The sequence below is a fragment of the Artemia sp. Qi Xiang Cuo genome, chromosome 16 (genome assembly GCF_049724085.1).
Source record: "Artemia sp. Qi Xiang Cuo chromosome 16, ASM4972408v1, whole genome shotgun sequence".
NCBI classification, from domain to species: domain Eukaryota; kingdom Metazoa; phylum Arthropoda; class Branchiopoda; order Anostraca; family Artemiidae; genus Artemia; species Artemia sp. Qi Xiang Cuo.
In genome coordinates this window covers 14,797,172-14,869,260 of record NC_142809.1, presented here as the reverse complement: position 1 = coordinate 14,869,260, position 72,089 = coordinate 14,797,172, and the positions used below count along the sequence as shown (strand labels likewise).

General features: G+C 34.3%; 1 protein-coding gene across 1 annotated transcript; it reads left to right on the top strand.

The window, feature by feature from the left end:
- Positions 1-25,815: 25,815 nt before the first annotated feature.
- Positions 25,816-70,860, top strand: LOC148942608 (protein SEC13 homolog). The gene is made up of 9 exons (XM_089102753.1): positions 25,816-25,927; positions 33,521-33,565; positions 35,246-35,374; positions 40,738-40,876; positions 45,032-45,165; positions 63,103-63,239; positions 64,937-65,057; positions 67,417-67,560; positions 70,636-70,860. Exons 1-9 carry the CDS (start codon positions 25,925-25,927, stop codon positions 70,732-70,734), a joined length of 951 nt encoding a protein of 316 aa, XP_088958879.1. The 5' UTR covers positions 25,816-25,924; the 3' UTR covers positions 70,735-70,860.
- The last annotated feature ends 1,229 nt before the right edge of the window (positions 70,861-72,089 follow it).

Genomic DNA, 72,089 nt, shown 5'->3' with positions numbered 1-72,089 from the left:
CGTCGTTTATTTCATTCAAAAATCCACTCCGTTATATTTCATTCAGACTTTTACCTTGTGCTATATTTAGTTTCTTATACTATTGAACCGATTAATTAATTAGTAACAATATTTTCAGGACATAGGGATTCAGAAAGATCCTAGAAGATTACTGGAAAGAATGAATGAAGAACGAAATAATGCATAATAATGGATGAAGGTTTTGAAGGATTGTAGTGAAATTTTATAAGTTGCACATTTTTTTAATAATGTCCTTTGCTTAGCAAAGGACTTTAAAGAAGCTGTGGCGTTTTTTTGGCCTTTTTATTTTTTGTAAATCTCTATTTTAGTTTTGACTTATTAGGTTAAAGATGAAATTTCAAAACGGACAATCAAATTAGGTAATTATAGGTTCAAAATAAATATATTTTTCATCTTAATAAAAGTAAATTCGTTCAATGGAATATGTTGGTTTCATGCTTTGTAAAAGATGCCATTTATAAGGGTTATTTTTCAAATATAAATACTTTTTTGGAACACATTCAGATTAGGAATCATAGGTTGAAACAAAGCAATTTAGTCCATATTTTTGCGTTTTAATTCTTGTCACATTGTGGGAATTAAAAAGAAAATATATGCTTGTATATCCCCAGTATCTAATAAAATTTAGATCTGACAAAAAAAGTATTTCATTCACAATAAATAGTATTTTTTTAAGTTAATGACTTCGTATGCAAAATTAAATTTTCGAAAATAGGTGTTCCAAAAAAAAAACAAAGAATATTTTTTTTTGTCACTTACTTAATTTATATTAATATAATTACTTTAAATTAAAAATAAAAAGTTGTGACTTATTAGGCAAAGCAGACACAAATGGTATCGTAATATTACTACTCCAATCGATATTTTCTGACTTACAAATATTCTCCACACAATTTTTGTATATTTTTGTATTAAATAAATAAATTATTTATGAAGAAAATGAACAAGCAAGGACTTGCTCTTTGGATGAAATTAACTTTAGAAACTAGTTGATAACAGCAACAATTAGCTATAAATCAGCTAAAACAGTATAATGATTTGAACCTACTGTTTTTATCTTATAAAATACCAAATTGCTAAAGATAGCTTTAAAACAGCTGTGGCAAAGGATAAGCGAGGTTTTAGCTTCACAATTAAAATTTATAAATGACTCGTTTTTATTTTAAAAATGATTTTTCCATTTTATTAAATATCATAATAAAATAGCAAAACTTCTTTAACTAAGCTAGTACAAGAACTTCAACAATTGAAAACCATCTAAGATATTAAATGCCAAAAATGTGTTGAGAAGATTATAGTTGTAACGTTAGAGAATTTGAGAATAAGTTACGATTACAAATGTTCTGATAATTGATTCTCCTCCAAACAAACCACGAATTTTATTGTTTAAAACCGATACGAATAACAAAAAGTCTTAATGGAAAAAACAAACTAGCATAAAAAACTTAGAGGTTTGTAACTATGACCCTTTTCATTTGCAGGACAATTCCGGTTCATTTGTGTTTTTATAACCGTTGTTTATTTCATTCAAAAATCCACTTCGTTATATTCTATTCAGACTTTTACCTTATATTATATTTAGTTTTTTTTTTACTTTATTCAAACTTACGATGACAAATATTTTGATTTTAAAGAAGTTTATTACTTCCACTTAAAAAACTCAGTTTTCCCCTTTTATATAATTTAATTATTTGAAAAAAACTACGTTTTCTAAAGAGTTAAAGAGGCTGAGTTACAAGGTTGAACCTTAAAACGTACTGGGATTAGGAGGCACAGTTGGGGGGCTGACGCCCCCCCAAACCCTTCGCTTTCGCAGTCTTTAAATAAAAAAAAAGTTTTTTAAACTGAAAATAAGGAGAGACACTAAACCTTAAAACGAAAAGAAATTATTCCGTATATGAAAGGGGCTGTGCCCTCCTCAACGCCTCGCTCTTTACGCTAAGGTTTGACGTTCTCACAACTCTTTTTCTTTAAACAATAAAAACTTTAGCGTAAAGAGCGAGGCGTTGAGGAGGGCACAGCCCCTTTCATATACGGAATAATTTCTGTTCGTCAACAAATGAAACAAATGTCTTTTCAACAAATGAAAAGACAACTTTTTTCAACTGAAAGTAAAGAGCAATGTTCAAACTTAGAATGATCAGAAGTTTTTCCGTTACAGTCGCATTCTCAATCCTCGCTCTTTACTCTAATTAAATAAAAAAAACAAGTTTTTTAAACTGAAAGAAAGGAGCGACATTAAAACTTAAAACGAACAGAAATTATTCCGTATATGAAAGGGGCTGTGCCCTCCTCAACACCTTGCTCTTCACGTTAAAGTTTGACTTTCTCACAACTCTTTTTTTTAAACAATAAAAACTTTAGCGTAAAGAGCGAGGCGTTGAAGAGGGCACAGCCCCTTTCATATACGGAATAATTTCTGTTCGTTTTAAGTTTTAATGTCGCTCCTTACTTTCAGTTTAAAAAATTTGTTTTTTTTTATTTAATTTCTGATCGTTTTTTAGTTAATGCAGCTTTTATTTTGGCTCGCCGGCATTGAATAAGTAAGCAAAATTTGCATAAGAAATTTACTTTTCTTTTGCTAAATGGCTCTCTAAATTTGGTTCTGACGTAATTTACAAATTAATTTACGTAACGAACTTCTATATTCGTATATTTTTCTTCTGGCAAAAAATACACAGTTGCAGATTTTTGCAGATATGAGCTTGAAACCTATGTTATAGGGTTTTCTGATATGCTGAATCTGACAGTGTGATTTTCATTAAATTTTTTTCACTTTTAGGGGATGTTTCCCCCCTCTTTAAAAAATCAGGTAAATTTTCTCAGGCTCGTAGCCTTTGATGAGTAATACTAAACTTAATAAAATTCATATATTTAGAATCAGCATTATAAGCCCATTCTTTTGCTACATTTATTGACATCACAGTTCCGTTTTTAAAAGTTTCGATTACTATTGAGCCGTATCGCTTGTTTTTTTTTATTGTTTTTTTTTATTACACATATGACGGGGTTCTCCCCTTAGTCAATACCACGCTCTTTACGTTAAAAGTAAAAAAATTTTTAGTTCACAAACCCCTGAATCACAAAGGCCGTTTAATTAGAATAGATAGCCCCTCCTCCAGCCCCCCCCCCACCAGAAAAAAATTCTTACTGAAAATGTCTGTATACTTCCCAATAAACCATACAATATGTAATCAATGGGCAAAGTTAATAACTTGCAGCCCTTCCCCTGGGAACTGTGGGGGATTAAGTAATCGTAAAAGACATATTTATTAGATTTTCGACTATGCTGTACAAAATGGCTATCTCAAAATTTTTATTGGGTGACTTTGAGAAAAAAATGAGCGTGGGAGGGGGCCTAGTTGCACTCACATTTTTTTTGGTCACTTAAAAAAGGGAATATAAATTTTATTTTCCATTACACTGAGCCCTCTTACGATATTCTAGGACCACTGGGTCAATACGATTACCCCTGGGAAAAAAAAACAAATAAACACGCAACCGTGATCTTTCTTCTGGAAAAAAATGCAAAATTCCACATTTTTGTAGATAGGAGCTTGAAACCTCTACAGTAGGGTTTTCTGATACGCTAAATATGATGGTGTGAATTTCATTAAGGTTTAATTACTTTAAGGGGGTCTTTCCCCCTTTTTTCGAAAATCAGCCAAATTTTCTCAGGCGCGTAACTTTTGATGAGTAATATTAAACTTGATGAAACTTATATATTTGAAATCAGAATATAAATCTGATTCTTTTGATGTATCTATTGGTACCAAATTCCGTTTTTTAGAGTTTCGGTTACCATTGAGCCGGGTCGCTCCTTACTTACAGTTCGTTACCACGAACTGTTTGAAAAGCAAGTTATTTAAAAATACTTCAAATTCAACAGCCCTTGTGTTCTATGACTCAATTCTAAAGGAACAAGTCATAGAACGATAAAAAAACTAACTAGCTGAAAGAGCAAGGGTTGAGGAAGGAGCCGCTCCACTCATATTTAAAATGGCTCTTGTTTCTCTTAAGCTTAAAACTTGGTTTTATAAATGGAATTTCTGATTGTTTTTCAAATTTTGACAAGAAATCCTTTCCTGCTTTCTGTGTAAAATTTGGCTCAGAAATTTCCCTGAATCTTACGATGAAAAATTATGCCCCCGGAAGGGCTTTATACCACTCAAGAACCCCCTTCCCACCAAAAAATACCACTTCCCATTATAATTTTTTTCCTATTCTGCAATTAGAAATACTATATGTGAACGGTGGGCAAACTGCGTAACTTGTAGTTCCTTCTTCTTGGACTATAAGGGATCATTTCCTCCCCAAAGATAAATTATTGGACCTTTCTACTGTTTAAATCAAATTAATAATGCCAAATTTTGATATGTCATTATATGGGTAAAAAGAGGCGTGGAACAATTGCTAGCTACCCTCCAATCTTTGGTTATTCTCAAAGGTCAGTAATATTTGTGATTCACGATCAAACAAGACCTCTTCTAATCTTCTAGGTTTGGTTTGCTACAATTGGGCATGGGGAACGAAACATATAAAACCGTATCTCTTCAAGGAAAAATTACAAAATTCAATATTTTAGATATAAAATAGGAGTTAAAACTTCAACACTTAGGCTCTCTAATCAGAAAATAATAAAATGAAAAATAAAATCAAAACATGGGAGAAAACAAATATTTTTTCAGCCAGTTGCAAACTATGATGACTAAGAAACAAAAAAATATTTCTTAAAGGACCTCCCTCAATTTGTCCTCAGTGCTCAACAAAAAAGAAAGAAGAAAAAAAAACAACGAAAATTTAACGTTTCGAAGTTTACCCGACAATGACAAAACAGACACTCAAAGTGTCTATGGATTTGACAGTGGAAGAAGACACAACCATGTATTTTATAAAATAATCTCTTATTTAAAATAAAGTATTTATCGATTCAACGTTTCATGTAATTTTTTTTCTATATGAATGAATACTAGATAGGAATGACACAAAAGGCTAAGTAGAAACAGAGTTGAAGGTATAGAGTGAAAGGATATAAGGATAAAACAATAGCTCCAGAGGGAGCTATTTAGAGGGTTAGAATCACCCTTTTCCAGTGAACATGGCCATTTAAATCCGTTTTAACAAGAGTCCCACTTGATATGAAACCAGTGATAAACAAAATTTCTTATTTGAACGAAAACCATCAAAAATTTTTAACTAAATGTTTTATACAATCTCCTTCCAAAAAATATAATTTATACATAAAGGAAACAAATATATTTACAAATAAAATGTCTACTTTTATTTTTGTACATTCTACACCTTAGAAGTAGGTATTTATAAATCCTAAGTTGAAAAGACATCCATTTTTTAAAAAGGAGTTTATCTCTCACTGCCATCTTTATTTCAAAGTACTTACTCTACCACTGAATTCCAGCAAACCCTTAATTATTCAATGCAAATGAACTTTTGCCATTGGTTTCATATTAGCTTATAGAACAAAAACCAGTTTTTTGACATGATGCCTATGCGTGCCACATTTCGATAGAGTCGTGTTTTGGTTTAGAATTGGCATGTCATCACCTTCGTATTAGCTTAAGAAACAAAACAAGTCTTGTGACGTCAGCTCTTAAACATGCCCCTTTTCGACAAGAATTCATTTTTGTTTCTATGCGGCCAGGCCACACAAAAACCTGTTTCAAACATGCCACAAAGCGGCTGATCCTGTTTTCGACCGACCCCTCATTGGGGCCAGATTATTACAACATAAGTGAATTTGATATACCACTGGATACAGGAGAGGATATAGCTTGAATTTTCACTGAAGCTAATGGAATGTTGATAGTGTGTGATAATATTGAGGAGGGGCAACGAGTGGCCCAGGAGAAAATAGAATTAATGGAAACGTGGGCCATGGAAAACTGTGTGCAGTTTTCGGTCAAGAAAACCAAAACAATGGTAATCACGCGAGCAAAAACGTACTCTGCTCTTTATCTTTTTTTAAATAGGGAACAAATTGAAACCGTGAATGAATTTAAATGGGTTGGAATCACCATTGATAGAAAGCTGACGTTTAAAGCTCATATAAGACAGTTAAAGAAAACATGTACTAAAAGATTAAATATTATGAAAATTTTATGTGGAGCAAATTTTGGCCCAAAGCCCGACGTTTTGGTGGAATTTTATATAAAATACATACGAGCGAAATGGGAATATGGAGGAATAATTTATGGGCAGCGTCTAAGTCGTTGTTAGAGGAGCTGGAAACTATTCAATACAGTGCTTTAAGGACAGCTTTCGGAGCAAGAAAGACGACTCCACGGAGCTTTCTCGAATCAGAAAGTGGGATTGAGAAGCTAGGTAGTAGGAGCGACATAGTAACATTAAAGTTTTTACGGAAGACATGGATAGCTGACCAGTCAAATCCAATTAAATCAAGAATGCTAAAAGAGGAAAGGTTGTAGTGTTCATGGAAAAAACTAATCGGTATTGTGAGGGCAAAAGAGATAATGTGAGAGCTTCAAATAGATTGTCAGTTGACATCAATGTTGAGAGTGTCCAATATATTCATAACCCCTCAGTGGGCATCCATCCCATACCAGTGCAATAGTGAATTTGAGTGAGTGAGCTGTGAGTTGTTTATTTAACAATAAAAATCATAACAAAAAACTACATCAACAAAATCTCCCTCATAAGGCTCAATGGCCGGGAAAGAACAGGGGATAAAAAACATACCAACACAAAAAAATATGTAAACAAAATACCATCACAAAAAAATATAAACAAAATAAAAAAAAAAATTAAAAAAAATGCAGTCGCCCTACCTTAATCATCCCCAGAATGACAAGCAAGACAGGGGATAAAATATGAATTCACCAACTAAAATAAATATCTAACTTAATCCAGAGACATCAACTCTATGGGAAACCTGAAAAAAACTTAATTACTAGCTAGAAAATCTCTAACATAATTTTTGAACATACCAAACGAGTGGCAGCTTCGTGCAGACTCAGGGAGCGTGTTCCAAATCCTGTTGCAATTTGTCAGAGGGTTGAAGTCAGACCTCACTGATGGAGTATGAAGAATCTGCAAATTGCTGGAAGTGCGGAAATGATAAGTCGATTGATCAGAAACAGAAGATATATTATTACATAGAGCAGCAGCAAAATGGCCTTTGTAAGGTTGCCCCTACTAGCAGGGCTAATAAATTTGGTAGCGTGATGCAAACTGAGGCGTTGGGTAAGAAATCGGTACTCAGAATTCAGTGACAAATGATTTTATTTAAAAAAGAAGATAAAAGGAAAAATATTCTAATTCTGTTTATGTTGACTATTTCCAAACCTCTTCTAGGTCTAGGTCTAATGATCTACTTGTTCAAATCCACCAATGTTTATCGAAAAGAAAAAGATTAAGTTAATCCTAAGCTAACGAATGTTTCTACATAAAAAGGGTTACACTTGAACAGCTAGTCAAGGCTTGAGTTCTGGGTTATTAAAATCCTTTAGTTCAACCTATTGTTGAGCTAAGCTAAGAACAACCGTACTTGCTTTTAATTCAAATTTTCATTAAACAAAACCAAGAGGTTCTTTTATTATTTCTTGAAAAGGCTGTGTATTGTTTGGACCTTTATTAAGCTTTAACTTTAGCAGGGAAAGCTTAATTGAAAATATCTGGACATAAAGGTTTGGAAATTCTTACGTTGATAATATAATTTACACAAAATAAGGCCTCCTTACACCTTGCAACTGTAAAAAACGAAAGAAGAACAAGAAAGAAAACAGAAATATTTCAAATCAAGCAAGGGTTTACGTGAAGATCGGTTAGTTTCCTTAATAAGATTCCTTGCTTTATCATAAAGTTTTGAAAGTGGTATCAAAGACGAGGGAAAAGTTGACATCCAAATAACAGAACAATATGAAACATAAGACAGAACTAGGCTATAGAACAAGATTCCCTGGAAATATGTGTTTGAGCTTTCTAAGGATTCCAAGACTCCTGGAGACTTTCATTTTAATCAGGTCAATATGATGCTTGAAGGAAAGATTTTTGTTGAGCAAGATGCCTAGGAATAGAATGTAACGATCCCTAGGTCTACTTGGAGAACCTATTCATAAATGTACTTCATTTAAGTCAGGGCAAGCCTTTGAAACTCTGGAAAAAATGAGAAAAAATTACTTTCCGATATTTAAGGTAAGATAATTTACATCAGACCATTGGGTAACTCTTTCAAAAAAGTCATTTATCTTTGAACGAAGAAGATCAGACTCAGTTCTATCAGCTGAGCTGTAAGGTTGTCCCTACTTATCAGGGCAAAAATTTTGGTAGCGTGTTATAACTGAGGCGTTGGTAAGATCGGTACTCAGAATTCAGTGACAACTGATCTTTATTATAAAAGGAAATAAAAGGAAAAATATTCTAATTCTAATTATTTTGAATACTTCTAAGCCTCTTCTAGGTCTGTTGTTGTTTAATATTGTGTGGGTCTGCTTGTTCAATCCACGAATGTTTACCAAAAAAAAGGATAAAGTTAATTTTAGGCTATTGAATACTTCTAATTGGAAGAGTTACTCTTGAATAACTATCCAAGACTTGGGTACCAAGGTAATAAATTTCTTTGCATCAAATTATTGTTTCTTGGAAACTAGGAATAACCTTTTTATTAGATCTCAAATTATTCATATAAACTAAACCAAGTTCTTAGGTTTATATCTTGAAAAGGAGATTAATGTTCTTTGGAACTTTGATCAACTTCGAATTTTCTAGAGATTAATTAAAAAAAACTTTTTCCACGAAGTAAGTTTTTCAAAGAAAAGTAAAGAACTCCATTAAACAAAAAATGAGCAAGAATAAAATCAAATAATCTACCAAGCGTGAAACTACCATAAATCAGCATTAATAAATAAATAAAACTCAAAACGAAAAGAAATTACAATAAATAACCAAGTCAAACTCAAAACATGCAGAAATTAACCTAAGTTGGGATCAAAACCTCTATGCCTTCCCAAGGCCAGAACATAATTTGCACTTTACTGAAAAAAATACAAATGAATGTGCATTGTCAGTTTAATATATATATATGCTGATATTTAGTAATCAAAATCTTAATATTATTTGATTTATTAAAGTTATAAAAGTAAAAACATTTATATTGTTTCAGTAAAGTGTAAATTATTATTTATTCTGTATATGAAAGGGGCTCTCCCCTCCTCAACGCCTCACTCTTTACGCTAAAGTTTGACTCTGTCTCACAACTTTATTTTTTCAAACAATAAAAAACTTTAGGGTAAAGAGTGAGGCGTTGAGGGGAGTCAAATGGGAGGGTGGGAGTCAGAGGGGGATTAGTTTTCCTCTAATCACTTTTGACTATTAAAAAGGGCATAAGGCCTTTCTATCTTCAATTAAATGAGCTCTTTTCGAAGTCCCTATGACAGCTCCTTCGATACAAAGTGCCCTGGTCTAAACAACAACAACAACAACAAAATAATATAATGTACCCACATCGATCTTTACTATAAAAATGTCAAGCCTTCCAATCACATTCAATTTTTAAAAAGGGCACTAGGACTTTCGATTTCCAATCAAAAGAGCCCTTTTTGAGTTTCTACGACAAAACTTCCTATAAACACCTTATATGCCCCCAGGGCATAAATTACAACTCTTACCCTAAGGGCTGTGAGGGTGGTTGTCATCCTCTAAGACCTAATTTCCAGAACTTTCAACTACGTTAAACAAACTGGCTATCTCAAAATTTTGATTGGATGTGTCTGGGAAAATGGTGTGCGTGAGAGGGGCGTTAGTCTTTCTCCGATCACTGGTCTAAACAAAAACAACAAGAACAAAATAATACCTTATACCCACATCGATCTTTTCTATAAAAATGTCAAGCCGTCCAATCACTTTCGATTTTTAAAAAGGGCACTAGGACATTCGATTTCCAATCAAATGAGCCCTTTTGAATTTTCTACGACAACGGTTTCAATAAAAACCTTAGGGCTGTGAGGGTGGTTGTCATCCTTTAAGACCTAATTTCCAGAACTTTCAACCACGTTAAACAAAATGGCAATCTCAAGATTTTGATTGGATGTGTCTGGGAAAATGGTGGGCATGAGAGGGGCGTTAGTCTTTCTCCAATCACTTTCAATTATTTAAAAAGGCCCTATCCCTGTCAATTTCCAATTAAATGAGCCCTTTTGAAGTTTCTACGACAACGCTTTCAATAAAAACCTTATATGCCCCCAGGGCATAACTTACAACCCTTGCCCTGAGGGCTGGGGGGGGGGGTTGTCATCCTCAAATACATAATTTCCAGAACTTTCAACTACGTTGAACAAAATGGCTATCTCTAAAATTTGATTGAATGTGTTTGGAGAAATGGAGGGCGTAAGAGGAGGGGGGGGGTAAAAACGAGTAAAACTTTTGACAATAAACAGTCATTTGATTTTAAGTATATTTTTAAATTCATTACCAACACCAGAAAACAACAGAGAATAATGATAAAGAACAAAAATCTACGTTTTAATTTAACTCCACCAATTATCTTTTCGAAAATAGTTTCAGGACTTGGTGCGTATTTATAAGTGCATGTGTGTATGCTCCGTAATGCTCCTAAGGAATAAATACAAAAAAGGTCTTGGGGCTTAGTGTCCTTCTTAACTCCTTTTACTCCTTGTATAAGGTCAGATTTTAATCCTCTAATGGCGTGTCATATTGTTTGGAATAAGTTGCCTGAATCAACTCGAGGGTACCACTCATTCGGTTTGTTTAGGAAAAAAAAAAAAAAAAAAAAAAAAAATTGTTAAAAATTTTTGGCTTCGTAGATGTTATTTTTATTTATGTTTTTTTTTTTTTTTTTTTTTTTTTTTTTTTTTTTTTTTAGTCTGTTTAATCTAATTAATTAATTTAGCTTATTTATTCTATTTCTTCTATAGTTTTCATTGTATCTATATTTTCTTTTCTTTTCCTTTGTATGTGAGCAAGTGTTTTGTTTTTCATTTTTGAGTAAGCATTTCATATGTCTTCCCCCTTTGTACAGGCCAATGAGCCTTTGGGGGAATAATAGCATGTAATATTGTATGTGTATTTATAATGAAGAATAAAACTTATCTTATCTTATCTTATCACTTTCGACTATTAAAAAGGGAAATATCAATTTCCAATCAAATAAGCCCCTTTTGAAATTTATACAACAACTTTCTATATAAACCTTATATGCCCCCAGGGCATTACTTACAACCCTTGCAGTGAAAGCTCTGAAGGGGTTATCATCCTAAAAGACCTAATTTCCAGAACTTTCGAATACGTTGAACAAAATGGATATCTCAAAATTTTGATTGGATGTGCTTGGGGAAATGGTGGGCGTGAGAGGGGGTTTAGTTGCCCTTCAATCACTTTCGACTATTAATAGGGCAACAGCCTTTTTAATAGGGCTTGCCTCCCTCAAGGCAAGGGTTGTAATTTAAGGATTCTCCGAATCCTTCATATTATTTTTATGGAAGGGATACTCGTATAAACTTTAGAGAGGGCTCATTTGATTGGAAATTGAAAGTTATTGTTCACTTTTTAAGAGTCAAAAGAGATTGGAGGGCAACTAGCCCCCCCCCCCCACGCCCATCATTCCCTCAAACACATCCAATCAAAATTTTGAGATAGCCATTTTGTTCAACGTAGTTGATTTTCATATACAAAACGTGTTTTTGAGGAGGACAATCCCCCACAACCCTCAGGGTAAGGGTTATAAGTTATGCCCTGGGGGCATATAAGGTTTTTATAGAAGGCGTTGTCGTAGAAAATTAAAAAAAGGTTCATTCGATTTGAAATTCAAAGCGATAGTGCCGTTTTTAATAGTCGAGAGTGATTGGAGGGCAACTAGCTCCCCCCCACGCCCATCATTCCCCCAAACACATCCAATCAAAATTTTTAGATAGCCATTTTATTCAGCGTAGTTGATTTCCAGATAGAAAATATGTTTTTGAGAAGGACAATCCCCCACAACCCTCAGGGCAAGGGTTTTAAGTTATGCCCTGGGGGCATATATGGTTTTTATAGAAGGCGTTGTCGGTGAAACTTCAAGAAAGGCTCATTCGATTGGGAATTAATGGGCTAGTGCCCTTTTTAATAGTCGAAAGTGATTAGAGGGCAACTAGCCCCCCCCCCCACGCCCATCATTTCCCAAAACGCATCCAATCAAAATTTCGAGATAGCCATTTTGTTCAATGCAGTTGATATCCAGATATAAAATATGTTTTTGAGGAGGACACTCCCCCACAACCCTTAGGGCAAGGGTTTTAAGATATTCCCTGGAGGCATATAAGGTTTTTATAGAAGGCGTTGTCGTTTAAAACTTCAAAAAAGGCTCATTCGATTGACAATTCAAAGGGATAGTGCCCTTTTTAATAGTTTAAAATGATTGGAGGGCAACTAGCCCCCCCCCTCACGCCAAGCATTTCCCCAAACACATCCAATCCAAAATTTGAGATAGCCATTTTGTTCAGCGTAGTTTATTTTCAGACAGAAATTATGTTTTTGAGGAGGACACTCCCCCACAACCCTCAGGGCAAGGGTTTTAAGTTATGCCCTGGGGGCATATAAGGTTTTTGTAGAAGGCATTGTCATATAAACTTCAAAAAATGCTCGTTCAATTGGAAATTCAAAGGGCTAGTTCACTTTTTAATAGTCGAAAGTGATTTGAGGGCAACTAGCCCCCCCCCCAACGCCCATCATTCCCCCCAAACACACCCAACCGAGATTTTGAGATAGCCATTTTGCTCAGAATAATTGATTTTCAGATAGAAAATATGTTCTTGAGGAGGACACTCCCCCACCACCCTCAAGGCAAGGGTTTTAAGTTATACCCTGGGGGCATATAAGGTTTTTATAGAAGGCGGTGTCGTAGAAACTTCAAAAAAGACTCATTCGATTGGGAATTCAAAGGGCTCGTGCCCTTTTTAATAGTCGAAAGTAATTTGAGGGCAACTAACCCCCTCTCACGCCCACCTTTTCCTCAAACACATCCAATCAAAATTTTGAGACATTCATTTTATTAAACGTAGTTTTAAGGTCTGGAAATTAGGTCTTTGAGGATGACGGCTCTCCCACAGCCCTAAGGGCAAGGGTTGTAACTTAAGGATTCTCTGAATCCTTCATATTATTTTTATGAAAGGGATACTCATATAAACTTTAGAAAGGGCTCATTTGATTTGAAATTGAAAGTTCTTGTTCACTTTTTAAGAATCAAAAGAGATTGGAGGGCAACTATCCCCCCTCCTCCTCCCCCTAAATGCATCAGATAAAAATTTTGTCAAAAATAGTAGAAAGGTTAAGTAACAAAACTCTGGCGTCGACAAAACCCCCAGGGCCCGGGGGCAGGAAGGGATTCTCGTATAAACTTCAGAGAGGGCTCATTTGATTGGAAATTGGAAGTTCTAGTCAAGCTCTTACGAGTCAAAATCGATCTAAGGGCAAATACCGTCCCCCACTCCCTTTTCCCCCTCCCTCCCTTTGAACTAATTCTGTTTATAACTGAAGGCCCAATGAGAATCAGAATGTTTTGGTATTAACACACACCGATTAGGCATCTGCTCTCCTCCCTAACAAGGAAAGAAACAGAGAGTGTAAGGTAGTGGCAGATCCAGGGGAGGGGCGAGGGGCGCCTCCCCCTAACGTAGTCTAAAGTAATGTAATTTACTTAATTAACGCAAGATTGCGTTAATTAAACTTGCTCCTAACGCAATTTATCGAATCAACCTATTTTGCCCCCCCCTCCTAAAAAATCCTGGCTCCGCCCCTGGTGTAAGGGCACTATAAATTTTAATTTGTAATTCAATGAACCCCGTTCCAAAGTTTATGCGACCACCTCTTCCACATAAAGTGCCCCTGGAAAAATAAATAAGTATTAATTCATTGAACCCTTATGGCTCTTTACTTAGGTAACGCTATAGCATTGCTTCTGACCTAAAAAGTTCATTAGAAACTTCAGCTTCCATTTTTATGAATATCCGAAATTATCTGAGGGGAATATGGTTGGGGGAGCATATTCCACGGCTGGGAAATTTCTGCTCGGTGGAATTTATCGTGGGGGATTTATCAGCAGGAAAAGAAAATTTTCTTTGAGGGGGAGGAATTTCCCAGGGGTGGGTTTTCCAAACGTGAATCATTCAGGGATGGGACGACTAAACCCATTCGATAATATTCTAAATTTTACATCTGAAAGTAATGGGAATAGAGAATCAGTGTAAATGTCAGAGATAGCACTTCAGGTTCCTTTAGACGATTTTGTTCGTGTCTTTTGAAAAAAAGACATTTTCGAAAGTCAGATTAATTTCACTTGTATTACTTTCTCTGTGGCTGCTCAATTATGCATGTGAGGGGGGAGACTTCCCCCCACCACTGTCTCCACTAAGGTTTCAGTTTTTATCTCAAGCCTTAAAAATGAAAGCAATGCGATAAAAGTATAACTTAAAATGACATATATAGAATAATATATGCTCATAACACGGAACAATTAATAAAAATTGCATATTATGAGTTGAGGTTCACCCAAATGATGGGCCAGGGGGCTCACCATTCCACAATCTATGAAATCAATCCTTCAATAATTGAAAATATAAAGTGTTTTTGAGTATTTTAACGTCTTCCACAACTCAAGCTGTCCAACATTCTACAGCCCAATGAGTCCGTCTGATCTCCTAAATCGGGAACGGAGGAGAAAAGTGAAGTTCCGCCCTGTATTGGATGAGTCTCCAACCTCACCCTCCCCCTCTCCTACTGTCTACGCTAAAGTTTTCTTCCTTCTGCCAACTACGCCGCCCCCACTCCAAAGACTTTAATAAGGTAAATTTTTGTATGGGAAGAACACATAGTAAATCTATTATAATTATCCAATTATAAGGTCAAAATTCATACTCTGTGATAGATCCAAAATTGCTTTGGCACACAAAATCCTATTAAGGTCAATTCCAAACAGTCGTGATCCCTTTGTGTCAGCAAGTGAAATGGTCAAAACACCCTCATTGGAGCTATTTTTTCAATCAATTCATTGTTGCCAATCGCTGTCCACAAGTTATGCAAGCTGTCTATTGTTCATATATAAGGTTTTTATCAAAGAGGTAATTGTATTGATTTTGAAAAAAGCCTCATTCAATGTATAAATTGAAAGTTTTAGATCCGTTTTTTAAAGTCAAGAATAATTGGACAGTAAGCACCCCCCCATGCCAAAAAAAACTTGAAACTTTTTGCAATCAAAAACGAACAAAAATGAATTAAAAAAACTTTCCGAAAAATAAGTTTTTCAAAGAAAAGTAAAGGCCATTTTAAACTTAAGCTCAGGATATATGAATGCCTGTTAAAATTCAAACTCAAAACGACCAGAAATTATTATTAAAGAATAAATGAAACCCAAAACGAACAGAAATTAAATAAACAATAAATAGCAAAAAACAAACAACAAGTAATAATATAAATGAATAAATATATCTTAAAGCGAGTAATGCTTAGATTGAATATGAAAATCAAGCTTTAGATGATAAAAAAATTTTGCTATTAAAGTATAAATGAAACTTAAAACGAACAGAAATTAAATAAACAATCAATGCGAACAAACATACAATATATATTAATGTGAATGAGTAAATAAATGTTAAAACGAGTCAAACTTAAATTGAATATGCAGTTTGAATCGAATAAAAATAACTACAAACAAGAGTTTGGGTATCGCCTCACTGCAGAAGCCTAAAACCTACTGCGTCATTGGCGCTTTACTGAAACGAATTATATTACAAATGTTTTCTTTTGTACTTAATATTGAAAATAAATATTAAAATTACAGTAAAACATTGAACTGATGGGCTTTCAGCAATTAATATCACTATACATCAAATATCCAGTTTAATTTATTAGTTTTTTCCAAGATTGGTCAAGACAAATATAGTTTCACTACAAAGAAAATTTGGATACTGCCCCCTTCTTTAACTGCAAAAACCTAAAGCCTTCTGCATCATTGGCGCTTCACTGAAAACGAATTTTTTTTTATATTACAAATTAATTCTTTTCCAGTTCTTACAGTATTGAAAATGAAAATAAAAATTACAGTGATAGAAAAATCTTGAACTGATGGATCTTTCAGCAATTAATATCATTATATATCTAATATTCAATTTGATTTTGTTTATACTTTCCAAGACTGAAAAAGACTCATACAGTTTTCAGTAAGGCGCCAATGACGCAGTAGGTTTTAGGCTTCTGCAGTGAGGCGATACCCAAACTCTTGTTTGTAGTTAATTTTATTCGATTCAAACTTGATTTGCATATTCAGTTTAAGTTTCACTTGTTTTAAGATTTATTTACTCATTTACATTAATATATATTGTATGTTTGTTCGCATTGATTGTTTATTTAATTTCTGTTCGTTTTAAGTTTCATTATGCTCTAATAGCAAACTATTCTTTTTCGTTTTAAGCTTGATTTTCATATTCAATCTAAGCATTACTCGCTTTAAGATATATTTATTCATTTATGTTATTACTTGTTGTTTGTTTTTTGCGATGATTGTTTATTTAAGTTTTGTTCGTATTGGGTTTCATTTATTCTTTAATAGTAATTTCTGGTAGTTTTGAGTTTGAATTTTAACAGGTATTCATATCTCCTGAGCTTAAGTTTAAAATGGCCTTTACTTTTCTTTGAAAAACTTATTTTTCGGAAAGTTTTTTTTTCAACTAATTCCCAAAAAGACTACCTCAGTTGTGTCTCAGAATCATTATTTTAAGCTTTTTCTTATTTTGTCATTCTTGTCTCTCATTGGCTACAGACCAGTTTCAATGGAATCCCTCTTTTTTTGCTAAGGACAATAATAGGTCTTTGTTCAAAAATGTCAGTTTCCGCTTTCACTATATTCAAAAAACCCTGTTTAGATGTAATTTTATCATGTGATATTGTTATGTAATATTATAGTCGTTGAACTCTAATTTTGAAACAGACTAGTTTATTTGCATTTTTTGGACCTTGTTGAGTCAAGGGTACTATTGTTCAAGTCAGGCTTTGTAATAAGGCTATGCAAGGATTTGCTATTTTTGCATAATATTTTTCATAATGAGGATTTGCTATTTTTACAATTTAGTAAGGTCATAATAAGGCTTTCTCACAATGCCAAGAGTACTGTCATCAGCAAAAGGAATAAGTGCTTCCGGTAAGGACGAACTCTTGTCACAATTAATGACGGATGCTGGTTCACAAAGAAGACAGCAAATGGTAGGTTTTAAATTTTGAACCGCATTAATAAGGTCATTGACGTAGATTAAAAAGAGTATCGGCACAATAACAGATCATTGTACAACGCCAAAATCTATTCCCGAAGGGTTAGAAAAGTGCAAATCAACCGAGATAACTCGATCAGATAAATATGATAGAAACCAAGAATAAGCATTCCCTCTTATACCAATATGGGACAGTTTCCAAAGAAGAATCTTGTGTGTCAATGAGTCGAATGCTTTTCGTACATCGAGAAAAGGAGCAGCAAGTATCAAACCAGAGTCAAGAACTGAATGTAAATAATTCAAAAGAGTTTCGTATGCATGCTCAATTGAGTGCTTCGCCCTAAAGCCAAACTGAAAATCATTAAAAAAGTGTTTAGAATTAAGAAAATTAAGAAGTCGAGAAAGCATAGCTTTTTCAAATATTTTACTAAACACTGATAAAAGGAATATTGGACGATAATTTACAGGATCATTCCTTGAACCACCTTTAAAAAGAATAATAACGCGAGCACGCTTTAAAACACATGGGAAACACCATTTTCAAAGGAAAGATTGATAGGTCTCGTGAGGGCAGAAATGATGACAGGAAGAATGAACTTCACAACCTTAGTCAGAATACGGTCTGGGCAAGAAGATGAAGAACCCCTCAAACCATTGACAATTCTGGCTATTTCACCTTCAGAGGTAGGTTCCAATGCCATTAATTTAGGACAAGACGGTCCAAGGTAAGACCTAAAGTCAGGTAGAGAAGAAGAAGGACTAGCAGAAGAGGCTGTAGTTTTGCCGATACTAGCAAATAGGAAGTAACCACATCTTGAACTTTTAGCTCACCCTCTACATTTTCGCCTTCCATCAGAATACTTGAAGGGGTAGAAGGAGGCAAAAGAAGATGGCCTGATAACAGAATTGATTACTTGCCATGTCTTCCTAATGTCTTTACCACACGCAGAGAATTTTCTGTAATAAAATAACGATTTGGCCTTTCGGCAAAGCGAATTGTAAACTCTTCTATAAGCCTTGAAAAGTTGAAGTCGAGAATCACGAGAAGATGGCTTAGAGGACATGTAAGCCTTCCAAAGATTATTTTTCTTCCTCCAACTTTTAAGGAGTCCCGGAGTCATCCAAAGATTCAAATGGGTTGTTCTTTTCGAAGCCGGATTCGACTGGGGCGCAACACATTTATCCAAGGTAACTTATTTCAAAGAACCATAAAAAGACATAAACAAAGAATTTAAATCACATTCATTTTCAGAAATTCTCCACAACAACCCGGCAACCATGACCTAAGAAGATGAAAAGTGGGATAATATAGATTATGATCAATCATTCAAGATGACAAAAGAAATGCAATATCTTGACACTGTGGATATCTTCAAAGATGCATCTAAAGTGGATAATACAGTGGGGGCTGCTTTTGTAATTTCTTCAAAGAATATAGTTAGATTTATTAAATTAAGTGATATAACTACAGTGTTTCAAGCAGAAGTAGTTGCATTAGCCAAAGCAGTAACAAACCTAATAGATTTGGGATCCACAGGTGAAAAATATAGAATCTGTTCGGATTCAAAAGTGGTTTGCAGGCAATCAAGAATATTTATCTAGCACATAAAGTAGCTCCCGAAGTGATCTTTTGCCATGAAGAATTACAGAAACTACTGGAAAAGGGAGTAACCATCACATTGGATTGGGTACCAGGACATTCGAACTTTAGTAGAAATGAAATGGCTGACGCTGCAGCAAAACAAGCATCCATAGAAGACGGGCAAACATTTGTAGGTATCACGCCCAGGATGGTTAATCAAATTGGAGAAGTGATAAAGAAATTGAAAATAAAGACATTCGAGGACAGCCGTGCGTTCTCAACAAATATGTTAGTTATACAAATGAAAGAAAGGCAATTTGAAAAGAAAATATGTGCACCGCTAAGTAAATCTGAAGCCAGGGTGATATTTAGACTAAGGTCAGGTCATGCAGGAATTCAGAAATATAGATTCCGTTTTTATAATGAAGATCCGAGATGTGCATTTTGTGGAAATGAGGAAACAGTAGAACATCTATTATTTGAAAGTTCGGGAACAGAAGACAGGAGGAAGGATATTAGACAGTTTATCAGAGAAAAAAAGAATTCGACAGAGTAGTGATATACTACGTGGAGCAGGCTTAAACAGTGACTGTGCTGATGGACTTAAGTTGATATGCAAGTTTTTAAAGGATATTAATCGGATAAATCTTATATAAACCAAGTGGTATAGTGATTATAAGAAGCCTGCTGAGTCCTTGCAGGAAGAGAGAAGGAACCATCCATTTCAATTCAATAAAGAGTAGTTATCTTTATTTTGCTTATTTAATTTTGAGTTTGACAGGTTGAATTTACCAGGCTGGGGGATTGTTAGCAAATGTTATTTAAAAAGAGAATGGTTAGCTAAACACTTTTTTCTGGATTAGGAGCTCGGCTGTGATAGTTAAAATTGTGATACGCACCATTTTTGTAACTTTTCAGGAGAGCCAAAAAATAGAAAACAGTTTGTCGGCCCTGGTCGCTCTGAAGACTGAGGTTAGTGGAGATAAAGGGACTGTACTATAAACCAACTTTGTACTGTTTTCAGTAGTATAAATTAAAGTCAAATATTCCGAGCGAATTTAAAATTGTTACGTTTTATGGCATAGGTCTCGTTTTTCCAATAGATAAGTTAATCCTCCTCTGTCAGAAATATTCTGAGCAGATTCAAAATCACCCATTTTTTGGCGTATATCTCATTGACAAAAAAGGAAACAAATTCCTAGCCCCTATGTTACAGCTCCATAAGATAGTCCTCTTCTGTCAAAACTTGCCTGTGTCTCTTTTTTAACTTAGTAACGGTACAAGATTGGACAATTATGACTGCACCATTCGATTCCTCGTGCTGACTTTACCCACGACACATACATTACTCATTTCCGATTGAAATTACATATTCCGCACTTTTAATTATCACACCCGAGCTGTGAGGTAAATTTGGCATAAAAAAAGGCAAAGTAATTGTTTAAAGGGTAATTCCATAATAATTACTTTAATAATTAAAAGACTGCTTTCACCGCCATAGCAACTAGCTCATAACACAAACTTCGGAATTTCAGGAAGTTCTTGCCTATAAAAGCTACTACGTACTTATGCAGACCATTTTTATTATTTCACATTTTTATGATTTGACATTTAAGTATTGAAGCAGGATGTTTTTATCTTTTAGCATTATTTTACTGAATTAACAATATGTGGAAGGATATAAGAAAATTTTCATCATGATAGGTTACAACCATTAAATGAATTAGGTAGAATTTATTTTGTAACTTTAACTGTAGACATTATAAACAGAATAGTATGTGTTTAGAATGTGTTTAGTGCCTTTAAATGGGGACTAAAAAAGTGACTAATGCAACAAGTACTAGAAAAAGAAAATCCAAGGAAAAAATTAAATAATGTAAAGAAAAAATAGCTGCCTAATTTACGGTCTTCATGTGTTTCAATCATTAATCTTTCCTTGGCATTAATACGGGAAATGGCTATTTGCCCCAAGAAGCTTGGCTCTTTGTGGGCCACACACCATAATATAAAACACAAAAAGAACCATAAAGAACACGCTAAATCATGGAACGTATACAAAAAAGGAGAACATACCCTAGAATACAGTAAAAACACTAAGAAAATAGTAGTAATAATAATAGTGATAATTAGAAACAAAGAAAGTAGAGCAACGACCAAGTTGGCATTAGAAAATAAAAATGACGAGGAGTTTAAAAGTTAAGAAGATTCCTGAAAATAATTTTAAAGGAGAAGAGATAGATATATCAGTTGGGATAAAATTCCAAAGTGAAATTGACTGAAAAAGGGGGGGGGGATCTTTCGGCAGCCATCGATGAACGTTTAGGTGCAATAAACTTTCCGTGAAGAATAACGTTGCATCGAGAAGTGGTGAGGGTAGGGTAATCAGAGACTGTATACATGGCGGTATAGTTCCCTGCTATACTCACAAGGTGTCATTTGAGGGGAAAACGTGGGAAGCCGCCCCAAAATAATTTGTAAAGTATTTCAAATTATTGAGCAACCTAAAAGTGATAATTGGTGAGGTTTTCATTTTTTTAATATAAAATTAGAATTTAAATAATTTCCAATTAATAGTAATTAAATTTAAATTTAATATTTAGGTAGCTTCTAATTATTGGAATTTTATTTAGCATTAATAATTATTAGTAAATAAATATATTTTAACTCAACTTCTTTTTAAATTAACGTCAATAGAGCAAAGAGTACGACAGCGCTAGTTTTGTTGAAGTTTTGTAGGGTAAGGTAGGTGTAAAAGAATAGATGAGTGCCATGCACACCAATTGCTGAGAGGCAGCCGGTGAGGCTCCATTACCTGACAGGCCAATATCTCGTCCGGAGATCACATCAGACAGATCGCAGCAAAGGCAGCTGGTTTTCTAAAATCCTTCGCAAATCTCAGAAGGTTTTGAATGACAGAGCAACTCCTTCTTTCGTGCTATAAAGCTTATGTCATGCCCGTAATAGTGTATGGCTGTCCTGTCTGGCACCCATCACTTACATAGAAACACAGAAACCAACTGGAAACAATTTAGAAGAAAGCCTGCAAAATAGTTCTGGGGTTAAATTACAAAACTATGAATAAAGCTTGAGTGAACTCAAGCTCCCAACCCTGAATGAAAGGAGGCATGATATACTGATGAAGTTTGTAGCTGGTATCTTGAAGTCCTTAAAGCACTGAGATATACTGCCTCGGTTTATTTCAGAGACACGTGCACACAAAACAAGGTTGGCAACTCTGAAAGAAACAAAAAAAAAATGTTAGAATGCCTGCCTACACATTCGATTACAAAATTTGTAAACTCCTTCGTGCACTACTACGTCAGGTGTTACAACACTAGTGTCCTGAAGTCGAGGTGATTACTCATAATTTGTGTTTTTAGTGTTGTGTCTTCTTATGCTTTTCTTTTTTTGAGCTTTTATTTAATGATACCTATGTTATTGCAGAGTGACAAAGGGGACTAATAAAGATTATTATCATTATTAATGTCTATGATTAAGCTTAGGTATTCAAATTCGTTAACTAGTTCAACCTGGCAGTGGTTCAGCATTAGAGGTGAATAAAATTCATCCTAGGTCACTTCTTTTGTCTTCTCAATACTGTTCTTCAATCCCATGGGAACAGCTGCTATAAATAATCTTTGGAGGATTTCCTGCATTTCCAGGAAAGAGCTACCTAGCAGTAGGATATTATGCCCTAGTCTAAATCGGTGATGTTTAAATTGGGGCTTACCTTAATTCCTTCACTGAGTTGCATAACTTTCCTCAAAATCTTGTTTATTACAATGGGAAAAAACACTGGGGATAGGATACGACCTTCCCCCACACCGAATTAAGTATTGAGCCAAGACAAGACCTTCTTATTTACTTGAATGCAGGTGCGTGTGCTCTTGTTGCATGCTTAAATAATGTGAAGGATATTGGGCGGTATTGTATCTTCCAGTAATTCTTTCCAAACCCCACAATAACCAGCCGAGTCAAATGAAGCGACAAATTTGATGAATATCTCTGTTGTTGTATGCTGATGGTTGGTCTTGTGTTTGGGAATCTGTATCAGCATGAAAATTTTGATCAATGACTCCCTCGCCTGCTAAGAATCCAGATTAATTGAGTATGTTTCTCGAGTTTCTTGCCGATCCGAAGTAATTCAGGAAACTGATAGCGAAGGTTTTCGCGGCTGTATAATGGATACATCGCAATAGTTTCTGCATTAGGTTCATACACCCTTTTCAAACACATGGATGATAACAGAGGCTAGCAAATCCTGGGAGAATTTTTCTTGCGTCCAACTTGCATTGAAAAGATTCTGAAGTTTTGGAGATAAGCTTGGGGCTGCTTTGAAGATTTTCGTTGGGATTGAATCAACTCCTGGGGCTTTTTGATTCCTGAGTGTCTTTATGGCTGCCTGGATCTTTTGAAAAGTCTTTGGTCCAACATTCACAAAATCAACGGGATCATGCTGACTAGTTCCGCCTTTTTAGCAGCCTGATTAGAAGAGCTGCTGTTATTTGCGAAAACGCTCTTGATAATTGAGGCCTTAGTTATAGCAGTACTAGTAGCATTAGCAGTATTACTAGTAATAGTAGCATGCACTTAGCGCCTTTTTGTTAGTTCAGCATCCCCTCAACAAGTCCTGGAAGTTTTGTGTTTAATGTTCTAGGCCATTCATGAGATATTGCTTATACGCCCTTTTGACAGCTTGCATATATAGTGTGTTCTGATTTAGTTCAACTCCACCCTCAATATTCCTGAAAATTTCACATTAATACCCTTAGCCTTAGTGGTAGTAGCAGTAAAAATTGTAATTGTAGTAGCAGTAGTGGTGGTAGTTGTAATTGCTCTCAGTCGTAGTGGTAGTACTAGTAGTAGCAGTAGTAGTCGCATATTGCCTATTGGTCAATTGAACATCCCCCTCATCATGCCTTGAAATTTTCAACTTAATACTCTAAGGTGTCCTTTCTTGCTTGCTAATATGCCCTTTTTAAAACCAGCATCCACACAGAGTGTTTTAATTTTATTCAACTTACCCCTCGACATTTAATGAAATTTTCACCTTAGTATCCTTAGCCTCACTAGTCTTCGCAGTAGAAGTAACAGTTGTTACAGTAGTAATATTAGTAGTATTAGTAATAGTGGCAGTAAAAGTAGTAGTAGTAGTAGTAGCAGTAGCAGGACCGGATTTAAAGCTTTGATGCTCCTAGGCCCAACCGTTTTTGCCACTCTGTTTTGCGAGCCTCTCGGAAAAGTCCTCAAAAATTGCACTGAACAGAACGCAACTGAAGAGTCAAAAATAATGAAAAAGAGAGGTGATACCCAACTTTCAGCTGCCATTCTTGGGAGAAATATGACAGCTTATTAGTGGCCACGAAATTACTGTGTTGTTTTAAAATCACTTTTCTTTGAACAGGCTGCATGGCATCTGTTTGTACCTGTCACTTTGACGATAACTAACATTAGTCCAGTTTTTGTTAAGAAAAAATTACTCAGTGATAATTTATTGCGCTGCCTGGCATTGTGAGCCTCTGGGCCTGGGCATCTCGGTAAATCTATGCCTGAGTAGTAGTAGTAGTAGTAAGAGTAATAATAGTAATAGTAGCAGCAGTAGTAGCATCACTCAAATATTTTTTTTTATTCATTTATCAAACCCCTATCAATGACAAAACATGATATGACAGTGTCGAGCAAAAACAAAGGAAAGAAAAAAAAACGAAAGCACATGAGCAAGATTGCACTAATTCTTATCATAGCAACAAATTTTAGCTATGAAAATTAAACATAAATTATAATCAAATTTAAATGTTACTGCTCTAAATATGGTTGTAACGCAGACCACAAAAATAATAAACACTATTGAATTAGAGCATGACACCAATGATTATGTGAAGAATTGAGTTATTGCTTGTGCTTGGCAACTAGGCTTTTTGTTCAGTTGATCTTCCCCTTCATCCTTCCCTAAAAGTTTCAATTTAAAATTCTAAGCCGCTTTAGCAGTCTGCATTCACACAATATGAATTGATTTAGTCCAATACTCTTCTCAATGTTCCCTGAAAGCTTCATCTTCATACTCTTCGGCTTCTGAACACCAGGGTCAAATATGCCCCCTCCTTCAATAATAAATACAATATGTAAACAATTGCATAACTTACTGCTTAGCTTACATTGAAAGTTAGAATTGTAAAAGTCACAACTCTTGCCCCGAGGGCCATGGGGGACTATCATCATCAGAGGCATAGTTATTGGACTTTTTAACTGCCCTTAAAAAAAAAGATTACTCAAGGTTTTCTCTGATATCTTTGGGGAAATAAGTGGGGTGGGGATAAATTACTGCTTGCCTTTTAATTGGTTTTTACTCTATAAAAAGGAGCTGGAGTATGGTATTTCCAATTGAATGAGCTCCTCCCCCAAAAGTTTCTACAACAACTCTTTTAAAGCTCTTCCACATTTTAAACCAGTAGAAATTTAATGGGAAAATTTAGCGGTTTGGTTTCAGTTATTTAATAAAGTGTATCGTCACGCTTATTTATTTTATTCTGAAAAATATTTTTGTCATAGCAAAGCCCAAACACAACAAGGTTGAGCAATGGCTATATATGTTTATTATATCGATTTTCATTAGATCGAAATAGAATTTGCACATTTTATGACTGATAGAGAATTCCACATGACCAGTCATTTTTTTTTTTTTTTATGTTGGGCACCTTATGCTACAAAATTCCAGTGGAAGAAGCAGGAGAACCTTTAAGATGTTGCAAAAGGAATTTATAATGAGCAAAATTACAAGCGACTTTACAAAGTTATCTTAAAAATTTTAGTAATGAAGACGAAAACAAATGCTGTTAATATGGAGGAGAATAGTAGACGGAAAAATTTCAAATTTCGTTTCTTGGCATATACTTGCGATTCTTATGATTTGCAATTTGGCTTATTTGTTTTTGGTTTGGCTCACATTACGAAAAGACATATTCAAGGCGGCAGCAATGCAAGACACGTGGAATACGAATTACTAACCATCAAGGGAAGAAAGCGTAGAAATTATAAAAATCCACTTGCCTGTTACAAATCTGGCTATTCTTTAAACAAATCTAGAAATCAGGATAAAATGGTAAAGTTACCACCCAGTTTTTTTTGCTTCTTACATATGGTAAATACCTGTATAATATAATTTTCGGGGTTTTACTGTCTTCAAAAGAAGCGTAGGTTAGATGAATGGAACCCTAGAACAGATCCAGGTTCTACATTAGGCTAGTCTATTTCCAGGATGGTATTTTCAAGCTCATATTCCTTCCCTGCATCTGAGACTTAGAAATTTTATAGCCTGTGAAAGTAGATCTGCTTGTCCTCTGCCTAGCCTATGCCTAAATTGATTTTGGGAATTTTAGCATAGGAGTTAAGGCAATAGGCTAGGCCTGTTTTTTAGCACTAAGATCTTACATCTTTCTGCAAAGATTATCGTTTTTTAACTCATCTTTATTCTAAGATCTTACAGCTCACAGATGATAGCAAAAAGTGTGAAGACCACCACTGTTTTACCATAGGCTATAGAACAATGATGAGAGAACTTTGATGATCTACTCATCATTGTTCTCAGACTGCTGATCAGAGCAGAATGATGAAAGACGTTTGCACAAAAATGGCCAAAGATGTAAAATCTTTGTTCAAAGATATCACTTTTAAGCATTTTCTGACAGAAGATGTAAGATCTTAGCACATTGATGAGTAAAAATACAGGCCTAATTACTTAGGCCTAGGTCCTATTTACCTAATTTTCTTTGAGAAACAACAGGTGGGATGGTAAATGGTAAAAACTTGGTAAATATTTACCAAATCATATTATTGAGTTACAACTAGGCTAAAGTGAATAGACTATACCACTTGATGCCTTTTTCATGCTCTTTAGAAATATAATGATCATTTTTGTTGGAATTAATTTTAGCCCCCACCCCTAGGCTATAGGCCTATATACCAATTCGGGGTATATATCTACACATTAGGGGGGTAGAGGTAATTTTATTTCTGATGTAAATGAGAGGTCAGTTTAAACTGTCCCTCCACCCCCCTAAAGTGCAAATATAGGTCAATATATACTAAATCATATTATTGACTTATGCATAAAGTGAATAGGTAAAATTCTACTTTAGTTACTTTTACCTATATTGGAAAGGGCTGAGGTTAGGAAACTGAAACTTTCAGGGATGGGTCTACAGGCTAAAATATGTCCTGGGAAGGTATTTTGAAGGACTTATCTCCTCTCCTTCTCACTCCAGAGGATCCCGAAATCTGCCTACATGACAAGTCTATACCTATTGAAATTTTGACAAAACAAAATTTTACACTAATTTCCAATTAGGCTATAAGATTTTTTTTCTCTGGCTTTAGTTCTGAGAATGCAATTCCTGTTATTTGAGTAGTAGTTTAAGCCATATCAATGTTAATTTTCAAAATTAAGGAAATGTATTTGCATATACTTAAAACTCTATAAATGAGGATTGAGGAAAGTTGTGAAGCTGAAAACAATTTTGTTGGACTTCATTTTAAGCACAAGATCTATTTTACAAGGTTTCAGTTTTATAACAAACAGATTTTAAAGGTCATCAAAGGTCAGGAGCCTGTAGAGGGAGAAGGAGTGGAGGTTGGTACTTCAAAATACTTTCCCAGGACATACTTTAGCCTGTAGATCTATCCCTGAAATTTCATTTTCCTAACCAAACTCCTTTCCAAGATAGCCAGAAGTAGCTAAAGTAGAATTTTACCAGTGAATATACCACTTGATGCCTATTTTTTATGCTGATTACAAATATAATAGGCTAATCATTTCTATCAGAAATGAGTTTTAGCCCCCCTATATATGCCAATTCAGGGTATATATTTTTCAATTGGGGGGTGGGGGTAAAGTTTAAACTTACCTCCTGTTTACATCAGAAACAAAATTTGCCCCCCTAATGTAGAAATATATACCCTGAGTTGGTATATATAGGGGGGGGCTGAAATTCATTTCCAATAGACACAATTATTATATTCGTAATCAGCATAAAAAAAGGCATTAAGTGGTATATTCACTTTATGAGTAAGTCAATAATATGATTTGGTAGAACTTTACCCAAATATATACACTAAATTGGAATATGTAGGGGTGGGGGCTAAAATTCATTTCCAACAAAAATGATTATTATATTTGTAAAGAGCATAAAAACAGGCATTGATTGGTATATTCACTTTAGTCATAACTCAATAATAGGATTTGGTAAATATTTACCCAAAATTCTAGTTAAAGGGCTATTTTGATAGGCTATCTGTGAAATTGGTAGGGTTAGGAAAATGAAAATATCAGGGATGGATCTACAGGCTAATGTTTGTCCTGGGAATTTTATTTTAATGTCCCTAACTCTGCACAACCTCCCTCTATATATTTAAAGCAGCTTAGGCTATTTGGTTTAAATGTATAACCACTCCAGGTTTATAAGGAGACATGTTAAGAAAATAATTCTTACTTCTTAGTATGCAAAATTATCCTACTTAACTTATTTTCTAGAGAGAGAATCTCATCCTCACTATTTTCCTTGTTTTTCCAGTTTTTCAATCAGATTTTTCATTTTTATGTCTATTCTCCAAGTCTTGAAAATCATTTATAAAACAAATACTAAAGAGCCATCTAGCTAATCTAACCTAATGTAACAACCTAAATTTATCAAAATTTGCCTATTTGTATTTTTTTTTTTGTAGATAGCAGTGATGGTGTTAAATTTCATGTATATACCATTTGAAAATGGATAAATGCAGTAAGATATGTTTTGTGTTTCACAATTTTGTTGAAAAAAATTGTACAACAGTGAAAATCGTAAGGATAATGGTGCTCCCCCTGGAAAATATGTTAACTTTGATTATTTTGCATATTACCTCAAATTCTATTGTCCAGCAAAGTAAGGATTAAATCCTGTAGAATTGCTGGTTAGTGATGATCTTAATGACATGGTTGGATGTCTCAATGACATCCCACTTAGTTTGCCACAGCTTTGTTGACCTTTCTCCATCAATGGCTATTTTACAATCAGCAGTGCTGGGGGTAGTGACTGCTTCTTTGGTGAGCAAATACCACAAACTCACTATTCTATTAGTAAAGAAGTTATTGTGTAGTCTAGAATCAGCTTTCTTCTGGTATAGTTTCTAACTGTGCCCCCTAGTTCTGGCAGATTGGTCAAGTTGAAATGGTTTATTTAATGGAGAGTTAGAATTCAGAAGCTTATGCATCATACTAATATCACCCCTTTTATGTCTGTAAATAAGAGTAGGGAGTTTCAGTGTCTTCAGACAGAATGAGTGATTTAAATATTTGCCTTTGTCAATTGCTTTTGTAGCCAATCTCTGAACTGATTCTAACTTCTGCTGGTCACCTTTGTTGAGGGGGCTAGCAACACGCATGCCAAACTCCAAATTAGGCCTGACGAATGCCTTATATAATTTAGTCATCACCATAGGTGACCTACTAGCATGGGCGCCCATAAGCTGAATTCCAGGGGGGGGGGGCAAACTTTGTCTAATTGCTACTTTTAATGCTATATTATAGAAATCTCAGAACAAAAACATAAAAATAAGGCAGCATCATTCAGCCAGGGGGGGGGGGCAAGAGAACCCCCCCCCCCATATGGGCGCCCATGCCTACTAGTGATTGTTCTTTTTATAATGCCAAGGGTTTGGAGTGTTTTGGCTACTGCTGTCTATGTATGCATGGTAAATTTTAATTCTTTATCAACTGTGACCCCCAAGTCTTTCTCCACTTCAGACAAGATGATAGTCTGTCTTGATCTGTCTATCCCTAACATATGATAAGGACATTTCCCATTTTTCTTTTGCAGTGGATTGTTCAACATTTGTTTACATTGAATTCAAGCCTCCACAAAGTTGCCCACTGGGAAAGTACCCATTGGTCATTCTGCATAGAGGCTCTTATTGGGTGTATCAACAGGTCCAATGAGTTTGACTGTGTCAATTTTAATTTTATTTTGACTGTGGTTGGTTCATCATTAATATAAATGTTGAATAGTGTTGATCCCAAGATGGTTCCCTGGGGTACTCCACTTGATCCATCCACTTCTTCTGAAAAGAATACATGTCCATTTTTTCCAAATATTTTTACCCTTTGCTTTTTCCTGGAAAGAAACTGAAGCATCCACTCTAAAATTTCATTATGCATTCTAATTGCAAATAACTTATCCTTAGTTGACAGTGACATACTTTATTGAAGGCTTTTGCAAAATCCAATAGAACTAGGTCTATAGGGATTGCTTGATCTAAATGCTCAGTAATATAATCATACACATCAATGAAATTAGTCTCAACCAAGCATCAATATCTGAAGCCATGCTGACTATCACTGAGCAGTTTATTAGTGGTCAGGTGTCCATCAATGTGAGCATTCACAATTCCTTCTAATATTTTACTAGCTACAGATGTAAGACTGATGGGTTGATAATTAGAAACACTTTTGCAGCTACCCCTTATGAGTATGCATGTAATGTTAGTATTCTGCCAATCCTGAGGAATCTGCTTAGCACCAAAGGACTTCTGAAACATGTTTGTAAAGGGAAGGGCTTTTTCTGCATGAGCTTCTTTCAATACTTGTGAGTGAACTTCATCAGGGCCAACAGATTTGTTAGGATTAAGCAGTTTCAGTTTACTCTCCGTATCAGAGACAACCACAGTTATCTTTTGCATAGGTTACTCAATAGAATATTCTGGTGCTTCTGGTAAGAGGGCATCATCTGTTGGCAATAACACTGATTTAAATTGACACCTCAATTCAGTTGCAATATCTATTGGGGTGCTAAGTGTATTGCCATTCACAAGTAGTTCTGTAACTGAGTTTACATTGCATATAATGAAGTAAGAAATATTTTCTTAACATGTCTCCTTGTGACCTGGAGTGTTCATACATTTTTACCAGCTATTTTCTGCTCACATTTGATCCTATAATTTTTAACATTGTTTGTTATACCATATTCCCTAATTGCAGTAAAATTCTAGACAACCTACTTTATACTATCTCAGAAAGTGGTTTGGTTAGGAAAATGAAGCTTTCAGGGATGGATCTACAGACTCAATTATATCTTGAGAATGTATTTTGAAATACCTACCTCCACTCCTTCTCTTTCTAGAAGGCAGTGCCTTTGTTGACCTTTACAACTCCTTGTGTTATGAAAGTGAAACCTTGCAAAACAGATCTTCTGCTTAAATGAAGTATAAGAAGAGTAATTTCAGCTTCACAACTTTGCTCAATCCTGATTTATGAAGTGAAAATTAAGGTATACTGTTGTTCTGTCAAAATTCTAATAGGTAATAGACCTGTCAAGTAGCAAATTTCTAAGTCATGGAAATCAGAAGAGGGTTAACATAGTAGTTTGACAATACATTGCTGGAGTAGGCTATGTTTTGGCCCTGGATTCATTTCTGGAAGTTTTGTTTTCCTAGGTATGCTATATGCCTGAATATAGCATACCTAGAGATGAGAAGGAAACATTTTAAGAAAACAACTCATAATTCATAATATGCAGAATAATCGTAGCTAACATATTTTGCATGCAGCCCTGATATACTTTACCCCCCCCCTTATGTGAAAATATGTAGCCCAAATTATATGTTTCCAATCTATTCTCCCAATACATCTTTCTTGTTTCAACCTATGCTACCTGTAAATTGAATCAACTGTGACTAAACTAGAAACCAGAAAAACAAGTGACAGGTTGCAGAATATATTGCAAATATATAATTGTTTCTTTCTGTAGGCATATACCCTTTCCTAACCTAACTTTTTTCCAAGATAAGGAAAAGTAGCTTGTATAGAATTTTATCCTAATTGTATTTCACCAATCTCATAATCATCCTGCACATGATCAGGTATACTAAAACTCATTTGTCTTTGTCTATGGCAAAACAAGACAACTTAAGGATACACTTAATATTTATACACATTTATGTGGATCTGTGTACACTTAAGGACTAAATGATTAATATATTGCTAAGTATGTCAGGTTTGATTGTAATAAATCAATGTCATTTGAATATAGGATTTGGAAATGATTGGTTTATAACTGAAGGGTTTCTTTTTTACCACTTATCTTATGGTAGCCAATTTCAAGCTGTGATAAGTAGAGGATTTGGTTTCATTTTAGTATCCAGTTTACGGCTTCAAATTAGTGTTGCAAGTAAAACAATCATTATGTCTAGAAAAAAACATAAACAAAGCATCTAGTCATGCATTCACCTTGTTCCTATATGAGTAATGGAAATATTTCCAAGTTTTTTGAAAATTACAGTACTAGTACTAGTTGAGAGCATTTGAAAAAAGCCCTAAAAATTCTGGAAACTACTTTAAGCCAAGCATAAATAGGGTAAGATACCCAGTAGTCAGACAGCTAATCATCACTTAACAATTAAATCACTGTGAAATCTCCATTATCTCAATTAGAAAGTAGATTGTTTTGCCATAAGATTTATCTAGATTTCCTTAATAAGTATTTGTTTAACTCACAAAACATACTTATAAGTCTGCAGCATATAGTAATTTTAAATGCATTAATAGTCAACTATGGAGCTTAATCATGGGTACACACTTTAAGCTTGAGCCTATACTTGAATTTTAATGTTGGAACAAAGCATCTAAATCATAGACTTTGTCTTGGATACCTTCAATCTACAGCAAGTGTTGTGGAGCAAATTAATTATGTATAAATAGGGTATGTTGTAATGAGAACTTCTGTTTAAATATTAAAAAGTCTCCCAAGATCAGCCATATATGGTGCATAAAAAACTGAAAACAAGGTGCATGAAAACTGACAACAAAAACTGAAGGAAGGTTAAAAAACTCATGACATTAGTGAACAAGCAGATTTGCTGAACTCACAATTTGTCTTACATTCTTTAGCCAATGGAAAGCATTACAGAATTGACTGGACAGAATTGTCATTAAATGCTTACTGAGGTTAAATGCCAATTAGCTGCCTGGGCCCAACAATCTGCATGCCAGACTATTAAAATACAGCACTAATGTGACAACAGAACCCCTCAAAAGAATCAAAATTGAAATACCACTTGGCTCCAGAGAGCTACCAACAGACGGGAAAGAAGCCAAGATACCACCAGTTTTCAAGAAAGGTATCATAAACAAGCCTGAAAATTATTAAGCTATTAGCCTAACCTTGGCTGTTCTTAAGCTGTTTGAATGCATTGTCAATGATTCAATTCTCAAATGTTTAACCACCAATAAGACTTTGTTACCTAAACAGCAGAGACCCCAATAAGAAAAATCAATTGAAACTGGTTTTCAGTTTTGTAAAAGTACCCACACTTAGGTTTCTACCTTATATGGACACTTTTTAGTTTTCTTGGGTGGGAGTGTGCCTAAAAATAACAAAATTTTGGCCCAGCTCTAGTGTTTTATTTCTTCTATTATGTATTTTTCTCAACATTTTCTGGGAGAAGGACTATTAGGCCATTCGTGATATGGGGAGTTCTTGAAGAGCTGTTTATGCCAGTTTAGCATCATGAAATTTGTAATGTTTTCCAATTTTCCTCAGTGGATAGCTTTTGTTTCATCTATTTTTTTTACACCCATCATAAAGCTTTTCATGAAGTAGCAATCAAGAATTTTCAGCTGGTGCCACAATGTTGAGTTAGTAAATAATAAATGAATTCTATTTTATAGGTCTCAGTCCTTTCAACAGTTGACACAGGCCATGAAGACATGATTGTAAGTGCCCACTTAGTTCTCTATATTCCAATTATTTTATGTCATAAGTCTGCATCAGGATAATGGGTCTCCTTGGATTGACTAAACAAATAGGGGATCTGAGGCTGCTTTGTCTTTGAGGGAAGTTCTTCAGACCATTTTTGGGTGATTCCCTTAAAAAAAAAGGATAGAATAAAACAGATTCTTTACGTCTGTAGAACTCTTTGAATTATGGAGAGGGAAAGGGGGCCACATTGCCCAGCTGAATGTTTGACAGCATAAAAAGGGATCTGTCCTGGGGATTGCCTGGATACTGGGGCTTTACTGCCATGCTATATTTAATAAAAAATCTGATTTGGGAAAAACAAACAAAAAAAGGTGGTTTGATTACATTCCTAAAGTGTATCTTTAGCAGACATAGTGTACTAAAATGCTGTAAATCAGTAAAAATACATATGGTATATGCTTCAGCAAAGCCTAGGTTGTAGCAAGGCAACCTGAAATGCCTGGTAATTCTTTATATGATCTGATAGTTTCTTCCCAGTCAATAAAGAGCTATTATCTTCTTCAGATAGGAATCTGTTTATTTTGAATTAGAATAGCTGTGACTGCAGATTTTTTGTATAGCTAGAAGCCTTATATATGCAATTCTATATTGTCCTCTAATCAGTGTTTAAAAAAAAATCATTTATAGCTTATCAATAGTGAAAAGCAGTAAGAGGACTTTAAAAGATTTTTTCATACATATTTAAGATCAGAGCTGGAAAATATCAGCAGGAGAAAACAGAAACATTGGCAGGATGAGGTATTGAAAAAGTAATTTAAGTTTACTATAAAAAATTACAATAATTACTTTTAATATTTATTTATATTTATGTACATTATTATTAGTTTAAATTTGTATTTATTATTTATTTATATAATTAATTTATTTATATTTATATAAAACTTTAATACAGGAATAGAAATAACAAAAACTGATTTGAAATACTTTGCCATTGGCAAATGAACATTCTATTCATCTATTTGTCCTTTGTTTTACTGAAAAGATTTTGAGTTTTAGCCACTTAGATGAGCCATACCATGGCAAATGAGCTCGTTTTTATCTACTTATGTTTTGGTTGTATTTTCTTAGGAAGATGTTGTGCTTAGTTGCATAGCATGATGCTGAGATACTCTTTATGGCTGGTAAATGGACTTGAATATTAAGAAAGGAGCCTTTATTTACCTGTTCGTGTTTTGTTTTATTTCTAAAGACTAAGTGTTTATTTATGATGCTCTTGTGGAGTTTGCCACTCATAAATGAGCATTACTGTTTGTTATTTACTATTGGTAAGTGAGCTTCTACTTATTTTCTTGTGATGTTGCTTTGTATACTTCTAAATATTTTGGGTTTAAGCATGATATTGTGATGGACTTTGCCATTGATAAATGGACTTTACTATTATTAAATGGACTATTTTTTTGTATAAACTTTCTATTAGTAAATGAGCCCGTATTTTTTTTATGCAGTTTTTTTATTTACTGTTACAAATTTTATGTTTTAGCATGATGCTCAAATGGACATTGCCATTGCTAAATGTACTTTACTATTTTTAAGCTGACTATTTTACAGGTAAATAAACTTTCATCAGTAAATGAGCCCATATTAATGTTTATGTATTTTTTGTTTTATTTACTTTTAAAGTTTTTGTGTTTTAGCATGATGCTCAAATGGACTTTTATGGTTCAAGATTAGCTACTTGTTCTTCAGATGGCAGTGTAAAAATTTTTGATGTTAAGGATGGTAACCAAACGCTCATAGCTGACCTGAGGGGTCATGAGGGTCCTGTAAGTATCTTTGTTGGTTCTTTAATCTTTTATTGTGCAATTTTATTAAAGAGCTGTGTTCAAGAAGAGTCATAAATATGTTTGACTTCTTCTTCTTCTAATTTGAGTTCCTGTATCAGATGGAAAAACTGTGCTTATGAGAGAAATTGTTCTTGCATTGAGAATATAATATTGAAAATTAGGGAAGGATTGTAGAGGTGTGGAGTTCGTCATCCTTTGAAGCATGAACTGGGAGCAGTTCATTTAGAAGCAGGGGTGAGTAAAAATGAATCATATCAGACTCACTCAAGGAACTTCTCAATCAATCTCCTATAGACAATCGAGGTGTGCATCCTTAAATTTTTTTCATATTCTTCACATTCAATTTTCATATCCTTCAAATTTTCATATTATATTGGTTTGTTATTTTGACATTTGTTGACAGAATGACTGTGGGTTATTTGGCAGTGCTGAAATACCGATTTAAACAAATATTCAGTGATTCAAATGCTATTAAAAGCTGGAGTCTAGGTTTGCACAAAAATTAAGGAAAAGGAGTTCTAACCATTCCTTTGGAAATTAATCCAAGTTGGGAAATATAGTCTAGGTTTGCACAAAAATTAAGGAAAAGGAGTTCTAACCATTTCTTTTGAAATTAATCCAAGTTGGGAAATATATACAAAGTTTTACTTTTGTTATTTTATTTACTTTCTCAATTCAAAGTGCACCTCTTGTTATATATTTCTATTATTTTCGTTTTATTTAATAACAGGTTTAATTTTCAGCTTATTGCCACAAAACCTAATGACACTTGAATCAACAAAAAAAAAAAAAAAAGAAATAAAGAAAAAGAGGACAAATTATGTAGTGGTCCCCACATTTAAGCCTTACATTTTAAAAAACTAATTAAAGAAAAAAAAAGAAAATAATCTAACTTCTTCCACTTGACACCAATGTGAATAATTTCTGGAAAATTTGAGAACTGTTTTTCCTAGATTCGTCAATTTAATGGCAAATTGAGAAAAGTAAGCAATTTGTATGAATCTCATGAAGCATATGTAAGTATTTCTTTGGGTTAAGACCAAATTACCACATACAAAGTGTGTATCCTAGGACCATGGCATATTAAAGGCACGTATGCCAAAAATTATATGACAGAAAATGTACCTTTAAAAAAAACAAAAAAAAACAGTTGAGGTGAGAAATTTAGGATGAGTGGGTATCAAGTAGATATAAAAGCTATCCCAGTTTAAGTATATTTTTCCAGTTCGTCCAATTTAAGCTGGGTCGGAGTATTTTCAGGTTTGGACCCAGAGTATTTGTCCCACTCTCTTTCCATTCTAGGAATCTTTGTCCAGGTCTTATGTTTCGCCAATATTTCCAGCATAAGTAAGTGGGGAAACTTACTTATGCAATTTTTGTGAAAATGGGTTGAAAGGTTAATTTAACTGAATAGTAATTTGGTTAAGTCAAAATAAACAGAGGATTTTGTTAAAAAAAAACAACAAAAAAACAGCGATTGCTGCTCTCTTTAGCTATGTCTCTAAATTTCCTCTCTCCCCCTATCTCCATCTCTCTCTATCTTCCTTCCTCCATCTCTCTCTCTCTCTCTCTCCCATCTTCTCTCTCGCTTCTACTTCCTCCCTTCATCTCCAAATATCTCTATCCATCTTTCCCTTTTTAGCCATCTCTTTCAATAATCCCTGAAATCCTTATAGACAAATACCCCCCCACACACACACACAAAAAAAAGAAAGAGAAAAAATAAATTACGGGGGGCATTAATGGGAAACAAAGGCAAACATGGTGAGCATTCATTATAGTAGACAAAGTACCTTTTTTGCAAAATCGTTGTTTTAATGCACCATCCATTTATTATTCTTCTTGGTGCATCCTCCACCAACACCTCAGACTAACGTCTTGAGAAAGATGGTTTTGAGTCTTTTTTCTCCTTTTTCATTTCTTTCGAATTGGCATATGGGTCGTTATTCCACTGTTTTTGTTCTGTTTGTGAAGCTCTACAATAAAAGTGGTCAAACTGTGGATAGGGTGTTCAACCTTGTTCAATGCTGAACAAGAAAAGAAGATGAGTCAATGGATCCTGAACAACTGACAAATATAGAGTTGTCATGTCCGTTTGTCATGTCATGCTATGTCATCCAACACAAAACAGTTGTAGTGTCCGTTTATTTACTTTAGTCACTGCCTTTAGCAAAAACAAAGCCCCAACTTGTAGCCCGAAAGACGAGGCCTAAATTTGCGCCTGTTTGAACGAGTAGAGTCAAATAATAATTTATTATATAGAAGATAGATGCATAAATGAAGATTGAATAGAATAGATGATTGATCAATTTTCGTTTTTCTTTTTTCGAATAAATGTTATTTAACTCAACAATGTGCAAAATCTAACATTCCGATCAAATGTTGAACAATCAAAGAAGAAGAAGAATCAAATGTTGTACTGCCAGTGAAATAGAAGAAGAAGAAGAAGACATTTCCAATGCTTTTCATTCCAGAAGAAATTCCAATTCCCTGATTCATAAGGTTTTATCTACCTTATCGTCGCCATGTTGCAGAATTTGCAACAATAAAAAAGAAAATATTGCTCACGTACTTGAACATAATGCGCTAACATGATAACAGAAGATTATTCATACTAAGCTGTTAAATTACCTCAAATCTTGCAAGTTCAAGTTCAAACCTTTTATTATTAACATATACATGTATATAATTGACATAGGCCCATGGGGAGACAAGCTCGAAAAACTAGGCCTAGACAAAGATACAATAAAAAATTACGCTACAATACAAAGATAATTACGACGGCAAAGATACAATAATACAACAATAATATGAAAGTAGCAGCTAGCCCACGATCCAAATATAAATATAAATATATATACAAAAAGATCAATATTATTAAATATAAATTCATACTAAAAGATAGCCGAGAGGCCCATATTCACGTAGAACAACAATCCAAACAAATAACTTCGTCTTATTAAAAAGACGAGTAATTAAAAGATAATCTTGAATTAAATGAGATTCAATATTCCTTTATATTGATAGGATAGAAGAAAAGGTGTCAACACGATCTTAGTGAGCATCCCGGCACCGGACTATCCATACAAACGGAGCAAGTTTATATATTTCTGTGATATACTTGTAAATGTAGATACTTTTATTTTGTCGAGTGTTATAATGATGTAAATCTTTTGATTGGGAGAACAAAATTTTATTGAGGTAATATGGCGGTAATTTCTTAATGTCATAATTAAATTTGAAAACAATTGCTCCAAAAGTAAATTGTTGAGAAACTTGAAGTATATCTAGATAAATATATAAGGATGCTGTAGAAGACTTATTTGGAAGTGAAATAGGCGATGAAATAAAAAGTTTGAGGATTCTTACTGCTTTATTTTGTAAAATCTGTATTGGTTTAAATAAGGCTTTTAAATGTAGATAAATATACTAGAGAACAATAATTAATATTAGACTGAATCAGAGCAAAATAAATACTTCGTAAAGCAGAGTAGGGCAAATAATGCTTGAACCTCCGCATTAAACCAACCTACTTTGAAATCGTTAAGCGTATATTTTGAATGTGTGTTTTAAAAGATAAGCTTTCATCAATCATAAGTCCAAGGTATTTTATCACATTCACCCGAGATATTGATAATAGATACTTTGAAGAAGTAACTCGGGTAATACGAGGGCATATATTTGACTTCCTGCCGTAAATTATGAAATTAGTTTTTGATAAATTCAAAGCAATAAAATTTGCAGAACACCATTCAAGAACATTAGAAAATGCAGTATCAAGTTTTGCCTCCAACTTCTCGTCATTCCTCTCAGAAATTGAAACTGCCGTATCATCTGCAAAATGTGTGCTGAGACATGGGATTGCCAAAGCGCGGTGAAGATCATTTATATAAATTAGAAAAAGTAGAGGACCTGGGACAGAGCCCTGAGGTACCCCAACCATCGAGGACTAAGGAACAGGCGAAGAAAGAAAATTACCTCCATCTATTCGTTGCTTTCTCTTATCAAGATAAGATTTAACTAGATCCAACGCCAGTCCGCGCACACCACAATGATCCAATTTACGAAAAAGAATACAATGGGATATTGTATCGAATGCTTTTTTAAAATCCAATTATATTGTTGCTGGAATTTCACCTCTATCTAAGCATTCATGAATATATTGGATGAGAGCAATGATAGCGTGCTCAGTATTGTGTCCAGACCTAAAACCAAACTGGGAATTTGTGAAAAAATTAAACAATTTAAGAAAGTCATAGATCCTCTTATAAATTGCGTTCTCAAATATTTTAGAAAATGCTGACAAAATAGAAATAGGGCGGTAATTTGATGGGTTTTCAGGAGAGTCACCTTTGTGAAGCTATCACTCCCTTCCAAAAGCCTGTTACATCTACCCCCTCGCAAAGAAAGACAAAATATTAAACTTGATGATCCAGTGCCTAGAACCGCAAGAGTTCCCACAAGTCCCCAGCAAACACCTTCACTATCATCTGCAGCAAGACAGAGAAATGGAAGAGAGCTAAATAGTTGTGACTGGAAATCCACAATTCCTTACAGAATACATAGAAGATTTACAGATTATCTTAATATCTTGCGTTGGAGCAAAAGAGCACCCTGAAATTTTGGTGCAACAAGGTCAGGGGAGTAAAAAGAGGATTAAATATTTCAAACAGAAAAGTCTATAACCCTGAACTGAAGGCTTTCAGTTTTACTTTTTTTTCTGTGAATAAAGACTGTATATTTATGTTTGTATTTTACGAAACTCACATATAGTAAAATGTAGAAAGTTAACTTAAATAAAACTTGATTGCATATCTTTCCTTGAATTTAGGCAAGATGGCTTTCGAAGCTATTCTTTTTTTACCTTTCGAAGTTGTGGCAAGAGGCTTGGGCATTTAAGTTAAATATTACTCTTTGATTTTTTTTTTACCTTTCAAAGGTTTGGCAAGTGGCTTGGGTTCATTCTATTCACATATTTCAAGTTAAATAATACTTCTTGTGTTTTTTTTCCATCTTTCAAAGCTGTGGTAAGAGGCATCTATCTACATATTTTCTGTAAAACATTAGTTTTTGTATTTTTTTTCTTAACCTCTCAAATTTGTGGCAACTGGCTTGGACTCATCTTAGGTACTTATTTCGAGTTTAATGTTATACTTTGTATTTTTCCTTAATCTTTCAAAGGTATGGTACATGGTTTGGACTCATTCTATTCACTTATTTTAAGTTAGATAATATATTTTGTATTTTTTTCATCTTTCAAAGGTTTGGCAAGTGGTGTGGGCTCATCTTATGTACACATTTTAATTTAAATAGTATTCGTTGTATTTTTTCATCTTTCAAAGGTGTGGCAAGTGGCTTGGGCTCATCCTATGTACAACAGTCAGATAGCTAGCTGTTCTTATGATAGACGTGTCATCATTTGGAGTGAGTCTGGAAATCAGTGGAATAAAACATATGAATATAGAAATCATAGTGGCTCTGGTATATTTTTTTATTTTATTTTTATTAATTGTATTATTTTCAGGTAAATTTATATTTGTGTATTCACTATTTTGCCTGCTACTTCCTGTTAACACACTGTCATTTGATTGGCATGAATATGTGCCAGAAGTAACCGAAACTTGAAAAACGAAAAAAAATATGCATAAATAAAATTTTCAATTTATGCTTATTCCAAATATAGAAGTTTTTTTCTAATTTTAGCGATACTCTTTAGAAGAGAGTTTTCATCTAAAAAGAAATAGAGATAATAGTTTTAGAGATAGCAGAGATAAAAGATACGGGCGAGAATTAAGATAAAGGAAGAATAAGGGAGATAATAGAGAAAAGAAAAGACAAATAATCTTCTCTCAGAAGAGTTTCAAAAATCTCAAAGACTGGCCGAAAAGACTCCCCCCCCATCCTCCCTCTTTCTTTATGATATACGTCGACAAGAACGGTATGAAAATGTTCTTTTTAAAGTATTGTGATAAAATTTGAAAAAAACTATAAAAAAAAATCAAAAAAAAAATCAGGAAACCGCGAACAAAATATGGCACGTGCTATGAAAAAAGCTTGCGTGCCATGGACTCCTCGAGCCTTATTAGAAAGAAGAGTTTTCATTCCTTAAAGAAGAAGAAAATAAGAAATAGAAATAAATTCACTCTCAGTTTAACAAGAATAACCTAACTTTATCATAAATAAACTTGATTGAAAAACAAGTGTCACAAACTCCAGGTCAGACAATGTAAAAAAAAAAAAAAATTAAGCTTTAGCATAAAATAAGTAAAAGGGAAAGCTCCAAAGAGCCGGATTTTTGGGTAAAAAACAAACAAACAGGAAAAATATCAAACAAAATAGGTCAAAAGATTGAAAAACGGGTACAACTACTTAAAATTAATAAAAAACGTAAATTTTAAATTTAAAAGCGTCTTAAGAAATACATAAAATAAGAGAACAAGCAAATATATACAAAACATAGGCAACATCTGTAGAAGTCATTAAAGAGAGAAACTATCGGGATGTTTTGTATATTTTTTCCGTTTTTATGGGAATTGAACTCTGACATTTGGTTTTTCATATTCTACTAAAATCTCTCAAACTTTCAGAGGAAAGCGCGTACAATAAATTTCGTCTTATTTCTCTCTGGTACGCTCAGCATGTCATTTTGATCTATACTTGTTAGCGTTTCATATTCATTAAAGGTGTTCTCAAGTTTTCTATTATTTGCAAATTTTCCTGAAAAATCAATTTCGTGCGTCTTATTTTCAATATTATGTGGTCTTATTACTTCCGCATCCCATTTTTGTGGATTATTAACATTTTGAACACGCGTATCATGTATTTCGTTTTTCCGATAGGGTGGCACAGCCTTCCCATTTGTTTTATGGGCCGGTTCACCTTCCCGCCTTGTCAACGAAGTATCATGTTTTCCCGTAAAAGTGTTTAATGTCTGGTAATTTTCTTTTTCTCGCGATTGATTCTTAGACAAATTATTATGGCTATCTGACAGCCTAGAAGTTAGTTGTGATAAAATCTTACTTTCTGGAATTCCCCAGCGGGCTTCTATTAGACCTATCATGGTTCTTTTAAGCTCTTAGTGATATATTTCTTCTTTCTCTCTAGATATTTTATCATTATTCTTTTTTCGTTCTCTGGCTATTCTATTAACCGCGTTCTTTTTTTTCTCTAGCTCTTCTTTCTTCCTTTATGAAATTCAATATTTTTTGCGCCATATCTATTTGAGTGCCCTTTCTTAAGCTCCTGATGGATGTTTATGCAAAATTGTTCTTATTACTTAGACTACTTTGATTCCGTCAGTCTTTATTTCTTCTTCATTCATTTTCAAAATTTCCATGTTCCATATTTGAATTTTCTCCTTGCCGCAATTCCCTTTCATTTGGCTCAGGCTCTGTGGGATGCGCTCTTTATGTTTTTTTATATATGACTTTTTCCTCGTTTATTTCTTACCCCCTCATTTTACCGCGTATACTTTTTTCCGATTATATTATCTCTTATTCAATTACTCAATCTTGGTAAGCTCAACAATTGGTAAGCAAACAGGGGAACTACCCTGTAAAACAAATCACGTATCCTCCCTGGATACTCGTATTCTAAATATAATCCTCTCCTGGGCAGATTACTCAATAGGACAGGTGCCTCCCACCTTCCTTGTCCAATATGCGCACAAACTGACAAATTCTCCTAATTTGCCGTCCTCAATACTCTTATAACCTTCGTCACTGAAGATTATGTTTAAGTCCGCCAACTCACTCAAATAATAACCCAACTTTCAACGTTTTCTTATCTGTTCTTAAACCCTGTAATACTTTTAAATACGGAGATTCTCCCACTGTAAACTCAAGTCATAAATTTCATGTTATTCTTTTTTATTTTTGTCTAACAAGGCACATAGCCCATTATAGACTTTCATAATTCTATCAATTAAATGCGTAATTTTGTCTTTTTATATGTCACCACAATAGGCTACTTTCTAGGCCAAATTACCCTGTCTCTTCGAAAGCGCGGACTTCTTTTAATTATCAGATTTACTGTTAGGACCTTAAATCGCTGCCATCTCTTATTGGAGGACTATCGCGTGGGGTCACTAATTTTAAAGGCAAAAATGGCGCAAGGAGTTTTTATGACACTTACTGGAGGGGGAAGATCCTTCTTTGTCCCTAAATTAGGGGGATTTCCGCGGTTACTCCAACGATTCTGTATATACCAACGTGATCGGATGGTCTATGGCCACATTTAAAGCCAAAGTTTACCGATAAGATTTCTAACCAACTCTTTTAGATTCGACCTAAGCTGAAAAGTTAAAAGAGTACATAGTAAAAAAAGCTTACTGTAATCACTCCACGTTGTATAAAAGAACTAACTAAAAAAAGGACTCTTCCTCCCAGCCCGCTAGCCGCGTGCTGCGGTGGGGGTTACGAGGGTGGTAAATGAATCTTTCCAGCCAATCCTTGGACTTACTAATTTACTGGCCGACCTCCTTAACTGCGCAATTCTTCACCTCGTGGTCTATTAAGCACGTACGCAGTTAAGAGGACCCAAAATGGCGTCAAAAATAAAAGGAAAATTAATATTTATTACTTAAGGAAGGACAATAATTAAGGGGCCAAAAGAAATGAATCTGGGAGGGACATTTATCTGAAAAAACTGGGACCAAGGGTTCCAACAATTACACTTTACAAGAAAAAAGGCGTTTTTGAATTAATAACATTTCATATTTTTCTCAAATTTGCTATGTGACATCGCAATGTAACGTTTCTTAAGCATTCCTCTAGTAGTTCGTAATAATAAACTGTAAGTAAAGAGGGACTTGTACTAATAGTAACCAGAACTATAAAAAATGGAATTTTTTTTTACAATATCTCTATCCAAAGAATTAACTTCTTTTGATGATTCCCATTTCCAAATATGTAAAGTTCGTTTAGCTTGAAATTACTCATCAAAAGCCTTAGAAAATTTTCCTAATTTTGAAAAAAAGACGAAAAACAACTTTAAAAGGTTTGGGATCTTGGTGAAAATTACGCCAATAAATCTAGCATATCTGAGAACCCTACTGCAGAAATTGCGAATCCTTAATTAAAAACTGTGAAGTTTTGTATATTTTTCGAAAGATTTGTTGTGGACGCATGTCTATTTGTTTGGATTTTTTTTTCTAAAAGAAGTTAAACTGTTACTCAACCTGAAACGATGTCACTTATTTATAATGTAGAAAATTTCCTTAATGGGGTGTTTTTTTTTGTTTTTTTTGAAAAGGACGACTGAGAATGGTTTCTCCCAACGTTTTTGATATGACAGGGATCTATTAATTCTCTGATATGACAGGAATTTATTAATTCTCTGATATGACAGGGATTTGGTAATTCTTTGGTATGACAGGGATTTATTAATTCCCTAATATGACATGAATTTATTAATTCTCTGATATGACAGGGATTTATAAAATCTCTGGTATGACAGGGATTTATTAATTCCCTGATATGACAGGGATTTATTAATTCCCTGATATGACAGGGATCTACTAATACAACTGTAAAATTAGAAAATATTACAGTTGCAATTTACAGTGTCACATTTTTTAGTACCCTCTATCTGCTGCCTTAGGGTTGAAATTAGATTAAATGGCAATTTCTGTTACAGTTAATTCTGTCTGTTGGGCACCAGTTGATTATGGTCTAATTCTGGCATGTGCCAGCTCCGATGGCTGTGTCTCAATCCTCACTGCAACTAACACTGGAGAGTGGTTGGAGAAGAAAATTGATAATGCTCATAATGTAAGTATGTCTTTGCCAGTGACTTGGCCCTTTTTTTTAAAGTCTATATACAGTTTCAACTTTGGTGTTTTATCCAGTCTCACTATATAAAAATATAATGTATATAAAATATAATAATCTAAAGTATGCTTTCTAGTGTGTCCTTTGCTTTGATATAAATTATCAGCTTTTAATAACTTGCTCCAATCCTCACAAAAGAGTATATCGTTAGTCGGGTATCAAAAGGTCGTATCTCCATAATTGTAAATTTTCGGAAAAGCAATAAAAAAAAACATCACAACTTTTTATTTCGCCTCTGATATCTGTAAAATAAAAACAGATTGATATGCATTCAGGTTCAGGTTCTTTTATTTATAAACTAAATACAACTACAGTATGGGTATGCCCGGCTGAGAGTCTAGCTCGTATTACCAGGCAACCAATAACAAATAAAAACAACAAAAACATAATATATAACTGCATTTCTACATAATCACTCTTTTGTAAATAGATAAAAAAGAAAGAAAAATGTAAAACTTACCAAGCATCACCCCAAGCCAGCAGCCAAATGGAGAACAAACTAAAACAAAACAACAAAAATGGTGAAGTGAAGCCGTGGGGAAACCCTACCAATAAAATGTGCCAGCGGGAAGACCATAACTGAATTTAAAAAAAAAAAAAAATGAAATTAAATAAAATGATCAAAGGGTTAGTAAAAGATTTTTTAAATGACCCCGCAGTGTGCCAACAGAAAGACTAATATTAAGACCCGACCCATGCACATTCCAAAGTTTGGTTATGCAGTGCCTGAGTGAGAACCTCGATCTCTCAGTGCAAGCTCGGGGTTCAACATACTTAAAAGATCCCCTCGTTCCATAATCGTGCTCACATTGGTTAAATAGATCCATAGCATAGAAAATTTTCGGTAGAATTTGAGCAAAATACTTAACACAAAACATCAATCCATGAAAAGATAATAATAATTCCATTGGTAATATATTAAGGAAAGAAAATATACTTTTATTTGGCGATTTTGATGGTAGGGATATTGGGGAGGGAATGAAAGTTTTCAGAATACGCAGTGCTTTATTTTGCTGCCTTTGAAGTGGTTTTATATGAGTTTTAAATGTATTCAGAAAATCAGGGGACAATAACTCAGATAAAAATAGACTAGGGCAAAATATACCAATCTCATTGCATGAAAAGGTAGAATAAAATTCAAATGCCGCAATATTCCAACATTCCTTCCAAACTTCATTCACAATTTATCAAAGTATTCTTTCCAAGTCCTATTCTGATCAGCTAGCACACCTAAATATCTCATAGTATATACACGCTCTAGATAAGTATATTCATCAATGGGTAATCTACTAAGTTCAGGTAATGACAGGTCAGTACGAGAGAAAATCATGAGCTTGGTTTTTGGCATATTAACAGATAATTTATTTGCACTAAACCAAGTTTCTATCCTCTCGAAAGCTGCCAACAAATTCTTCTTAAGCGATCTTTCATCAGTACCGCTCACTGTGCAGGCTGTATCATTAGCGAATAGGACATTTAGCCCGAGATCATCCAGCGCCCTGTTGATGTCGTTAACATAAATAAGAAAGAGTAGAGGTCCAAATATGGATCCTTGAGGAACGCCGACTTGACCAGTAATACCAAGTAGTGAAGAGGTAGCATTTCCACCATCCACAAACTGACTGCGCCCAGTTAAATATCAGTCAATCAGAGAATTTGTAGGTCCACGTATACCATAATTTTCCAGTTTACGAAGCAAAATTGTATGACAAATAGTATCGAACGCTTTTTTTATATCTATAAATATAGTAGCTGGAATTTCTTTTTTATCCAAAGTGTCGTGTATAAACTGTGTGAGAGTCAGAATCGCATGTTCAGAGCTATGACCCTTCCTAAACCCAAACTGAAGGTCATTAAAACATCCCCTCTTATCAAAAAACTTCACTATGCGGTTGTAAAGACATCGTTCAATCACTTTTGCGAATGAAGATAGGATCGAGATTGGCCTGTAGTTTGTTGGATCTTTCACGTCATCACCCTTATGCAGGGCTAAAACACGTGCAGACTTTAAGCAAGTTGGGAAACGTCCACTTGAAAAACATAAGTTGATAACATGAACTAAATATTCTGTAACATCAGGCATTATCTGTTTTAATAGGCTTGTCGACGAGCCATCCGTACCTTCCGACGACCCATTCTTCAGTTGGTATATAACTTGCAATAATTCATCTGCTGAGACCGGTGTTAGGAAAAGGGAGCAATCTGATGGAGGCGGCAAGTAAGTAGAATATGCTGAATCAGGTAAATTTCGAGTTGGTGCCTCAAGCGATGTTACGTGACCAATATTTGCGAAGTGCTCATTTAGGACACTAACAGCATTTCGCTTTCCTTTAACAATTTTTTCGTCTTTTAGTGATAATATATCTTTCAGAAAGTTTTCCATTTTGTTTTTCCCAGGGCATTCATTAATAATCAACCAAGTCTTTTTTGGGGATCCTTCACCATTTTGAAATTCATGAAGATAGTACGACTGCTTCGCTTGTCGCAGTAACTTTGTTAGACAATTTCTGTACTGCCAAAATTTGGCCTGATTTTCATGTGTAGGATCTGCCATGAATTTCCTGAAGAGGTTATTTTTGGTATGTATAGAGGACAGAACAGCAGCTGTAATCCATGATTTCTTTGGTTTAATATAACGCCTAGCTTGCCTGCTTGATTAAGGACATGCCTTATTAAGTACTATTTCTAACTGATTGATGAAGTATTCTGTAGCTTTGTCCACGTCGTCACATTCTAAGCAGTGAGACCGGTCGACTTGGGACAGTAAACTTTTCAGTTTATCAATCGAAGCAGCGTCCAGTCTTCTTGACCTCAATGAAGAGGGTTTAGGGGACGGACCCGTTTGAAGGTCGCACAGGATCGTAAAATGATCAGAAGTATCATCAACTATAACGTTACAACCCAGTGTCTCGAAATTTGTGAAAATATTGTCAATTAACGACGCTGACGACTCCGTGATTCTCGTCGGGATCCGGCATGTTGGAAGCAAACCCGCGGACATACAAATCGTTACAAAGTAAATGGCAACATTATTCGAAAGCATAGAATTCACATCCCTATGTACATTACTAATATCAATATTAAAATCACCCAACATCATTAACTTACACTTTCTTTGGGTCATCAGCGAGCTAAGTTCATCGAACTTTTCTACAAATTGTTTAGCAGCCGAACTCGGCGGCCTATATAGGACGCAACATAATACTTTCGAAGGACTTAAATCTAGCTCAATAGCAAAAAATTCAAATGCCATTTCTTCATAAAGGTAATCATAATCATTCACTTCTCTTACAGGTATACTATCATTTACAAAAAAAAGCCAACCCTCCTCTCTGTCTACCTATTCTATGTTTAATTAACAACTTATACCCATTTATATGAGCTAGCTCAGAAGATTGCTCATTTAAAAATGTTTCACATGCACCAAAAACATCAATCTTATGGTCGGGAAGCAATAGTGAAATATTTTCTAAACTACTCATAATTCCACAACAATTTAGAAATGCTGTTCTCAGACACTTCTTTGTTGGTTTACTCATAATCATTCCTAGAGAAAGGTATTTGTTCATGGGTAAATTATTAATAAAATAATCATAAGTGTTTTCATCCTCTCTATCAATGCATGAAAGAATGTGATAAATTCAAGGGTCTCTCCTCCAACTCACTCAACCTATCGCGAGTTCCACCACAGCCACCACTATTCAAATTAGAAGAAAAAATAACTCACCCATATTCTCCACTTGGCGGTGGGCTGGGGCGACACAGTGGAAAAAAGTCAACGGCAGTACGTTCCTGTAGAATTTCTGCAACAAAAGATATACGGCAAGCTTGTCTATATTTATAGATATTAAGACTCTAGGCAGGCATGCCTTTCTAATATCTTTTTAATATCTATAAATATAGTAGCTGGAATTTCTTTTTTATCCAAAGTGTCGTGTATAAACTGTGTGAGAGTCAGAATTGCATGTTCAGAGCTATGACCCTTCCTAAACCCAAACTGAAGGTCATTAAAACATCCCCTCTTATCAAAAAACTTCACTATATGGTTGTAAAGACATCGTTCAATTACTTTTGCGAATGAAGATAGGATCGAGATTGGCCTGTAGTTTGTTGGATCTTTCACATCATCACCCTTGTGCAGGGCCAAATCACATACAGACTTTCAGGAAGTTGTGAAACATCCGCTTTAAAAACATTAGTTAATGATATGAAATAAAAAGTAGTTAACGCCTGGCATTATTTGTTTTAATAGACTGGTTGATGAATCATCTATACTTCCCAATGACCCATTCTTCAGTTGGTATATAACTTGCAGTAATTCGTATGCTGAAATCGGTGTTAGGAAAAGAGAGCAATCCGATGGAGGCGGCATGTAAGCAGAATGTGCTGAATCGGGTAAACTTCGAGTTGGTGCCTCAAGTGATGTTACGTGACCATTATTTGCGAAGTGCTCATTTAGGACATCAACAGCATTTTGCTTTCCTTTAACAGTTTTCTTGTTTTTTGGTAATAATACCTCTTCTGGAAGGTTTTTCATTTTCTTTTTCCCAAGGCATTCATTAAAAATCAAGCAAGTCTTTTTTGGGGACCCTTCATCATTTTGAAATTCCTGAAGATAGTATGACTGCTTCGCTTGTCGCAGTAATTTTGTCAGACAATTTCTGTGCTGCCGAAATTTGGCCTGATTTTCATGTGTAGGATCTGCCATGAATTTCCTGAAGAGGTTATTTTTGGTATGTATAGAGGACAGAACAGCAGCTGTAATCCATGGTTTCTTTGGTTGAATATAACGCCTAGCTTGCCTGCTTGATAAAGGACATGCCTTATTAAGTACAATTTCTAACTGATTGATGAAGTATTCTGTAGCTTTGTCCACGTCGTCACATTCTAAGCAGGGAGACCGGTTGACTTTGGACAGTAAACTTTTCAGTTTATCAATCGAAGCAGCGTCCATTCTTTTTGACCTCAATTAAGAGGGTTTAGAGGAGGGACCCGTTTGAAGGTCGCACAGGATCGTAAAATGGTCAGAAGTATCATCAACTAAAACGTTACAGCCCAGTGTCTCTAAATTGGTGAAAATATTGTCAATTAACGGCGCTGACGACTCCGTGATTCTCGTCGGGATCCGGCATGTTGGAAGCAAACCTGCAGACATTCAAATCGTTACAAAGTCAACGGCAACATTATTCGAAAGCATTGAATTCACATCCCTATGTACATTACTAATATCAAAATTAAAATCACCAAACATCATTAACTTAAATTTTCTTTCTTTCATCAACGAGCGATGTTCATCGAACTTTTCTTCAAACGGTTTAGCAGCCAAAATCGGTAACCTATATAGGGCGCAACATAATGCTTTTGAAGGACTTAAATCTATATCAATAGCAAAAAATTCAAATGACATTTCTTCATAAAGGTAATCATAATCATTCACTTCTCTTACAGGTATACTATCGTTTACGAAAAAAGCCAACCCTCCTCTCTGTCTACCTATTCTATGTTTAAATAACGACTTATACCCATTTATATGAGCTAGCTCAGAAGATTGTTCATTTAAAAATGTTTCACATGCAACAAAAACATCAATCATATGGTCGGGAAGCAATAGTGAAGTATTTTCTAAATTACTCATAATTCCACAACAATTTAGAAATGCTGTTCTCAGACACTTCTTTGTTGGTTTACTCATAATCATTCCTAGAGAAAGGTATTTGTTAATGGGTAAATTATTAATAAAATAATCATAAGTGTTTTCATCCTCTCTATCAATGCATTAAAGAATCTGTGATAAATTCAAGGGTCTCTCCTCCAACTCACTCAACCTATCGCGAGTTCCACCACAGCCACCACTGTTCAAATTAGAAGAAAAAATAACTCACCCATATTCTCCACTTGGCGGTGGGCTGGGGCGACACGGTGGAAAAAAGTCAACGGCAGTACGTTCCTGTAGAATTTCTGCAACAAAAGATATACGGCAAGAAAACTGAACCAATTTTAATGGATTTAGGCCTAGGAGCTCAGAGATAGATGAGCAGTGATTTGGAAATAAGTGAAAAATACGGAAAAAAGGAAAGCACATAGGAACGAAAAGAGCAAAAAGAAAGGAAACAAAAATAAAGAACAACACAGAGAACGAGATAAATACACTTTTTTTAAGTAGGACACTTTACTTATCGATCTTCACATTCCTAAGCAGCATAGACTATATACTGAATAATAAAAAAAAAACATAATCAATCTGACAAATCATTATACAGATTTATATACAACCAATATTAGCAGTCGTCATGTGTAACCCATGGGCCAGTAATATCGTTTCTAGTTTGCAGCAATAGTCTGGCCCCGGATTGTTTCACTCGCGTGAACTTGGATATTTGCTGAGCTTTAAGATCACGTGCCTTGGCCAAAAGCTCATTACGTAGGGCATTTAGTGAAGGAGGCAAATCAGTACATATTCTCATACCGCTTCCTTTAAGTTTGCCTACATTGCCCAATAACATTTGCAAGTCCAAAGTGTTCGCACAAGAAATAAGAACAGGTGATACTCCAGCTTGTTTGTTGTTTCTAACTGTAATGGGGCTAACACTCTTTATGCGGTACACTTTGTTAAGAAGAATATCTTTTTCAATCTCTAATTTCTCTTTGAATAAAGTCTCAATATTTTTGGTAAGAAATTGGGCTGATTTCTCTTTTCACAGGCCGTAAATAATTAAATTCAGCTGACGATCTTTAACTTCTAGATCAAGCAACCTTTTTTCGAGTTTTACACGCTCAGCTAGATGGCTTTCAATAGAAGATCGTAGTTCAACTATTTCAGCATCTTTATCTGCTAAGCTTTGCCTGAGTGACAGTATGTCGGACAAACTGTATCGAGCTTGGAAGACACTCCAGCCTGGTGGGCTTTGATCGAAGATTGATCATTAGAAATTGAAATCAGGCGTTCCTTCAAGTCCTTAATTGATTTTTCAAACGATGATTGGGTTACCGCCATTGTTGATTAATTTTGCTTTAATAGCTGCTCAGGAGAAAATCTAGCTTAGAAAAACATAAAACGAAGACTTACACGCAAGGGGGGCAATATTAAACCCCCCACTTTTCCAAAAAAAGATGCAGCTGTAATTTAACTTCAATTGGCAATATTCCTTAGGCTTGTAGTCAGCACGCCAGCAAACCAGTCAAACAAGGTCACTTGGCAAGTAGAAGCTCTTAATTAACTGATATCGAAAACTAGGTCAAGTTCAAAGCCAACTAGATTTCAATTTATAATCCTCTTAGGTGTTCTCTCTTTGAACTGTGAATCAATACTGATTTTACATATCAATCCGTTATTGTTATCGGAAGGGAAATAAAAAGGTTGTGAGGTTTTTTGTTTGCTCTTCTGAAAATTGACAATTACGGAGATACGACCTTTTGATACCCGACTGACGATGTTAGATTTTTTTATTTTTTATGCCTGTAAATATTGATAATATACTATAGTAGGGCAATTTAGATAAGGAGGTTCTAAATATGATTGAAGATGCATTGTCCTACTAATTCTCCCTTTGAGAACAGCTTTGCAAAAATTGCAGCGTGTCGCTAATTATAAGGCTAATTTGATATGCAGTGCGCACTATTTTTGTATATCGTTTTGGTAAAAATAAAGGGCATGTCTTATATTTTCATAATGTATAATAATATAACATATAATATTAATGATAGTAATAATAATATTGATTAATGTAAAAAATAATGATAACAATAATGATAGAAATAATATATGATAATATAATGATAGGATAAAGATCCTCCATAGCCGTTGAAGGCTTTCATATAACTGCAAAACTGCAATTATGCAGTTTTGATTGTCGCGGCCACAAAATAAAAAAAAGAACAAAGGGTGAAAAATTATTAAAAGGAACAAAGGAACAAAATAACAAAAGGGTGAAAAATTAGCTAACAGTCAGCTAAAACGCATGGTGCCAAACAGCTTAAGATAGTGTTAATTACCTTTTCCTTTACTTCCCAGTTTAGAAATAGATTTAAAGGGTATTTATTGGGGAACTATTTTTTTTTTGGGGGGGGGGGCGATGAGTGGGTTATAGGGTAGGAGGGAGGAGTGGGTTGAAGGGGTGGGGTTGGATGGAGTTGTATTTGGATGGTGGTTGTTACCCTGGGAGTGTTTAGGAGAAGGTGAATGTCCTTTTTTTTTGTTTTCCATTATTATTTCAATTAGTCTTGGATGCTTTTAGGAATATTTACGTTTTTTTTTCGCTACGCATTAGAAAAATTTAAATTTTTCCCTAACGTAATGATTTATATCTGTAATAGTTTATATTTTTGTTTATTATGTCAAACAAAGTTAAAAGTCAAAAAGAAAGTATAATCGTTGTTGGTAATCAATAGATTCTTAATGTTTGAATTTCTGCGAACGAGGGGCGTTGTTGAATTTAACTTGTTACTTTTAACGTGTACTTTAGGAAATCTTTCTGATATTTAGGATATTTCTTATATCTTAAGATTGTTTTAGGGGAAAAATATTTTTATTTTGATATCCTTAGTGCTTTAGGAAATCTTTCTGATGCTTAAGATAGTTCTTGTATCTTAAGATTGTTTTTAGGGGGAAAATATTTTTATTTTGATATCCTCAGTACCTTAGGAAATCTTTATGATACTTAAAATGGTTCTAGTAACTTAAAATGGATTAAGATACTTAAGAAGGTTTTAGGGGAAAACTGTTTTTATTTGATATCCTTAGTACTTTAGGAAATTTTTCTGATAATTGAGATAGTTCTTGTATCTTAAGATTGTTTTTAGGGGGAAAATATTTTTATTTTGATATCCTCAGTACCTTAGGAAATCTTTATGATACTTTAAATGGTTCTAGTATCTTAAAATGGATTAAGATACTTAAGATGGTTTTAGGGGAAAACTGTTTTATTTGATATCCTTAGTGCTTTAGGAAATCTTTCCGATACTTAAGATAGTTCATGTATCTTAAGATTGTTTTAGGGGAAAAATATTTTTTATTTTGATACCCTTATTACTTTAGGAAATCTTTCTGATACTTAAGGTGGCTCTAGTGTCTTCAGGAGGCTGAAGATACTTGAGAAGGTTTTAAGGGGGAAATATTATTATTTTGATTTTCTTAGTACTTTTGGAAATCTTTCTGATACTTAAGATAGTTCTTGTATCTTAAGATTGTTTTAGAGGGAAAATATATTTATTTGGATATCCTTAGTACCTTAGAATATTTTATGATACTTAAAATAGATTAAGATACTTAAGATGGTTTTAGTGGAAAACTATTTTTATTTTTATATCCTTAGTACCTTAGTAAATTTTATGATACTTAAAATGGTTCTAGTATCTTAAAATGGATTAAGATACTTGAGATGGTTTTAGGGGGAAAACTTTTTTTTATATCCTTAGTACTTTAGAAAATCTTTCTGATAAGGTGGCTCTAGTATCTTAAGGGGGCTTAAGATACTTGAAACGGTTTTAGGGCGGAAATGTTGTTATTTTGATATCTCTAATACTTTAGGAAACCTTTCTGATACTTAAGATGACTTAAGATACTTAAGATGGTTTTTAAAGGGAAAACATCTTTATTTTGATATCCTTAGTACTTTAAGAAATCTTTCTGATACTTAAGGCGGCTCTAATATCTTAAGAAGGCTTAAGATACTTGAGACGGTTTTAGGGGGGAAATGTTATGATTTTGATATCCTTAGTACTTTTGGAAATCTGTCTGATACTTAAGATAGTTCTTGTATCTTAAGATTGTTTTAGGGGAAAAATATTTTTATTTTGATATCGTTAGTACTTTAGAAAATCTTTCTGATACTTAAGATAGTTCGTCTATCTTAAGATTGTTTGGAGGGGAAAATATTTTAATTTTCATATCCTTATTACTTTAGGAAATATTTCTGATACTTAAGGTGGCTCTAGTATCTTAATTTTGGCTTAAGATACTTGAGACGGTTTTAGGGGGGAATATTGTTATTTTGATATCTTTAGTACTTTTGGAAATCTTTCAGATACTTAAGATAGTTCTTGTATCCTAAGATTGTTTTAGGGGGAAAATATTTTCATTTTGATATCCTTAGTACCTTAGGAAATTTTATGATACTTAAAATGGTTCTAGAATCTTAAAATGGATTAAGATACTTAATATGGTTTTCGGGGAAAACTATTATTATTTTGGTATCCTTAGTACTTTAGGAAACCTTCCTGGTACTTAAGATACTTTTTGTATCTTAAGATGGTTTTAGGGGGGGAAATATTTTTATTTTGATATCCTTAGTACTTTAGGAAATCTTTCTGATACTTCAGATGGTTTTAGGGGAAAAATATTTTTATTTTGATATCCTTAGCACTTTCGGAGATCTTTCTGGTTTTTGAAACTTATTTCCAAACAAATGTCATGCCAAACCTCATTGTTGTAGGCTAGGTCTAACGACTTTCGATATCTAATTTATGATGTTTAAATAACAGGCAATTATGTTACTTGAAATTAAAAAAGAACAGATCATTAAGAAGCGTCATGTGTATCCTTAAGCTGTCTTGCTGAACCATTCACAAAGACCTATGCTATAATATCACAAATGGGTTCAATCGTATATAAACCTTGTTTTCTAACTTACTTTCAAACAAATGCGAGATACACCCTTTCGTTTTTCACAGTCATTTTGTTTTCTCAAGACAGTAATGCCCTAAACTTTTCCCTTATTATTCTGTCTATAGTGTTCTTCCCTTTGTGAAGCTATCCAATTTGAGAAAAAGTATTGTTGTTTTGTGAAAGGCTCTTTTTTAAAATGTGGACAGCCCATCTGCTTTAACTTGAAAGATCACTCAAGTTGTGTCCCTGGAGGCGTGGATTATTTTGTATTATAAGTGCAGAAAGAGCTAAAATAAATATAATTTTTTTATTGTTTACTTTCTAAAACACCTCACAATACGAAACCTCGGTCGATTACCGTGTATTATAAGTGCAGAGAAAGCTAAAATTATTATTATTTGTTATTGTTTGCTTTTCAAACACTTCACAACACAAAAACTTGTTCGTGTATTGTGTTATTGTGTATTATAAGTGCAAAAAGAGTTAAAATCATTATCATATGTTATTGTTTGCTTTCCAAAACATTTCATAATACAAAAACTTGGTGCATTATTTTGTATTATAAATGCAGAAAGAGCTAAAATGATTATTATATGTTTAAAACACTTCATAATACATAAAACTTGGTAGATTATTTTATATCATTAATCTAAAAAACTATTGCCACAAAACAAGTTTTTCAAAGAAAAATAAAGAGCTCCACTAAGCCGAAAAATGAACAGAAATATAACCTCCTCAAGGATAAAACTACCGCAAATCACCATCAATAAATAAGTTAAACTCAAAACATACAAAAATTATCATAAGTAGGGATGACAACCCCCATGCCTTCTCAAGACGAGAACATAATTTGCACTTTGCTGGAAAAAAAAAAGAAATGACCGTGGATTGTCAGTTTAAAATACATGTACTGATATATATTCCCTAAAGTTTTAACAATTTCTTATTTATTAGAGCAAAAAAGTGAAAACACTTTTAAGTGTGTTTAGTTTTCAGTAAAGGGCAAAGTATCTTCTGGTCTTGAGAAGGCATGGGGGTTGTCTGCCTTCCTCATATTATTTATTGTAATTTCTGCCCGTTTTGAGTTTCATTTATTTATTGATGGTGATTTGTGGTAGTTTTACGCTTGGTTGGTTATTTGAATTTATTTCTGCTCATTTTTGGCTTAGTGGGGCTCTTTACTTTTTGTGAAAAACTTGTTTTGTGGAAAAAGTTTTTTAATTAATTTCTACTCGTTGTTTTATTGACATAGTCTTTTTCATGGGAAAATATAATATTTTATATCTTCGGTTTTTTTTTATCAGAACCCATAGTTTCGCTTTATATTTGTATGTTGGAGAAACTCTCAACAATTTTTAGTTCTGACACAAATAGTATTCTTTAATTTAATTTATACCTCCTAAAGTTGACCTCAAAAATAAAACTTAATATCATTCCCAAGAAATATCTATCTGTGCTCTGACAATTTGGATACACTTATACTCTTTGATTTATTTAAATTGTAGGAGCAGAAGTAGTAATAGTAGTAGCCCCGAAAGTTTTCAATTAATACCCAAGTCGTTCTCGATATGTTGCTTAGGTTTCTTATTGGCAACCATACACACAGTGCCTTTTAATTTAGTTTTGAAGTAATATTTAATTTTAAAGCAGAACGGGCCAATTGTATAATTGTGTGGGTTTGACATTACCAATATCCCCAGAGACATAGCTTCTGGACTGTTCTACTATGTTGAACAAAATGGCTGTCCCTAAATTTTGATTAGATGTGTTTGAAAAATGAATCAGATTGGGAGGATACACTTACACTCTTTGATTTATTTAAATTGTAGGAGCAGAAGTAGTAATAATAGTAGCCCCGTAAGTTTTCAATTAATACCCACAGTCGTCCTCGATATGTTGCGGTTTCTTATTGGCAACCATACACACTGTGCCTTTTAATTTAGTTTTAAAGCAATATTTATTTTTAAAGCATAACGGACCAATTGCATAATTGTGTGGGTTTGATATACCCAATATCCCTAGAGACATAGCTGCTGGACTGTTCTACTATGCTGAACAAAATGGATGTCTCTAAATTTTGATTAGATGTGTTTGAAAAATGAATCAGATTGGGAGGAGGGCTACCTGCCCTTCAATCACTTTTTACTCTTGAAAAGGGCATTAGAACTTTTAATCTTGAATTGAATTAGCTTCTTTAAAATTTTCAATGATATTTCTAGCTATTATAGAGCAGTGCTGCCTATGATATTGCTTATATATCCTATTGAAAATCTACATGCACATTGTTTTTTTCGTTTAATTGAGATTCTCCTAAACGTTCCCTAAAAGTTTCACTTTAGTACCGGTAGTGGCATTAGTTACAGTAACTGTAGCGGTTGTATTAATAGTATACGTATTGCCTTTTAGTGGTATGACCATTATTCTCATCAAGTCCTAGAAGTTTTAACTTAAAACAATTAGCCGTTGCTATGACATAGCTGATATATGCTTTTGATAACCCTTATATTTGTATACTTCTGTGATTCTAATGTTAATGCTCATACTCATAGCCTTACAAGTAGTTTTAATAGAGGTAGTAGTTGAAGTAGCAGCAGTAGTACGTTGTAGTAAATGTAGCAGAGGCAATAGTATTAGTAGGAGCATATGCATATTGGCTTTTGGTCAGCTGATCTTCCCCTTTTAGCATTTTCTGAAAGTTCTAACTTAATACTCAAATCCATTCATGAGATACGCTCTTTTGACAGTGTACATGCACATAATGTCTTTGATTTAGTTCAAATTTACCTCCAAAATTCTAAATGCCGTACTGTGGTTGTAGTAGTGGAAGCAGTAACTGTGATGGTAGTTGTAGTAGTAGTAGTAGTACCGTACAAATATTACCTTTTTGGTCAATTGATCATCTACCTTATCATTTCCTCAGATCTCAGCGAGTGAGAGTGGAGGGATATCTTAGCAGCAATCAGACAAAAGTCACAAGTGGAGTAGTTCAAGGTAGTGTTCTGGGGCCTTTACTATTCAATATTTACATAAATGATCTCCCAAATAACATTGATTCTGAGATACCTCTTTATGCAGATGACACAAAAATCTTTCATGCAATAACAAGCTTTCAAGATACAGAAATACTCCAGCAAGACTTAAACAAAATAGCACAATGGATGAAAAAACAGAGCATGGAAGTGAATACAGAAAAAAGTTGTCATGTTTGGCTAGGCCCAAAACACATTTCTCGGCACTACTGCTTTGAATGACAACAGATACCTATACAAGAAGAAAAGCGAGATTTGGGAGTGACAATAGACAGTGACATGACTTTCACCAGGCACTACCAGTCAATCATCTCTAAGTCATCACAAGTCTTGGGAATTATTCGAAGAAATTTCTCTCTTACTGACTCAACGCTGTTTTCTACACTCTTCAAATCGTTAGTGAGACCAATGATCGAATACGGTCATACAACAGCCAGACCATTTTTTCAAGAAGACAGCAATGCAATAGAAAAATTTTCCGAAGGAGGGCTACTAAATTTGTTCCATCACTTAGAGACTTACCATACCAAGACTGTTTGAAAAAATTGTCGCTCCCAAGTCTCTCAGACCGATATTTGAGAAGAAACCTTATTGAAGTATATAAAATACGCAACAGATACTACGACAACATCCCTCCAGAAGAGATAATAACATTCAAGAATAATAACCTGAGAGGTCACGAGTTTAAGCTAACCGAAGAACGTTTCAGAAGAGATGTTGGTAGGTGGGCATTCAGCAACCGCATTGTCTCCAAGTGGAACACACTACCATCAGACACTGTCAACTCAGATTCAGTCAATGCATTTAAGAACAAGATTGACAATCATTATAGTGAAAAAGCATTTGATTATTTAAATTTGTGTAGATAGAGGCGCAAGACTGTTTTTCGCATCATATTATTATTATTATTTCCTGAAAGTTCCAAATTAATATACTCATTCATTCCTGAGCTACGCCCTTTTGACAGGCCGTATACACATAACATGTTGTGATTTAGGTCAGCACTCCTCTCAACCTTCTCTGAAAGGCTCACCTGGATGCCCTTTGTTTTTTTTGGAAAGTAACGGTCAAACAGGTATACCTTTCACACTAACATATACTATATGTTGACAGTGAACGAATTGCCTAATTTACAGCCCTTGTTCTGGGGGCTGTGAGGGGGTTGTCGTCCTCAAAGGTATAATTGAAGGATCTTTCAACTATGCTGAAGAAAATAAATGTCTCAAAATTTTGATTGGATATTTGTTTTGGAAAATGATGGTTTTGGGAAGGGGGGGGGGTGGTGCTGGTTGCCCTAGATTCACCTTTGACTCTTTAAAAAGATCACTATAACTTCCAATGTCCAATCAAATGAGCCCTATCCAAAATTTATACGGCTACCCATTCCATAAAAACTTAAATGCCTTCCGGACATAACTTACAACCCTTGCCCCCAGGTTCTGAGGGGCTATTGCAACACCAAAGGCATTTTTATGGAAACTGTAGAATATTTTGAACAAAGTGACTATCTCAAGATTTCTATCGGATGCATATGGAGAAAGCAAGACGGGGGGGGGGGGTCTAGTTGCCCTCCTGTCACTTTTAACTCTTAAAAAGTACATTAGAAATTCTGATATCCAATTGAATGAGCCACATCTGAAGTTTATACGACCACCCTTTCCATAAAAACTTCAAATGTTAACAATGGGCAACTAGTATAAATTATAGCCCTGGCCCCGAGAGCCATGGGAGGGGGTTGTCAATGAGGGGGGGGGCTGGTTGCCCTCCATTCACTTTTGAATATTAAAAAAAGTACTAGAATTTTCAATTTCCTATCCAATGAGCCTCCTCCGAAGTTATACGATCACTCTTTCCATAAAAAAAACTTATATGCCACAAGGGCATAACATACAACCCTTGCCCTGAGGGCTCGGGGGGGGGGGGTTGTAATCTTCAAAGACATAATTACTAGACCTTGCATCTACGCTGAACAAAATGGTTATCTAAAAATTTTGATTGGATGTATTTGGGGAAACGATGGGCGTGGTTGGGAGGGGGCTGGTTGCCCTCCAATCACTTTCGACTATTAGAATGGGCAATAGAACTTGCAACTTTCAATCGAATGAGCCCTTTTCGAAGTTTCTAAGGCAAATCCTTATATACGAAATGCCTTTGTTTAAAAAAAACCTCCCCCCCCCCCGAAAAAAAAGAACGCGTTGTGACTACATTACAAACAACAAAAGCACGAAGAACAATAGAGAAATCTTTTTGCAAGACAGTGGAGATAATTTGAATGAATATTTCGGCCCTATGTCCAAGGGCCTTCCTCAACAAGACATAAATATATAAAAGATGAAAGACTCACAACAACATTCGACCAATAAAACCAAAAATAAAATTTTTTGAAAGCAGTCCCAGCATTCTTACTTCAGCAAAGTTCAACTAGGACTGATAAAAAAGTGAGATGCAACAAGGCAATCTAAAGAATTAAAAGAAGATTAATTCAAAAACATATTTCTAGTATCTGTCTAACCTTGATGGCAGCTAACCCCCGAGGTCGTAACGGGACCGATTTTGTGTTAATTTCTATTGGTTTTTTATGGTATTTTGTAAGATCATTTTTCACTAAATTTATATCTAGAGTATTTATTCTATATTCCCCAAAGTCCCTATTTAAGGAAATATTATTATTAATCTTAAGTCTGATTTCAATTGATTCTCGGACTACCTGCTTTATGGCTAGGTCATTGCTAATAAGGGCAGATTGATCAAAAAGTATGTTGTGGCTAGTATTTTCAAAAATATGGCTCCCTAATGTAGAATCAAATGAAACAGTGGAAATATTAGAAGTTAGAGCTTTGACTATATCATCTTTATGCTGTTGTATGCGCTTTTCTAAATTCTGGTGAGTTCTACCTACATAATATTTGCCACAATCGCATGGTATTTGATAGACCCCTCTTGGCGAGTAACTGGGATTTTATCTTTACCAGAATTTAGAAAATTTATGATTTTAAGATTATTTGTGAATACTACATACAGATTATTTTTTGTGCGAACTTTTTTAAGATTTGTAGTGATTTTTGGGATGTAGGGGAGGTAAATTATGTTTAAGGGCTTGTCAGAAATCTCACATGGTAAACTATCATTAATTTTACGGGAATGTCTTTTCAGTCTACAGTGAATTACACTATTGATAAATAAAATAGGATACCCATTTCTAAAAAGTATGTCCTTGATAAAGTTTAATTCTGCTGTGATGTGGGAATCAGAACAAATGTTTAAGGCACGATCGACGAGGGTTATTACGACTGCTCTTTTAACTTGGGGGGATGGTTTGATTTAAAATGCAAATATCTATTATTGTGTGTTGGTTTTCTATAAATAGTAAAATTGAGTTTATCGAAACTACGAATAACTAACACATCTAGGAATGGGATTTTATTTGCGATTTCTATTTCTAAAGTAAACTGTAAATTTCTATCGTAGGTATTAAGGTGATCTAAAAAAATGCCCAATTTTCAATATGTTTCACATAAATATTAACCAGTAACCCGGAGAAGGGCGCGTCCATCGCTAAGCCATTAATTTGCAGGTAAAAAGAATTACGGAATTGGAAATACATTGAGTACTTGTTACACAGTTTAACCAAGGTCATTAAGACTTCGCAATCTATTCCTGCTGCTGAAGCTTCTATTAAGTGATAATTTTCTTTGATTTTATTTTCTAATAAGTGTTCAGATTTTCAACACACAACTTGGTCGATTATTGTGTATTATAAGTGCAAAAAGAGTTAAAATCATTATCATTTGTTATTGTTTGTTTTTCTAAAACACTTCATTATACAAAAACTTGGTCGATTATTTTGTATTATAAGTGCAGGAAAAGCTAAAATATTTATTATTTTCTAAAGACAAAATTTTTCTCACAATTGGCTTTTACGATCTTGTTCAAATCGTTTTTTGAAGGGTTTCATTGATAATAACTTGTTATTTTTGGTGTTCCCTATTCTCATCTGCTAGTGCATGGTTGTTTTTTCAGTTTTAATATGACTGTTTTTTTTTTTTTTTTTTTTTTTGTAGCAACATAATCATCATTACTGTTAATACAAACCTGTCAATACATTAAGCTGCCCGAAGCAAAAATCTCAATGAATATTCCTTTTCTATCCTCTTCTTAAGAAAAAGCAAAGACATTCTGTAATATATTTTGTCATTCAAATTCATTGGGATATTTACGTTATTGAAATCTGGATCAAAATTTTAGATTGGATGCAATGCGATTAGTTGGGCACCGTCTGTTCCAACGAGCAATATCGATGGTTTGATGTCAGCTAAAGAGGTTGTCATTGCCCCAAAGCGCTTTGTCACTGGAGGATGTGATAACGTCATTGTTATTTGGAGGTAATTTTGTACTCTTTAAAGTTAATTACAGATTTCTGAGGATTATGATTACAAATCTGAGGCTAATATTGCAAGGTAAAAGTCCAAAATCGTGTTCTCCAACCACTTCTCCTAGGCTTCTCCTACCACTGCTGCTACTAATTTCCTACTATTAGTTACATTAAAGGCTATTATTACTATGCAATAGCTAACTTGCCCTTTTTGGTCATTTGCCCCCTTAACTCATGGATGCGGGATTATGCAATACAATTTTTTATATCCCTTAGAGTAAGAAAGGGCAAAATTCTACATCATTCCTAGAAAGGGCAAAATTCTACATCATTCCTTTATTATTTTTCTCTGGTCCATTGGTTTGCGGAGCAATTTCTTGGTTTACAAAGTTCAATGGGACATCAATTATTGTCCCTTCTTTCTTACACTTTTATTCCTTAAAGCGGCGTTCACATGTGTGTCTAGCTACAATCCCATATCTAGACACGTGTCTAGCCAGATTTCAATGTCTTGGCAATGACCTTTGACAAGTAAAATTCGGTGCTTAGCTAAAACTACAAATTTAGTTTGAAATAGATTAAAGTTGTCATTTCTAGCCAATCAAGAGAGCTTATGCGGGCAAAACTTTCAAAATTGTATTCCCTATTTTCACTGCCACAAGATAATGGATGAGATAAGCCAAGGAATTGCCTTGGTGTGCAACACTAAGGCAATTCTATTATGTTTGGTGTTGCATATTTGCATAAAATGAAAAAAAAACAAAAAACAATTAACAAAAATTAAATTTCAGTTTAAAAATGTAAACATAGATGATAAAAATAGTGGAAGTTGACACATATTTCCTTCTGTGTCATAGGTCATTATGGTGCCAATAAGTTATGTTTCATAAATTGGCTGCTTTTGATTTAGTGTAGCCGTCATTTACGTATGGCATTGCTCTGTGAGTGTCCATCACCTTATAGAATAAAAAAACTAACTATTCTTTGTGCCCGTGTTTTCTATGTTATCATGCATTTTAAAGCATATATCAGAAAGTCTTCAGAGAAGGGAAAGTCCCTGGGTTAAGGTAGTTCCTAGTGTGTAGTTATGCATGCTCCTTAAAGACTAAATTTAATTTCTAGTAACCGTTTGCGTTGAGTTTTCTTTGTGTTCAGTTGTGTATGGGTTAAGTTTTGCGGGATTTATTGGATTAAATTTTTTCGGGTTGGATTTGACCCCAACCTAATATTCTTCTAATATGTACTTCTGACGCTTAATCTTAGTGAAATATACCAAAGTAAGATAAAAATATAATACTTTAGAAACAAATTTGGGCTATATATTTGCACATTAGGGGGCTGGGGGTAAAGTATAGGGGGTCTGCATGCCTTATGTGTTAGGTACAATTATTCTTCATATTATGTAGTAAGAATTGTTTTCTAAGTTCACATTATCTAAATAATTTACCCCCCCCCTCCTTAGCGTGTAAATATACAGCCTAAATTACATATTTTCCGCGTATTCTGTCACTTCTCTTTGTCTTGTCTCACGCTAAGCTGAAAGAAACTAACGAAAAAAAACAAACAAAACGGTTTTATAATGCGTCAATGAATGAACAACTTGAGCGGTAGGGGGTTTATCATACAAGTACCGAATTTTGTATGAGTTTCGCATTGGACCTATCTACCTGCATCTGAATGGCTATTCAAAGGATTATTTCTTTGCAGAGAAGAAAATGATCAATGGATTCCTGAGACAAAGTTAGAGGGCCATCTTGATTGGGTCAGGGACGTTGCTTGGGCACCATCTTTTGGTATTGAGAAACCTTTGATTGCCAGCTGTTCGCAGGTAATTGCACTTGTTTTTCTTCTACTTGCTTATTCTATTTAAAATTGACCTAGTTTTTCTATCTATGATTTAAAGAGCTTCACTTTTCTGTCTGTCTCTTTGCTCGCTATATATTTATTAATGAGAGGACCAATTGGAACTGAAACTTATCTATGTAATCTTCTCTGATTAGATAAATTCAAGAGACGGGGGGGCGGGGTCTTTTTTCACTGGAAGAGAAAACTTCAAAAACACAAAGAGAGAGAGAACTCTCATGACGAAGAAACCAAACAGGAGTCCGGTCAGTAGAAGAAAAAGACAAAAATAAAGCGACGCGGATATTTCGCCTGTATGAAACAAGGCGGCTTCAACGCTAAGAAAACAAAGATAAAAACTAAAATAACCTAAAAACAAATCAAATCCAAAACTAAGAAATAAAAACAACAAATATCTGTATCCGCAATTTTTGCTACTCTGACTGAACGCCAAGTCACAACTTTTAAGTACGACGTCATAATAACAAGCCTGCAAGGGCTAAAGGCCCAAGCGAGTAGAGGTCGAGTCGACAAAACCGGCCTTTTGATAGCTAAGAAGCCTACAAAGTGGGCCATTTTCTTTAGTCCACATATGAATGCTGAGACTAATAAGACTTTACTTCATTTTTAGCTTCGGAGAGTTGTGCAAAGATTGTTTCCATATTTTCAGTATTCAACCCAGCAACGAATTAAGGCGTTTTCATTTTACGGCATATAATTCTGTTGGTATAATTACGTGCAAAAATAGTATGATTCAACACGGTTTGACCGCAATTCTTAAACCGCTAGTACGAAAAATTGTCAGTTGCAGGAATTACATTATTGTTCTGAAATAAATGACTGAAATAATATTTAAAGTTTTTTTTTTTTTTTTTTTTTATAGATTCCATATTTTTTTCATTGTAAGTGTTTTATCCTACGAGTTTATGACATTCCACTCTTATGTCAAGTTTTATTTTCGTTTACCCCTTCAAGATAAAAGAAAAAAGAAAGAAATGTTTCCTTCTATAATTTGAAAAGTTGCTTCTATAATTTCCATGTAATTCGCCTATTTTTACCCTTTTTTTTTGTTGTTGTTGTCTTTTTTTTAAGTTTTATACCCTCCAAGGAGTGTTCGTAACAATACTCTAGAGTAATGCATTTTAAAGTACAAAACACTTTTAAAATGCATCAAAATTTGTTTACATGCATTTTTTTGGTTTTAACGTGTCTGAAAAAAATTCGGGGCGGGGGAGGGGGGGGGGGTTCAAGCCCGGTAAAACCCATCCCCTGGATACGACCTTGAGAGAGGGTATATATCTTTTTAAAGCTCAACTTATATTTTGAATTTCTTGGTAGCAATATGCGAGTTCCTGTTTTCGGCTTAATTTTAAGCTTTGTTTGGGAATTTTATGTTTCAGAAACTCTTAGTGGTCCAGAAACGCTGCCTTTGTCTTTACTGTGACGTAAGAAAGAAACTATACTAGGATCGGTGTGACTTGAAAATATTGTTCTTATTTTGTTTTAAAGTTCAATCCTAAAGCTTGGACGGGAGGACTGGTGTTGACTTCTGCTTTTTTTTTGTTGTATTTAGGTACTATATATTTTATTCCTATATATATATATATATATGTGCAGAAAGATCTGATCCACAGACATTTTCAAAGGGGATTCCTGGGACGAAAGGATATAAATCCTATATTGCAAGGCTAACATTTTAACAAGAACCGGCTAAGAGGCTAGGAGGATCATCCACCAAATTTCTGTTACTTAAATACATGTATTGAACAGTATTTGTGACACAATATGTTTTTTAAGCAAATAAACACAGAATATGTGGAAATTACCCTTTAATTGTGAAAATTAGTGTGTTCTTTGAAATCTTCTTCTCTGTCAGTTTGGAAGGTGACTCTAAATTAGTACTGTTTCCTCGCACGGAACACATTTTTCCGAAAACACACCCCCTGCCCAGATTCCGCCCTTCTCGATCCTTTTCCTAGCTTGTTCCTGTCTTTTCTCTCATTTGCTGACTTACCTTCAAATACGAAAATACCTTTGTCCCCTATATTACAAAAAAAAAAAAAAAAAAATTCTGCTAGTTTCCGCTTCTTATTATTGGTACAGGCGCTGCCCATGTTTTGTAGTTGTTTGCTTGTTTTTTTTCCTTCCTATTATTAATGTCCCTTTTCACGACTTATGATCACATTTTTTTGAAATAAATATCCTATGTTAACGTTTTGGTGGTAATACAAATCTTGAGAGAATTTAGTTCCTGATGTCAGGCTTGATAATATCGAACATCAGTTTACTTCAAGCTCGGTCTTCCTTCTTACTGTTGTAGGTTATTTTACTTTCTTTTTTTTTAGGACCAAAGTGTTATGATTTGGACCAATGATGGCTCCTCTGCAACTTGGAACTCACAGGTCTTAAACCGATTCAGTGATGTAGTTTGGCATGTAAGCTGGTCCATCACTGGGGACATTCTCGCTGTATCTTGTGGTGATAACAAGGTATGTTGGCCGATTTAAGTGATCAATTCGATTTAATTCGGCCTTTTTTAAATTTTAACTTTTTAAATTTTTTTAAATTTCAAATTTTTTAAATTATTTTAAATCGATTTATCGGAATTAAATCGATTAATTCGATTTAATGATGACTGATTAAGTTCGACTTAACTTAATCTGATTTAAACTGATTTAACTTAAACTGATTTAATGTTGGAGTTTGGCAAGTGAGTTGGTCGATCGCCGGTCATGTTCTCGCTGCATCTTGTGGTTTTAGCAATGTATGTTTAACTGATTTACTCGATTTTTATCGTTTTATATTTTGGTTTACAACAGTTTTTCTATTCTAAAGTTTGACATTAATTTGTATGGACGCGACCCAAGTATGAAGAATTATCTTCATACTTGGATTAGAATATCCTTTCGTCCCAAGACTCCCCTCTGGAAATGTCTGTGGATCAGATCTTTCTGCACATATATATATATATATAAGAATAAAATATATAACAACTAAATACAAGAAAAAAAAATCATCTTTACTTGGATTAGAATTATCTCATCATATCTTCATTCTTCGCATATTATATGCGAAGAATTATCAGGAACATTTTTAAGTAATCATCACCATGCTCGAATCTATGTCAAAATAAAGGTTGATAATGTTTGTAAATATTGCACAGATGATACATATTTTTGGTATTGCCGTCTAGGATGGGTTAAATATCGCTGCCTTCACAATAGAAGCACTTAACATTGTCTTGCTTCTAACACTTGAATTAAGAGGAGATACGAAATGGCTTGAAAAGACTATTTAATTGGGATTGGGTGTGTTGCTCTAAGTGAATTACTGAAAGAAATCACTATCACAATCATATTAATTAAAGAAAAGAAAAAAAAATTTATTAGAAATTTAATAAGAGAAAAGATTGTTTTCGAGTATTAAAAAAAAATTATTAGAAATTTAATAAGAAAAAAGATTATTTTAGTGTATTTTTTTTAACTTAGTTTTATTAGAAAATTAATAAGAAAAAAGATTATTTTAGAGTATTTTTTTTTTATAAAAAAATTAGAAAAAAATTAATTAGAAAAAAAATAAAAAAAAGAAAAAAATTATTTTATTTAAAGAAAGTAAAAATAACAGTGAATTCTGGGGAGTCAATTGTACAAATTCGTAGCTTAAATTCATATTGTTTGCGGTGCGGATTTAATGCTGTCTACAAAGAGTCTGACAGTACATTGAAATCAATGTGCCGGAATGTAATCAAAGAACATCTAGATTGTACAAAAACATCTAACAACGTTAAAAAATTTTAATATACCAGAATGTCTGAAAAACTACCTGTTTTATGAGGGAGATTGTTAGAACTGTGTCGTAACAGACAATTTCATTGATCACCTTGTTTATCTGGGTTTGCAGGTAGGTTTGTCAGCCCCCCCCCCCCCAAACTTCTAGACCAAATAAAAAACTGAATTTCAGCATCTTACGCCTCCATTCTATCTTGTAAACTCAGATTCAACCGGCAGCTTCTAGCAAGGCTGTATATACATTCTAGGACCACACTGGCTATACATGACATATGAAACTAAGAGAGGAGAGAAAATAATAACTGAAAAAAATAAAATAAGGTGAGAAAACGAGGATTTTGTAAGCCAGTGGCCACTGGCTTACAAAATCCTCGTTTTCTCACCTTTTTTTATTTTATTTTTTCAGTTATTATTTTTTATTATAGTCAATGCTGTATAGTACAGTCGCTCTTTCGCGCATAATGTATATCAAATCTACATACAAATACAGATTTGATTCACAAATGCAAAATTGATTGAAATCGAAATGAATGGTCCCATCTGCTCAAATGATTAATTACTAGATTTAGTTATTATTAAGAATAATAAATTTCGTTCGGTTTTTCAATAAATAAATGCCCTTTAACGATCAATTTTTTTGGTATTTTAGTCATACATTTCTTGATCCAGTAATTGGCTGTATCCATAAATTCTAGAGAAAATCGGTTTATTTTTATATTTAAGTATACCAAAGGTGTAAAACTTGCTAACAAAACCCTACTAGCTCAGTCGGTAGAACCTATTATGAATAATTAAATAGAGGGATTTTATTTAATAGAGGGATTAAATAGTGGATTTGAGCCGCATACTTGATTTTTTTTTTCTATTGGCAAATGCTGCAAGTAAGGTAAAAGTAAAGAATACGGCATTGTACTTTACAATCCCTATTGACTGTGTTGATTTCCGTTTCTTGGCCTTTCAGCCAGGAAGTACAATGAGGGATTGGGACTAGTCTTTGCTTTCGCACACCCTTCCTGTTTACTTTCTCCAGATTTCTCCAGGTACCCGTTTATAACTGGGTCGACTCTGGCTGAGCTTACATAGTCACGCCACTGACCCCCGTACCAAACCAAATAACCAACGAAGCCAGGACTCGAAACTTTGTCCTCACGGAAAAAGAATTTCAAGTCTAGTGTGCTAACCAATCGGCTAGGTACGTGCTTATTCTTATTATTGAGTATTTAGATGCTGCAGGTATTTAGAATATATTCTTTTTTCGTGTAAACGTGGGATTTTTGGATTGGAAAAGTCAATATTTGACTATTTTGCGCTAGCTGCATAAAGAATTTGAATAAAGGAGGAAGAAGAGGTCTTTCCTATTCGTAAAAAATATTTCCATGTTTGTAATTTTACTAAGTTTACCCCTTTTTTTTCTTATGGCTGGGGAGACTCTAAAGTCGTTTATTGTTAGGAGAGGGGGCAAGGTGCATGGGCGCCATTAAAGGAAATAGCTTCTGAAAAATGTCCTTTTTGATGTTTGATGCTCTCATTGAAAAAAAAAACAAAAAAATTGATTTCGATCCCCTCCCTCCCCCCGAATTTTCGTTGATTAGCGCCTCTTTGTCAATATGACTTTTAGTTTTGTGCTGGGAGTGAGGGCAAAACCATTTTTCTTCATAAATGACTGCACACTGCAGTTTTTTCCCTTAAGCTGATCGTCTGACAGGCTTTACTGCTGTTCCCGTTATAATATGCCAGATTTTCCTTTTTTTAATTTGTTTTTAAATTTGATTTCAGGTTAGTCTTTGGAAAAGGAATGTGGAAGGTGATTGGGTGTGCATTAGTGATGTCGGTCGGGGTCGAAGATCGTCAAATTCTGACCAGCGAAACCTTTAATGCTTAACCTTGATTTGTTCATATTCTATTGTTTTATTTCTGCCGCGGATTTGTAGATATTTTAAGAATGGCTCCAAGAATGGCTTCTTTAAAAACAAATTTTCATAATAAAAATTAGCTCTGTTGTTTTTTTCTTCTCTGTTTTATTTTAATGGCTAGGTCCTGGCACTTATCAAGAGATGCATTCCGGGAATCAAGATTTTTAATCTGTTCTCTTACTGGTTATCCTGCTCTTATTTATCATTATTTGAAGAAGCTCCGGTTTAGCCTATCGAGGAACAACGGCCTCATCAGTTCGACACTAAAGGGCTCTATAACCTTTTCTATAAAAAACCTTATATGCCCTAAGGGTATAACTTACAACCCTTGCCCTGAAGGCTTTCGGGGGTTTGTCATCCTCAGAGACCTAATTTCAAGGAATTTCAACTACGTTGAACAAAATGGCTATCTCAAAATTTTGATTGGATGTGTTTGGGCAAATGGTGGGTGTGAGAGGGAGGTTAGTTGCTCTCTAATCACTTTCGACTGTTAAAAAGGGAACTAGCCCTTTGAATTTCCAATCGATTGAACCATTTTTGAAGTTTCTACGACCATGCATTCTATAAAAAATCTTATGTGCCCCCAGGGTATAAGTTACAACCCTAGAACTTAGGGTTGTGGGGGGAGGAGGGGGGTCATCCTCAAAGACCTAATTTCCATAACTTTTTACTACGTTGAACAAAATGGCTTTCGACTATTAAAAAGGGCACTAGCCTTTTGAATTTCCAATCGAATGAGCCCTTTTCGAAGTTTCTGCGGCAAGTCCTTCGAAACGAAGTGTCCTGGTCTAAACAAATGAATAATACATTGTGCCAACATCGTTCTTAATTTAATAGGCGCTGCCTATGATTTTCAAGCATATTCTAGCACCTTTAACTAGTGTTGGGCGATATTTTGATTTATCGATATATCAATATTTTTACTTTCGACAATCAATATCGATATTTCGGATCGAATTTTGCTAGGTTGAAAGTGAAAGCATCATTTGATGCCTTTTTTTATGCTCTTTCATAATTTAATAATCGCTTCTTTCGCAAATTGCATCTTGAGCCCTTAAAGGGGTTCCAAAGGTATTTCATTTTGTAACCACACAAAGAAGTTATAACCTAACCTGGAAAATACTTGATTTTCAATTCAAACCACTTTCCTACCATTTCAATTTTTTCAAATACTGTCGACAAAAATAGAGCTGAATTTTGCGATTCGAAACTTTGCCGTCGACAATTCAGGGTATATATTTGTACATTAGGGAGGGTGGAGGGGGGGGGGAGTAAAGTTAATGGTAAATTTGCAGTGGGCCATATAATTTAACTAGG

Bases quoted from the DNA above. Each gene is read 5' to 3' on its own strand.
- LOC148942608 (XM_089102753.1), top strand. The intron at 33,566-35,245 runs GTAAGTGCCCAC...TTTGTGTTTTAG, and splicing joins CAGGCCATGAAGACATGATT to CATGATGCTCAAATGGACTT. The intron at 67,561-70,635 runs GTATGTTGGCCG...ATTTGATTTCAG, and splicing joins TATCTTGTGGTGATAACAAG to GTTAGTCTTTGGAAAAGGAA.